The 72089-nt window shown below is 43.0% G+C and overlaps 1 non-coding gene across 1 annotated transcript; it reads left to right on the top strand.

Moving 5' to 3' along the window:
* Positions 1-28498: 28498 nt before the first annotated feature.
* Positions 28499-28573, top strand: Trnas-cga. Its single transcript has one exon. It is a non-coding gene; the product is annotated as a tRNA-Ser (tRNA).
* Positions 28574-72089: the final 43516 nt, after the last annotated feature.

Raw genomic sequence — 72089 nt, 5'->3', positions numbered from 1 at the left:
GGAACGCAGCGACGCACGGATGCACGCCAAGACCGTAGGATCCTACGCAGTGCCGTAGGGGACCGCACCGCCACTTCCCAGCAAATTAGGGACACTGTTGCTCCTGGGGTATCGGCGAGGACCATTCGCAACCGTCTCCATGAAGCTGGGCTACGGTCCCGCACACCGTTAGGCCGTCTTCCGCTCACGCCCCAACATCGTGCAGCCCGCCTCCAGTGGTGTCGCGACAGGCGTGAATGGAGGGACGAATGGAGACGTGTCGTCTTCAGCGATGAGAGTCGCTTCTGCCTTGGTGCCAATGATGGTCGTATGCGTGTTTGGCGCCGTGCAGGTGAGCGCCACAATCAGGACTGCATACGACCGAGGCACACAGGGCCAACACCCGGCATCATGGTGTGGGGAGCGATCTCCTACACTGGCCGTACACCACTGGTGATCGTCGAGGGGACACTGAATAGTGCACGGTACATCCAAACCGTCATCGAACCCATCGTTCTACCATTCCTAGACCGGCAAGGGAACTTGCTGTTCCAACAGGACAATGCACGTCCGCATGTATCCCGTGCCACCCAACGTGCTCTAGAAGGTGTAAGTCAACAATCCTGGCCAGCAAGATCTCCGGATCTGTCCCCCATTGAGCATGTTTGGGACTGGATGAAGCGTCGTCTCACGCGGTCTGCACGTCCAGCACGAACGCTGGTCCAACTGAGGCGCCAGGTGGAAATGGCATGGCAAGCCGTTCCACAGGACTACATCCAGCATCTCTACGATCGTCTCCATGGGACAATAGCAGCCTGCATTGCTGCGAAAGGTGGATATACACTTCACTAGTGCCGACATTGTGCATGCTCTGTTGCCTGTGTCTATGTGCCTGTGGTTCTGTCAGTGTGATCATGTGATGTATCTGACCCCAGGAATGTGTCAATAAAGTTTCCCCTTCCTGGGACAATGAATTCACGGTGTTCTTATTTCAATTTCCAGGAGTGTATTTCTCGACATCACTCTGTCTGCTTCTATACCAAAATCACGTTGCTGTTTTAGCGTTTGTCGCTTTTCAGCCACTATGACATGCATCTAAGCTGTCATGACGCTGAGATACTATACATATGATTTTAATTCTTTAGGAATTACTGTCTCTGGAGCGGTGACGACATCCAACATCATATCTCCTATTTGTGGTTTCACCATCCTTTAACTCCTTCCATAGATGCTCCCGACAGAAAATGCTAACAGACGATCAGCTACTCTGTTTCTGCGACGCTCGCCTCAGCCGTGGAGCCTTCACAATTTACTCTTTCTCAAAGTCGCTAATGTCAGTTGATTTCTCCATTTGCTGCCCCTATTATCGCCAGAATAATGCCCCATTGGGCTCTGCTCTGCTCTGCTTGTACGTGCTACTTACTACGGCACGTGCCAGCAACGCAATCAAGTGGTGGGAAGCACTCATAATGTTTCAGCTGATCATTGTATGTAAATGGGGGGTTGACAGTACAAGGGGTACAACTGGTTGCTAAAGCAAAATGAGTAAACGACTGACAGGGTTAAATCGCTATTTATAAATTATGTGAGTTAACTTTCTTATAGTGATCATTTAGTCTATGTGTAGTTGTACCTATGATTAGACATTGTAGTTCCCCTGCATTATCTTTTCTACTGTATTACAAATACTTATACTCCTTGTGTCTTAAGACTCTTAAAACTTTTTAGAGTAAAACTGGTACCAGTGTAAGAACATTTTATTTACTGTGCTATATTTCGAAGATTTTTTGGTGCAACACATGTTATATAAATAGTACAATACATGCTGATTGTAAAACAATGTGTGAATAATTAAAGCGAAATTAATATCACAAGCTGAAAAACAATAGCTAAATAGCAAATAATATTAAAATACCAAACCGAGAATGTATTGCTGTTTTTCCAGCACATTATAGACATTACTGATAGCCAGTTTCTATAGCGCCACACAGCCAGTGTCTATAGAATCATAATCATTTCCCTCTGTGGTATCTCTCGAAGACTGTCCTTCCTGGGCAACACTCATGATGCTTCACCACTGTTTCGTGCATTTTTCAGTCTTCCTCGTCCCCTTCTTTGACTATATCCTCTTCTTTCTCCTCTTCCTCTTATTACACCCACGGTAGGTGTTGTCTGGGAATGGGAAGCATTGATGTAGAATCCATGATAAAGCGAAAGGATGTAGTTCTTCAGATCCTGAAGATTTTTCCATTTCTCAAATTTTTATGTCACTCAAAGGCTGCAGAAGAGGTATTGATGGGGCCCAATATTGTGTTTCCTACAGTCTGCTTCTATGAACTCGAGATCACGATTTAGTGAATGCTTGAACTGTATTGTTATAGGGTTTTTTGTGCTGATTCAAATCGACCTGATACTTCTTCGTCATATTTTGTTTCCTTCTGTGCCTTCAACAACTTCATCCTTTGCTATGACATCCTTGGCTTTAATTTCAAAATTCTAAGAAAGTTTTCTCTTTCCATTTCCATTTCGGAAAACTTTCTACTGACCTGATTCACTGTTTCCTTTCTGTCCTGGGGAACGAATGCATGTTCCAAGTGTTCCTTTGTGTTCTCAGAGAGACCAAAATCTTTATCATATTCCATATACGTATAGACAGGGTGAAGGACCTTATGATCTTTTGTGTCTATGTGGTGGTTTTTCCTCAAGACGCACAAGCGGTATTCCAAAATACGGCCAGTTTAGATATGCGTTAAATATTACTACAAGCACTCTTAAAAGCGTACACATTAGGCTGCAGCTGAACTTTCTAAAAAGGCCTACCTAAACCTACATTAAAGATAGCGGGAATTCACCTTCTGTCTGCCATTTCACTTTACTAAATGTATTCTAAATGCAGCCCAGCCATTGGCTTAGAGCTTAAAATTTATCATCACAGAGTTCGGCACTATGTAGGGTACTGCTTGTACTTCTTTTACTCATAAGAGATCCTTTCTTTAGCTTTCCGAATGGGCATTTAAATCATTCTCTTGTGAAATGTCATTTGTACCACGTGTACTCTCAGCCTCTCAAATGCATTTGTCAAGAAGGTGATGACAGCGGTTATTCCCTCTGAAGAGAGTAGTCATGATTTCTTTTTCTTACTTCGTTCTTCCCAAATTCTCTTCATCGCTGGCTATGCTCTCTCTTGCGTTCTTCCAATCATTTATTTCCTGTTTCTGGGTGTGTTTTGTTTAAGTGTATGTTTCTTTATGGTGTACCTGAACTGTCCTCGATTGTTTCTATTGTCTTGTGTGATTTCCAGTTCAGTAACGTCTTATTCTGTTTCAGTGATCCACTTTGTGTTGTCCTTGCTAGTGTTTGCTATGTCAAAGATTTGCCTTATGAGCCTGCTCTTGCTCATCCGCCGGTATGTCCATCAAATTTCATCCTTCTCTTCCTAAAGGTGTTTCTACCTCTTTGTAGATCTCTCTTATTGACCTCTTTATCCAAATTCCTTAACGAAACACTGGTCCATATACTTTCCTCGGAATGTTTCTTTCTTGCTTTTCAGTCTCTCTAATTTTTGTACGACCATGAATGACTATAGTTTCTTCATCATAGAGTGCTTCTGGTGGAACCACTGTGTTGTAATGTCTTAGTTTTGCATTGACAGAAATAGATGCTGTCTGTAATTTGGAAAATCTTTCTTGATGGGTTATGGACTTCAGTCCTGATGGTTGGATTACCTCTACTAGATATCTGCAGTGCACAACTCATGCCACTTTCCCCTAATGAGCTGTAAAGGGGAGATTATCTGCAGGCTTGCTTTCCCTGTATTGAGTCTTCTCGCAGGAGATTTGTAGACCAGTTTTCTGTGAGATTTCCTGAAGCTTTTCCAGTGCAGTTTGGCTTCTTCTCTGTTGTTGGTTAGTATGACAAGAACGTCCGCGAAAGCCATACACGTCACATGGAGCCTCTGCTCTTTTTTAATCCCGAGGTGAATTCCCTATATTTATTTTTCCCATTCCATCACAGTTTTTTCCAGAACATGTCAAATAGAAGGGCGGTTCAAATGGTTCAAAAAAATGGTTCAAATGGCTCTGAGCACTATGGGACTTAACATCGATGGTCATCAGTCCCCTAGAACTTAGAACTACTTAAACCTAACTAACCTAAGGACAGCACACAACACCCAGCCATCACGAGGCAGAGAAAATCCCTGACCCCGCCGGGAATCGAACCCGGGAACCCGGGCGTGGGAAGCGAGAACGCTACCGCACGACCACGAGATGCGGGCATAGAAGGGCGGAAAGGCCATCTCCTTGGCGAACACTAGTACGAATATGAAATGCTTCTGAATTTACCTTGGAGGTTGTATCTGTTGTCTGTTGGATAACTGATTTTGTTTTCCTGTCAATCTTGAATTCCTCTAAAGTGTGGAGTAATGTTTTTGCCTATCTATTGAATCATAAGCTTTTTTAAAGTCGACAAAATTTGTTACAGTATTTCTACAGCATCTAATTTGCAAGATTTGTCTTTAGGTTCCATGTCTGTTCAATGCAAGATCTTCCTTTGCGAAACCTTGCCTCATATTGTCATATTAATTGGACCGCCTGTTCTCCTAGTCGACGTAACAGGACTTCAGAAAGATTTTTATGTACTACAGGGAGCCGTGAAACTCCCCTGTAATTACTTGGATCGGTTTTCGTTCCTTTTTTGTGGAGGGGATGAATTAATGCACATTTACACTCTGCAGGTATTTGTTCAGTTTCCCAAATGTTTGATATAGTTCTGTGAGTTGCTTTTGTGACATTATTGTCATTTAATTTCCATATTTCTGCTATGATTCTGTCTTCTACAGGAGACCGGTGGTTCTTTAAAGAGTTGATTATTTCCTATACTTACTTAAGAGATGGTGGTTTTGAATCAGGATTGGATTTTTTAAAAACTAGTTGTTTTGTTGGAGGCTCGCAGTTGAGAAGTGAGTGAAAATACTTAGTTAAAATTAGACAGTTATTTTTTGTGTTGGTTTCCAGTGATCTGTCAGTCCCAAAAGCACAGATTAGGTGGCTGAAATCCTGTCACGTTTCCTCTGAAAATTTTGTAAAAATGTCTGGTGTTATTCTTGATAAACTCTTCTTCAATTTCTTTAAGCAGGTTAATACCATATCTACGTTTTTCTCTTCGTATTGCCTTAGATGAACTTTTCTGTATTCTCAAAAATTCCTGGCATTTTTCTTGAGTTCTCCATGATTTTGATCACTCTTATATTGCTTGATCAAATGCACTGTTGCGCCACCAGTGTTTTCGCTTTGTTGGGGGTTTGCCGAGCCTCATTGTTTTTTAGTACTTCTGCAAGTGCCTTCCAACTCGTTGTGTTTGCCTAGAAATCTCTCTTGTTGAATTTTAGATATTCTGGATCAATTCTGAATGTTTGGTTCACTTGTAGTTTATTCTATTGGATAGAAATCTAATCTTTATTTGTAGCAAATGGTAGCATGACTCAGAAAATCCCTTCCTTGTTCGTATTGAGTATTTATTTGGTATTCTTATTGGATATAGCAACATAGTCTATCTGAAACTCACCCAAAGTCGGTTTGGTGAATTACATTTTGTAAATTTGTTCTCAGGTTTAAGGAATTGTGCGGAGATGATTTTAAGATCAAAATTTTCGCAGAAGTGGAAAGGCCTCTCACCACTTTTATTGGCGGCCGTGGTGGCCGAGCGGTTCTAGGCGCTTCAGTCTGGAACCGCGCGACCACTACGATCGCAGGTTCGAATCCTTCCTCGGGCATGGATGTGTGTGATGTCCTTAGGTTAGATAGGTTTAAGTAGTTCAAAGTTCTAGGGGACTGATGACCTCAAATGTTGAGTCCCATAGTGCTCAGAGCCATTTGAACCATTTGAACCACTTTTATTTGTTCTCTTGTGGGCCGTGTGACTTCTTGTTGTTTTCCTAATTTTTTTCTCTTTGCCAAGTTGTCCATTGAAATCTAACAGAATTTTCACACTTTGTGTAGGGATTTAATTTGAGGCTTCCTCCAGTAGTTCCTAGAAATCATCTATTACCTGTGGGTCTCTCCTATTGTAGTCATTTGTAGGAGCATGTGCATTTATCAGTGTGTATGCCTTGTTTCCAGATTTTACTGAGATTATGGAGAGTCTTTCTGATGTTGAATCTATAACTGATTTGTGCACAAAAAAAGTTGTGCCAAATTGTTTGGGTCCCTTGTTGGGCTGGACTGTACGTTTTCCTTTGTGGATTCTGTAGTTTACTGAAACAAAATGATTTTCATCGGTAAATCGTGTTTCTTGAATCGCAAGGACTATTATGTGGAATTTTTGCATTGTCTTTGTGAACTGTTTGAGTTTACCTATCTTAGAGAGAGTGTTCGTGTTGAGAGTTCCTATGAAGTTTTTCTGTTTTGGTCTTACCGATTTTAAGAAGCTCCGACTCTTCTGCACATGATGTTCCTTATCCCCCAGAATCCGATGACCAGGAATATTCAGTCTAGATACTGATGCCTACGCTAGTGGAATTATTTCCTTTTCTTCCATCATGCCTATTCAAGAAGAAACTTGTTTTGTAGTGGTCTTCTGTGAAGGTCACATGCTTACGACTTGATTCTTTAGATCAAGAAGAACTCATAGTTAGAAGTCAGCGTCTATTCACCTAGTTGGTGCGGCTGATACGTGCTCTTCTTGATGACAACTTTATTGTATTTCAAATCAGTAAGTAAAATCACTGTGTGCACGACTGAAGCATGAATAATCTTCTTGCAGCCAATAATGGAAGAAACGATGTAGACTCGTACGTCGAGTGTATTAAGGAGCTAGATACGATCGCAAACTTCCATTTGACTAACATTATATATCTGATAACGTTGTGGACGCTGTAATAATTTGTGGAAGCCATAGTTTTGCATATTTGAAGCTTATCACAACACAGGAATATCTTATTTATTTATTTACGAAAACGTATACCGAAAGCCATGACTGAAATTTTTTTCGCAGGATGTGTGTGAACACAGCTAAATTTTACAGAAATGGCAGGTAGTCTGATCTGCTGACGAATGTTTGAACGCTTTGAGCTGTCCGGATATGGCCCACAGTGTTGTGCTCTTCTGACGGGATGACTGAGTGAATTAAAAAAAAAAAAAAAAAAAAAAAAAAAAAAACCTTTATGCAGGAGAGATCTGCCTCCTTCGAAATAACTTTCTTTGTATAGCCTTCAGAGTTGTTTCTGAAAGATTATTTTAAAGTCTCAGAACTATGGGCAAAGAGCATCAAACATAGTGGAAGTTCTATCGAAAACTGATAATGGTACATACTTTCAGAAGTTTATTATGCTCTGATCTTAGTGTTTTTAGAATGACACATTTATTGCGACGTTGTTTATGTCATTAACGGCTTCACACATCGCCAGTTTTCTCGTCTCATTTCTTCATATCGTAAACATTGCAATATTTACAAAAAAGAAGTGTTTAGGTTGCCGAATAAATGCTTAACGAAGTTCTAGCTGCTTCAGATTTATGTTCAATCCCGATATTTCGAAAGCTCTAGATTGAATCCAAATATGAAACCGAAAGAACTTCAGGAAGCATTTATGCCGCTGCGAGAAACTACTTTGTCATGTACAACGGTTGGCGTCATACGAAAAGAACTTGAACAGCTCGTTAAATTGACATGTTTCAGAGAATTGGCAATTTCCAATGACAACTAAAATACTAGCATATGAAAGTCACACGAAATTTTACTGTAAGTACCATCAACAGTAAATTAAGAAAAAATAAAAATAGAAAGATGACACCATGAGTGGAAATCACTCCTCCTTTAGCATCCGCGCCCATGCGCTGGTGGCGGCGCGCTGGATGACAGGCGTACTGTTCCCAGATGCGCAGCTAATTTCGCTGAGCAGGACAGACGCGTGGGCGTGTCCTCTTTCGGACGGGAAGTTGGGCGTCGGCCACAATATCGTGCGATGCCATCTCACAAAACGGAAGACTGTTTAAGGCCAAGGTCTGGAGCATGCGATGATTCATCCACTCTCCTACGTGGGCCATGTACTTGAAAGCAGTAGCAGACTTACTATCGAGCTAGTTAATCTCGTCGGTGACGTAAGAGCATTAAACCTTACATAGGGCCTGGGAGGATGGCTCTGCTCGTAATTCATTTCACTCCAGCAGCTAACTAATGAGACATTCTCACATCGGTGTAGTAGTGGCAATTGTTGTTCAGAATTAGGTGCATGACTAAACTGTAATATCAAAACATTCGCCCCACCATCACTAGAGTGAACATTTTTTTGTGTCGATCAAGGAAGTCTCATTTTGAGACGAACATAAATAATGTTACGCCTTCATTCTTAGATTCTGTAGTTTTGGGAGCACTCGAAATACGAAGTATAGATGTTAGATCGTCTTAGAATTTGAAGGCAGGGTGAGAATATCCATACATATTTTTTCACAATCTCAGTGATACAAATGTTCGGGAAAACAACATTCTGTAGAATGATTTCATCTTGCAAGGTGGCAACTCTCGAGCACATAGCACACGTCTCGTAGATGAATATTCCGACAGTATGGAATACTTTTCCATTACCCGAATTTTATCTCGTATTGTTGGTCCGAAATGTCGTCGCCAGGAGTGTTGCTCCTTAGTATACACAAACAGTAATAAGACACATTCTTAAGTAAGAGGTTTTGTCACACACAGTTTCCAAGTTACAGCAGATGACTTTCAAGCTGTTGTCAATAATCATAGGAGGCGGAAAAAGAATGGTGGAATGCATGTGTGTGAAATGAGAAACAGACTATTCTCTATTAAAACGGACATTTATTAAAAATTAGCTAACCTGTCCTAGAATTTTTGTAAGTATTTAACAAATGAAAATCATCTTAATATTGTGGTTCCTAATGGGGGTTGATTTTTTAAAAAACTCTATGGACGCTATTCCGCCAGAAAGAAAATAACGTGCCATCGGAAATGATGGACAGGGTAAACACGTTGCAGCACTCGCTACTGCTGGGGAAAGGAAATTAGTAGAAGATAAGTTCACCAATCGAACCAAATCCTAATAATTCCTATGAATCTTTAGTGGTTGCAATAAAACTTGGCTTGTGGCTATTCATTATCTTCAAGAAAATCTGTGGAGCACAATGAATACTTTCAAACGTGGGTGGGTAGGTGAAACCAAATCGCTCTTTAAAAAAACAAGTTGACAACCTCGTTGCCTTAATGCTTCATCGTGCAGAAGCACTTATTTCAGCTTCCATGGAGTGATTTTGTGCCACCTCTAGTTACTTCTTGGCGCCACTGATTCACTACTCCGCAGTTAATTAAATTCACTCAGCTTTCTCCTAATTTCTTCTTCAGTGTCCTTGGCTTCGGCAATATACGCATTTGTTGGTACTGTGTGCCTCAGTGCTTTCTCCCAGCGTTTTTGCTAAATCAGGACTGTGTGGTTTTATTCACTTTCCTACGTTCTCTAGCCCAGTACTCTGCTCCTGGAACTGCTGCATAACTAGATTCGAAGTGCTGGCCGTCTCTCACTGCAGGGGCCCCAAGGGAAGGTCCGTCTGCTAAGCTTCTTCTCCCGTGCCACTAGACTGCAGCGTATCAGCTGATAGAGCTATGTCTCTCTGACCATAAGACCCCACGTCGTTCTCGCTATCATCCCTACCCACGTTTTCTCGTCGCTCAGGGATCATATCGGAAAAGTCCTCTGGCTGCGATCGAGTGCATCCATGCATATCCGAACACAAGACTAACACAAAATTCAGATGAATGCTTAAACAAAATTGTTTCTCCTTAATTAATCACACTGATACTCATGAAAACTATGCTTAGTTCTTTTCCTCACATTCACTCACTGAGATTCAAACTAGATAAAAATTCACACACTTGTGAAACAAACCCCCTCTGTAGTACAACGCCACATCTCAAAGCTATTTTACCCAAGACAGTTTGAACGACGTCCTGCAAGAGAATTTTTACAGATTATACACGTCACTAAATTTAACGACTTATCAAAGGCTCCACAATATCGAGAAAATCCATGCGAGCGTCGTCAGATAAAGGATGCACCTTACTTCTGCTATTTTAATATTTACTGTATCCATTAGTGTTAGCTATTGTCTGACTACTGACTAATTCTGTAATTGGACTTGGTGAAGCCACTGTGCTTCTTATATTGAGCTGGCAGTGTCTCTCTATTTGAAAGTTCTACTGAGTGCAGTGTGATCTGAAGCTGGTGAGAGAATTTAAATGAATTTGGCCCAAGGATTAATACGTAATGTGCAACGTAATTGACTCTAGCGACTTCAGCAATACTGATCAAGGAATTAATTCCATTAACCATTTAAAAGACTTTTCTCGAACAGTAAACCGTTGTCAATAATGACAGGAGATGGAAAAGAGGGGCGGAATGCAGTGGGCAACAAGACTAACGAACTTTCTTCCATTAAGAAGAACATTTATTAAAAACGATATAGCCATTCCTCGAATTCTGGTAATCATTTAACAACTGAAAATCGTCTTAATGTTATGGGTCCTAATGGGGGTTGATATTTTTAGCAAATGATTTGGGCATTATTCTGTCAGAAAGAAAAGGACTTGTCGATGGAACAAGTCTGCTCTAGTAAACACATTAGAACTCAAATACTGCCTACTGCTGGTAAAAGGAAATCACCAGAACACAGTATCACCAGTCAAACCAAATCCTAATAATTCCCACGAATCATGAGTGCTTGACCTCAGATCTGGCTTGTGACTATTCATTATGCTCAAGAAATATATGGAGGATAATAAAGCCATCCTAAAATGGGTGGGTAGGTGAAAAGAAATCCTTCTTTCAAAATCTAAGTTGGAGACCGATAAAGTTTACACATAGAAAATTAAGCCACATAATTCTCTAGACAGCTGAATTTAATCACTGCAGGAATTGCATATATTATTTAATGAAACATCGAAACAGTGTCCCAAATAACAGGTTTTATCCTAAGTGCGTTCGAAAGCAACATGTGTTAGTCACCCCAGCGTCAGCCCACGATTGACCAACTCCGAAACATTCTAAAACTTCTCAGGCGCTGTAATATGGCGCCTCATCCCAGAGTGGAAGGTGGGGACGCCAGTCAGTCATCAAAAAATGATATAGCGGTGGCAGGCACCCTGTCCTATTGGGAGAGTGCTAAAAATGCGAAAGTCTCCCAGCACATCATCGTACAAAATTTAAAGAAAAGTTCCGTGAATTTTTCCATTGCTCACACATTAGTCTGCTAGACAAATCGCAAAACATATTTTTTGAAAGAAAACTGTTGTCTGTTGTTCTCTCACGCTACAAGCCATCTTCTGTAACGAAAACGAAGGAAGCTATACTGATCCCACGTACGCACATGCACTCCCAATTAACTACGCATTCATACATCACAGGGCTAACCTTAATTATGGGTAACATAGGACGCTGATACAGAATGGGTGAAGTCAAGAGATATATCTACTGTCAGTTCTGCGATTTGGTCTTTGATGAAGAGGAACAAAGAGTCGACATTTTCAGTTATTCAGTTTATTTCAATAGATTAAATGAAACAAAGTACAAAGCGTTGAATAGAGTAAGCAAATATTGCATTTAAAATTTAATCCATGACAGAAGAATTTTACGCTGGTAAAGGCAGTTTTGTCGAGCGAAGGATCATCTAAAAGAGAAGACTGGCGACTCTAGCTGGGTTCTAGTCCCGGTCCAGTAGACGAGCAAGTTTCGAGACCAGCGTACACGTTGCTGGAAGGTGAAAGATTCTTTCTGAAAAAATTGATATTTTCTGTAGTTAGCTATGACGATTAGTTCGTGAAGAATAGTTCCTGCTCTTTCAGAGCGCTGATTTCCAAGCATTAAATGATGGAAGACGAAAATAACACACTGTTGAGCGATGTACGAAGATATTTCCAGAATGAGATTTTCACTCTGCAGCGGAGTGTGCGCTGATATGAAACTTCGTGGCAGATTAAAACTGTGTGCCGGATCGAGACTCGAACTCGGGACCTTTGCCTTTCGCGGGCAACTGCTCTACCATCTGAGCTACCCAAGCACGACTCACGCCCCGTCCTCACAGCTTTACTTCTGCCAGTACCTCGTCTCCTACCTTCCAAACTTTACAGAAGCTCTCCTGCGAACCTTGCAGAACTAGCACTCCTGAAAGAAAGGATATTGCGGAGACATGGCTTAGTCATATATTATTTTTATTAATGAAGTGAAAAGTGTTGTACCCTTAAAAACTCGGTTCCTTGCGGATTCCAAACGCAGTTCGAAAATTTTCATTGTGGAATCTCACTGCTCGAGAGGCCATGCAAACGATCTGTAGAATATGAACGCTGCATAAGACACTCGGAACATCTACACGGAAAACAGAATGATGTATAGGAATTTCCAGACGATCTGTATAGCACATTTTCAGACGTTGACTACCACGAGGCCGCCGGCGCGCAGCACAGCCGCCTGCTCCGGCCACACGGCAGTCAAAGTCTTAAAGCACATTTGGATTTGTATCTTTATGAATCATACTAGTGACAGTCTACAACAAAATGCTAAGAAGAGTGTTCTCATTGTGGTCAGTGAGATTTGGTTTGCAGATGAGACAGATGTTAGCCTGGACAGAGTAGTTAACAAAAATACTTCCTGTTTAGGTCTTCTAAAAAACCACGCACGCATCAAGAAATGAAACATACTGTATTGTATTGGCCGCTATCGTAGGTCAGGAAACAGTAAAGTAATTTTTCTATTAATATGCACTGTACGATGAAATTATCAAAAATGTTGAATAATAATTTTGTTTCTCCACTTCTTGTTATAAGTGTTTCAACTAAGAAAGTAGTGGTTCGTGCAGGATGTTGCCAGACCACATAATTTGCTAAGTTGTTTTGGAATTTATATTTGAAACCATAAACGTAATTTCCTTTTTAAACCGTTTTGACAGGCTGGCTTTCGAAAAGGTATTGTTTAAGTCTGCCGACATTCTTATTCGGGACTTCTAAGGGATAACATGTCGCATTCATTCGAGGAAAAGTTTTCCTTTGGAAAATCACCTTCAGTGATGAAGCAGCGAATAGATATCACGCTAACAACATCATTGGTAAGCGTTGTGATGAAAATTTCATAATTTACAAGGCACAATTATTACTTTTACTTTGCTGTACAAAGTTCAATAACATGTGGACTATGTTCCGTGAAAAAGTATTTATTATCTACTTTTTCAACAGTGGAAGCGCACAGTTTAAATGAGATATACGAGCATGAAATTGAGTGTAGTTTACCTTTTGTAGCGATATCTCGGCTGTGATCTTTCCAGTCATCTTCTGAGTTGGTTCGGGGATAGTGGAGTTCAAATCCTAGTCCAGTTATTCAGAATTAGGCTTTCCTCTGGATTCGGCCTGTGTCATGACGCGACTTTTTGATGTCCATATCAAACTAGCCTCTCGTTGAGATGGAGAGCCGTGCCGGAGTGGCCGAGTGGTTCTAGGCGCTACAGTCTGGAGCCGCGCGACCGCTACGGTCGAAGGTTCGAATCCTGCCTCGGGCATGGATGTGTGTGATGTCCTTAGGTTAGTTAGGTTTAAGTAGTTCTAAGTTCTAGGGGATTGATGACCTCAGAAGTTAAGTCTCATAGTGCTCAGAGCCATTTGAACCATTTTTTTGAGATGGAGATGTGCGACACAGAGTAGCGTAAAGTGCGCGTACTACCAGGGGTACACATACAGTTTTAATTATCATCTCGAAGAAGTAAATTTACATAATTGATGCTTTGTTTATTTGCAGACTCATACATGGGGGCCGGAAATTCCCGTTACAAATTTCTAGGACTTTTAGAGGGGAGTGAGTACATTTTGAATAGGAATCCATGTCCGGAAAGGTATCATTTCCGTGCTACAACCGTTTGAAAACATGTTTGATAGATAGGTTTGCAGCAGGTTGGGGGATGGTTACGTCGGATGGGCTGATGTCATTTGACGTCTGTCCTACCTCTCTGACCTGGTTCGAGCCTCATTCACTTGTTTGTGAGTGTGAGAGCAACACGGGTTAGTACACGTTTGCAGAATCCACTGATATGATCCTTTTGAATGGCGAAGCTCACGGCAATGGAAGAGCTACTTGTCCTCTTTATCAAGATCGTTCTCCACAACGTCCGCCGCGCGGTCACGGGCGTCTTGCCACGGTTCGCGCGGTTCGCCCCGTCGAAGGTTCGAGTCCTCCATCGGGAATGGGTGTGTGTGTTGTCCTTAGCGTAAATTAGTTTAAATTAGATTAAGTAGTGTATAAGCCTAGGGACCAATGACATCAGCAGTTCGGTCCCATAGGAACCTACCACAAATTTACAATTTCCACAACGTCCTATTCCATCGCATAGCCTTTTCACCACAATTATAAAACGGCTTCGAGGAAGGGTATCTTCATCCTCAACCGGCGTGACTGTGGTGTTCCAAGGAGACGCCGCACACCCGAATTGGAAGATGCCGTACGGCATCACGTTGAAGAGAACCCTTGAACGAGTACACGAGCAATTTCTTTGGCTATAATGAGTGGAAGTGTAAAACAATTGATGTACTGCGTCACGACTAATCACTTACTTGTAGAAGTGGAGCCGGCCGAAGTGGCCGTGCGGTTAAAGGCGCTGCAGTCTGGAACCGCAAGACCGCTACGGTCGCAGGTTCGAATCCTGCCTCGGGCATGGATGTTTGTGATGTCCTTAGGTTAGTTAGGTTTAACTAGTTCTAAGTTCTAGGGGACTAATGACCTCAGCAGTTGAGTCCCATAGTGCTCAGAGCCATTTGAACCATTTTTGTAGAAGTGGTCGCTTTACCAAAATGTTTTCAAGTGGCTGTAGCACGGAAACGGTACGTTTCTGGACATGGGTTCCAGCTCAAAATGTTATCTATTCACTCCTCTCTACAAGTCGTAGAAGTCTGTAACGGGAGTTTCCGAACACCCTGTACGTGCGGTCTTGATGCATACTGAAATTGTTGGTAAGGCGGGTACCAGGTTGAGATTCATTGAGAGAGTGCTTAGAAAATGTAGTCCATCAACAAAGGAGGTGGCTTACAAAACACTCGTTCGACCTATACTTGAGTATTGCTCATCGGTGTGGGATCCGTACCAGATCGGTCTGACGGAGGAGATAGAGAAGATCCAAAGAAGAGCGGCGCGTTTCGTCACAGGGTTATTTGGTAACCGTGATAGCGTTACGGAGATGTTTAATAAACTCAAGTGGCAGACTCTGCAAGAGAGGCGCTCTGCATCGCGGTTTAGCTTGCTCGCCAGGTTTCGAGAGGGTGCGTTTCTGGATGAGGTATCGAATATATTGCTTCCCCCTACTTATACCTCCCGAGGAGATCACGAATGTAAAATTAGAGAGATTAGAGCGCGCACGGAGGCTTTCAGACAGTCGTTCTTCCCGCGAACCACACGCGACTGGAACAGGAAAGGGAGGTAATGACAGTGGCACGTAAAGTGCCCTCCGCCACACACCGTTGGGTGGTTTGCGAAGTATAAATGTAGATGTAGATGTAGATGAAATCCATGCGGCACAGTACCAAACCAACGGCGCAACGCATCAAACCAGGAGTATCGTGTGGTAATTCGTTTTCTATACGTGAAGCGGAACAAGGCTGCACAACTTATAGTGAGTTGGTGAGAGTGTGTGGAAACAATGCACCATCGTACTACAAATTCGTAACGTGGCAGAGACGCTTCCACTGCTGTTATACACGCCCGAATGTCCGAGTAAGTAGCGGTAGACAATCACTATGATCAGAATCGAGAATAGCGAGGGAAGCGGAGGTCCTGGAGGTCGAAGGTGGGCGTGTCACAGTCGAGCCGATGCTCAGAAAAGTGAAAATCAATCATTGATCAGTTTTCAGTGTCTTGAATGAGCGACTGCTCACACCCATTCGAAAAGCTCATCGAGTCGAAGCAGCAACAGAAATGTTGTGCAGCTGTCCTACCCAGGTCCCGGCGGAGGTTCGAGTCCTCCCTCGGGCATGGGTGTGTGTGTTTCTCCTTAGGATAATTTAGGTTAAGTAGTGTGTACGCTTAGGGACTGATGACCCACACATTTGAACATTTTTTTTGTCCCACCCAATTCGGACTACGTCTTTAGCCGGCTATCACCACGGTCGAGTGCGTGCTATATAATTCGGATCCCGAGACAAAGGAGCAAAGCGAGCAGAAGAAACATCGGCGAAAGAGACGAAGACACCGTCATCATCAGTAATTTTTGAGACTGCCACGGTACGGTGATATCACATCATGTTCGAAAGGGGCAAACCGTTATAGGAATATACTAGCGGAATCTCCTGACTAGGTTACAAAAGACTGTGAAGACGATGCCCCGTCCTCGGGGGTGGTTTTGCTCCATGACAACGACGCAGCTCTCTCTCACACACATACTGCTACTTTGAGCTATGAAATTTGGCCTCACCCGCGGTATTCTCCTGATATGGTACTCACTGATTTCTTCCTCTGTCCTCTGATGAAGAAATTATTGAGCGGCACCCACTCTGAGACGGACAACGAAGGAATTTTAGAGATCGAAATTGTCGTGGAAAGCCAACATCGAGGCTTTCTACAACCAGTGTCTCCGCTAAGTCATTCCTCGTTGGTGAGATTTGTCGCACTGAAGGGTGAATATCTACTGAACGACTAACATCACATCGAATTTCATGGTCGCTGCTTGAGTTTTCGTGGTGATGATAAAAATTTTGTGACCAACTCTCGTAGTAACGATACTTGATGCTCGTCTGTTAAATACATTTGTAGTGGACGTGTTTGGTTTTTAGGTGCAGTGTAATTTCCCCTAATGGTGTGCAGCGCAGCCCCTTAGTCGCTGCTTGCGCTGTCAATATGGGATCATTGCTGCCCCCGCGCCCGTGTTTGTGCTGCCATGTCGTTTGTATGCACCCCGGCCTGCCCGCCGGCTGTCTATTAGACCGTTTCGCTGCTCATCACAGATTCAATGCAATATCCGCTTTATGGAATTTGCCCAACATTTGGGAATAAATCGTTTGCCCGCTCCTATTTCCACTCCATATTTCAGCTATTACGTAGTTTGAAGATCCAGTGAATAAACATGAACTGTCACTGTTTCATTCAATGCTAAACCGTTTAATGTCCCTACGTTATATCTGTCACATGTGCTGAGGTCGATCGTTGTGCCTCGCTGTCATTTTACATTGGTTGAATAGAATGGAATAATGAAATTTTGCAAGCGATATTCGTCCTATTCGTCCTATATGAGGTAAAGTTTAAGTTCTAACATGTGTCGTAGGTCAGAATTTCAAGACATTGTACTCATGGATGCTATATTTTTAGATGAAGTAAATGTAAATTAACGGAGATATGAATATCGGTACGTTGTTAGCTACTATCACAATCGGACAAGTGACAAATGTTTATTACCATAATATGATCATACACACCTTGAAATACCACGAATCCTACACATAGGTTCCAAAAAACTTATGATTCAAATTTGCTTCTCTCAGAGGGGGACATCCAATGATACCACACTCCAACCGCTACCCGGTGTGTGAGTGGTGGGGCGGGGGGGGGGGGGGGGGGGGCAACTTTAAAATCTTCAGCGTTTTTTACTGCAGATTATGATTATACGACAAAATGTACATACAGTAATGGAAATAAGTATTCATACACTAGAGCGAGGAAAAATAAACTGTCTTTATTAACAATACGAAACCAAAAACACTAATTGGATATGCACTATACACAGTGTCCAATGCAGCTATGCTGGTATATAGAACGAGAATGGACAAGTCTTTACAAAACAAATTACAAAAACGTCTGACAAGTACTCTGCTGCGCTGGGAATTAAGTATTCATGCACCAACAGAAAATGACACTTCTAACAAAGTCAGAACATTTTTAATACTAAGTATGCATACCCTTCCGATGTATTACTTCTCGCAACCTCCGTGGCATGGAATGGATCACTTTTCTTGTATTTTCCGACGTGATACCTACCCATTCTCGAAGTAGAACTTCTCTCAAAGAGGCCTTACTACGGATGTACTCTGAGCTGGTGTTTTAAGAGTGTGTGGAGTGCTGTAGAGCAACCACAGCCAGACAATTTGCGCCGTATGATTGGGATCATTGTCCTGTTGGAAGTAATAATTCCTAGGAAGACCCAAGGCGTCAACACTCTGTTGTAAGTTCTGTTTGAGAATGTTCATGTTCACAAATCTGTCCATGGTACCTTCCACAAACACTAATTTTCCGACACCGGAGGCTGACATACAGCCCCATACCATCACTCCACCACCTCCGTGCTTCAACGTGGGTTGAATGTTGTTTCGGTCGAGGTCTGTATTCGATCTTCTCCAGACCAAGATTCTACCATCATTGTGCACGATATTAAATTTGCTTTTGTTGTGGCGTAACAAGCTAGTTACGCCACACTGAGAAGGGAGCCGAAAGGCACGCGTACACACACGCCGACTGGCGTCAAGTCTGGAACAAGATACGTTATGACTGCTATAAAGAAAATACGTAGCTTTGGAATATACTTAACTTTATTCTTTGTTGGTTTACAACGTTCTTCTTGAGACATTTATACGATAACTCTCAAACTAGGTAAGGCTAATGGCGCCTTGCTAGGTCGTAGCCATGGACTTAGCAGAAGGCTATTCTAACTGCCTCTCGGCAAATGAGAGGAAGGCTTCGTCCGTATTGTCGCTAGCAATGTCGTCCGTACAACTGGGGCGAGTGCTCTTCCGTATCTCGAGACCTGCCTTGTGGTGGCGCTAGGTCTGCGATCACACAGTGGCGACACGCGGGTCCGACATGTACTAAATGGACCGCGGCCGATTTAAGCTACCACCTAGCAAGTGTGGTGTCTGGCGGTGACACCACAGCTTTCATCACTAAACAATACAGTATCCTAGAAGTCTGCTGTCTTGGATAAATGCTGTTTCGCGAATTCCATCCGCCACTTCCTGTTCTTTCTGCTGATGTACGGCTTTCGTCTCGGGATCCTGGCTCTGTAGCCCGAACGATTGAGAATGGTACGAACTACCCTTGGAGTGATGTCCTTTCAGAAGTGGTCATGTACATATGCGGATAGTGCCGACGCTGTCGTTTGGCGTTTTTCTTGATGATTCTTAGTAGCATTCTGATCTCTCTTGTTGTAAGCTTCTGTGGACGACCGTGTCGTTCACTGTGTATTACTACATGTCTGTCCTTATATCGCTTAATGATAGATTGCACAGTCGCTCAGCTTCGTGCTATGATGTTCGCAATTCCGGCATACGACTTGTGTTGAAGATATTGGGCGTCAACGATGTTTCGTTCCTCAATGGTCGTTTCCTTCCCCTTGCGGCCCATTCTGCAGTTCCACGGTACCTACGTCCGACGTGCTGTCGCTTCACGGCCGCCACACGACTGCACAAATGTGGCACGCACTCCGGGGCTGTGTTAGCCGTTTGTTTGGTTGAAAGTAGTCCGCTGTATGAATACATTTTGCCCTGTCGTAGACCCGTGCGGAATGTAACATCTTTATTTTCGCAAAATAGATTCATGGGTTACGGGAAGCTTCATTACCAAGAACATGGTTATCTGACGCTACATCATCGTACTTATTCGTATCGGCGCTGTGGGTGATCTACTATCCCAACAAACCATCGTAGTTTGTCACCACCTACTGTATGAATACTTATTTCCATGACTGTACGTTATGCATGTTCTTAGTTTCGCCACAGATGGATGGCGCTGTAAACGGAGGAATAGAAATAGTTACACAATCGTGATTTACGACATGCTACTCAATGGCCCTTGAACATCCAGTGGAACATGGGACACCACCTCCATGCTGCGATGGTAGGAAAGCCAGTATTTCATAAGTTATAATTGGAAACCCCATTCACAACATCGTATCCCTCCGACGTATCGAACAGGGGACTAATCGTCGCGCCAGTGTGGCCATGTCGCGAACTACGACGTATCATAACAGGCATTACACTGCAACTGGAGCTCATGTATCGTGCAGACGTAGAACAGTAGAGCCTCTAAACATTACAATACTTAAGCAGTGTTTATTGCCTGCACACTTACCTATAACACACGTGCAAACTGACGATGAATTTTGCAGCCACAGAAGAAAAAACTGAAATGAACCCGATTTACGGGGAAGGAAGGAGAAATGTTCAGTTGCCTTGTATGCCGAGAGTTTTCCAGAGAAAGCTCGCTCTCGTTCCTTCTTTTTACAAGGTTGTGAACGCCTTTATGCGTGATGGCAGCGTACAGACCAGCAAAAGGAAACGAAGCAAACATGTTGCAGGAGAAGCTAATGAAACAGCTGCGCTAGCGGCAATGCACCTCAAACCACGGACAAGCTCCCGGCAATTACATCGCGATTCCGATATGTCCGTAGTTAATACTGTGAGAACACTGCATCGTCATAAGTATCATCCATACCAAGCGTAACTGCATCAAGAATTTCGTCCTGCCGGTTACCACATCCGGGTTGTGTTTAGTGAATAGGCACCTCGACAAATGCAAACGACTCCCACGTTCTTTACCGAGGTACTATTTCCTACGAGTCTACATTTACAAAGCATCTAGCCCAAGTTGACCATCAACGTCCTTGGTTGATTAACGTACGGTGTGACATCATGGGGAACCAACTCACTAGGCCGTATTTTATCGACGGCGCGTTGAATAGACGTTTTTGGAACAGGAACTACGGTACTACTGCAGGATGTTGCCTTGGACGTTCGGCAACGTACGTGGTTCATCATGACGGTTACCCAGCGCAATTAAGGCATGGGAGGTGCTAGACCGTATTTACACTGGTCTGTGGATCGGAAGAGGTGGCCCTGTTAATTTTCCGGCTATGTCAGCGGATTTGACGTCTCCAGATTTCTTTCTGTGGGGATTTTTAAAAGATAAGGTGTACCAGCAAGTGCCAACAGGCCGTGAAGACTATGGCCGACTGCATGAGAAACACCTGTGCTCACATTCCTGCATATAAGCTTCTGTCCTGTGTATGGTCATTTGAAAAGCGGATCACTAAGTCCACTGAAGTTGGTGGTACAACATTCGAATGCTTACTCTAATTGGAAATGTAGAGTAGACATCGCTTTGAGCCACGGTCACAGTGGGGCGTCGAGTAGTTCCTGTTCGATATGTCCGAGGAATGCAATGTTGCGAAAAGGGTTTCCAATTAGAAGTTATGAAATACTGGTCTGTCCTACGCTCGAAGCATGGAGGTGGGGTCCCATGTGCCACTGGATATTCAATGGCTAGCATATCATAAAGTACGATTGTGTACCCATTTCTATTCCTGCGATTACAGCGCCATCTGCGGCGAAACGAAGAAATACTTCAGACAAAGCGTATGTATATTTTGCCGTAGAATCTTAGACTGCAACAAGAAATGAGGGTTCCAATTGAAAATTTCAAACTTGCTCCCCTCCACTCGCATACGGGGTGGGGTGGGTGATCGAGTGTGGTATTACTGGATGCCTCCTTCCGAGACAAACAAATTGAAATAATAACTTTTTTGGATCCGATGTGCAGTTTTCAAGATATTTCAGTGTCTTCAGTTATAATGAAAATCATGTACACCAGTTCTTCAGCTGTGGTAATCATATCACTTTCCAAGTGTTGTGACTTACGTTTATTATACTCCTACATGTTTTCTCAGCTGCTCACACTTCTGAGGATTCCTAGAATCACTTTCAGACTATCTGTCGATAGTTCGGCTCTCGAGCTCCAGGAGTAGAAAATGAATATCTAAATCTTTCAATGATAAATCTGATTTCTCCTATTTTATTGCCGTGATCGTTTCTCCCTTTGTAGGTGGGAGTTAACAGAATATTTTGTCATTCTGAGGAGAAAGTTGGTGATTGAAATTTCGAGAACAGATTTGGACATAACAAGAGAAACGTCCGTTTTTTACTGAGTGCCACTGCAACTCGCTTATCAAATGGTTCAAATGGCTCTGAGCACTATGGGACTCAACTGCTGAGGTCATCAGTCCCCTAGAACTTAGAACTACTTAAACCTAACTAACCTAAAGACATCACACACATCCATGCCCGAGGCAGGATTCGAACCTGCGACCGTAGCGGTCTTGCGGTTCCAGACTGCAGCGCCTTTAACCGCACGGCCACTTCGGCCGGCCTCGCTTATCATATCCGTGATACTCTCTCCTCTCTTTCGCGACAGTACAAAACGAGGTGGCCTTCTTAGAAACCTTTCGACATCCTCAGTCAATCCTGTCTGGTAAAGTTCCCGTACAGCGTAGTAACACCCCAGAAGAGGTCAGTCAAGCTAATGTAGGCAGTCCCTTTACTAGATCTGTTGCATCTTTCAAGTCTCGTACCATAAAACGCAGACTCTGATTCGCCTTCCCCACAAAATTTTCTATGAGATGGTTCCAGCGTAAGTTATTCGTAATTGTGATTAATAGCTGTCCAGTTGAGTCGACAGCCTTTAGAACTGAGTAGCTTATCGTGCAACCAAAAGTGAACAAAATTTTCTTAGTACCAGTTCTGACCTGAAGGACCTCACGAATTTGTATTGTTTACCGTCGATTGTTACTTTTCGCACAATGCAGATGGCGTGTCTAAATCATTTTGTTGTTCGTTTTAATCTTACTATGGCTTGACTGGAGGAAACGACAGCATCATAAGGAAAAATATTCAAGACGGTTGCTCAGATTGTTTCCTATACCGCTTATATAGATCAACAACAACTGAGGGCATATAACACTTGCGTGAGGAACTACAGCTATCACTTCGGTTTCACCAGGTGACACCTCATCAGTTTCTACGAACTGACCTTTCTGTCAGGAAATCATGAATCCGTTCGCACAATTGAGACGATACACCATACAGATGCAACTTTACTAGAAATCACTTGTGGGGAACGGAGACAAAAGCCTTCTGGAAATCTAGAAATATGAAATCTCTATTATTCCACTTTCGAACAGCGTGCCGAAAAAACGAACACCTATATCTTTCTGCGTGAGCGTTCCCTTATTTTATTATGATAATCGTTTCAACGTATCTAGGTCAGTGTCAAAACATATTTTCGCATTCGAAGGAGCAAGCTGGTGACTGAAATTTCGTGAGAAGATACCGCTGTAACGAGAAAGACGTTTGTTTTATTGATGTCAACCCGAAATCATGTATCATATCCATGATTCCCTCTCCCCTATTTCTCTATAATACAAAACGTGCTGCTCTTCTTTGAACTCTCTCGATGTACTCCGTTAATTCTATCGGGTAAGAATCGCACACTGTGCAGCAGTAGTCCAAAAGAGAACGGAGGACCGTAATTAGGCAGTGTCATTAATGGATCTGTTGCATCTTCTGAGCGTTTTCCAATAAAATGCGGTCTTTGTTTCGCCTACTCCACAACGTTTTCTATGTGTTATTTCAAATTTAATATATTCGTAACTGTGATGCTAGCTATTTAGTCCAATTCACTGCCTTTAGATTTGATTGATTTATCGTGTCACCGAAGTTTAACGGATTCCTTTTAGCACTCATGTGGATGATATCACGCTTTTAATTATTAGGGTCAATTACCAATTTTTGCGCCATGCAGATATATTATCTGAATCGTTTTGCCATTGGTTTTGATCTTCTGATGACTTTACTGGATGATAAATGTCAGCATCATCTGAAAACAACCTAAGACAGCTGCTCAGGTTGTCATTTAAATAGTTTATATAGATAAGGAATAGTAGAGGGCCTGCAATATGGTACTGGGGAACGCCAGAAATCACTTCTGTTCTACTCGATCACTGTCCGTCAGTTACTACGAATTGTGACCATTCCATAAGCACGCAGTTTGATTGCAAGCCGCTTGTGAGGTACGGTGTCAAAAGCCTTCTGGAAATCTAGAAAAATGCAATCAATTTGGAATCCATTTTCGATAGCATGCAACACGTCCTGTGAGGAAAGATCTAGTTATGTTTCACAAGAACGATAATTTCTAAATGCATGTTGACTGTGTGTCAACAGATCATTGTCTTCGATGTAATTCATAATGTTCGTACATAACATATGTTCCAAAATCCTGCTGCATATCGACGGTAAAAGAAATGGGCTTGCAACTTAATGGATTACACCTATTGCCTTTCCTGAATAGTGGTGTGACCTGTGCAACTTAACAGTCTTATGATACGGATCCTTCGTCGAGTGTGCGGTTGTGTATAATTGTTAAGTATGGAGTTATTGCGTCAGCATCTGAAAGGAACTTGATTGGTATACAGTCTGGACCAGAAGACTTGCTATTATTATGTGTTTTAAGTTGCTTCATTACTCCGAGGTTATCTAATTCTACGTTACTCATGTTGGGCGTTGTTCTTGATTCGAATTCTGGAATATTTACTTCGTCTTCTTTGGTAAAGGAATTTCGGACGGCTGTGTTTAGTAATTCTGCTTTATCAGTTTTGTCATCGATAGCATTTCCATTCCTATCACGTAGAGAAGGCGTTGACTGTGTCTTGCCGCTAGGGTCCTTTGCATACGACCAGAATCTCTTAGGACTTTCTGGCATGTTTCGAGAGAAAGTTTTGTTGTGGAAAGTATTGTAAGCATCTAGAATTGATGTCCGTGCTGAATTACGAGTTTCTGTAAAAGATCGCCAATCTTGGGGATTTGGGTTCGTTAAAAGTTTGGCTGCTTTTTTCGTTGTTTCTGCAACAGTGTTCTGACCTGTTTTATGTACCATGGGGGATCAGTCACGTTGTTTATTAATTTATTTGGTATAAATTTCTCAATTTCTGCCAATACTATTTCTTTCAATTCAAGCCACATCTTGTCTATACTTCCAATGTTAATTTGGAAGGAGTGGAGATGGTCTCTCAGGAAGGCGTCAAGCGAATTTTTACCTGCTTTTTTGGGTAGTTATATATTTCGTTTATTCTTTGGATTTGTAAATTGCGGTGTTCAGTCTCGTTACGAGAACCCTATGTTCACTTATCCCTGTATCCTTTTTGATGCTTTTTATTAGCTCAGGTTTATATGTTGCTAAAAGATCAATTGTGTTTTTACAACCATTTACTATTCAACTGAGCCCATGAACTAATTGCTCGAAATAGTTTTCAGGTAATGCGTTTAGCAAAATTTCCGACGAGATTTTATGCATACATCCGGATACAAACATGTATTTTCGCCAAAATGTAGAAGGCAAATTGAAGTCTCCACCAACTATAATTGTATGAGTCGTGTTCCTGTTTGAAATTTGACTCAACTTTTCTTTGAACCTTCCAGAAATTGTATCATCTGAGTATGGAGGTCGGTAAAAGGGTCCAGTTGCTATTTTATTTCTGTTGCCAAGAATGACTTCTACCCATAATCTCAGGAACTATTCACTTCTATTACGCTACAAGATAAACTACTTCTAACAGCAACAAGCACGCCACCGCCAAATGCATTTAGCCTATCCTTTATGAACACCGTTAGGTCCTTCGCAAAAATTTCGGCTGAACTTTTTTACGGTTTTAGACAGCTTTCACTACCTACAACGATTCGAGCATCAATGCTTTCTATTTGTACATGGAGCTCTGGTACTTTCCCAACATCGATACGACAATATGCAACGGTTATACCGATGATTCCTAGATCTATGTTCTCCCTTGGTTCGACCTGCGCCCTTTGACACGAAGCCCTTTTTGTGCTTCCCCGAGATCCTTTAACCTAAAACACCGCCCAGTCCACGGCTCGCAGCCCCCGCAACCCGTGTTGCATCCGCCTGCGTGTATTGAACTCCTGTCCTATTTAGCGGAACCCGAAACTCCAGCACGCCACGGGGCAAGTAGCGGAATTTTGGGACTATTTGCTATGAATTTCGATTCCCAAGTAAACAAGCGGCTAGACCAGGCCGTTGTCAATCGGAGTTTTGTATCAGGCTAATTATAACAGAACAGAGACTGTTTTAAATACCATAAACTAATAAATTCAAAATCGATACAAAGGGATAGAATAACGGATTATAACTTTCTATATAGAAGTGTTTAGAAGGTAATGTGATCTATAGTACTGTGCTTGATATATGGAATTAACTAACTTTTTTGGAAACAATCAGACCGAAAACCAAAAGACGATCTTTAAATATCGGTATGGTAAAGAAGTATTTCTCTATGTATAAATGAGGTAACAAGAATACTTGCCCTACGTCAAACAAATGAAAATCAGAAAAGTTTCTACTAAAAAACAACAGAACAAGATTCTTCTTTCAACTTCACTAACAACACTGATGGTGTGTCTTAGAACTAGTCTGACGACTTCTCGGCAAGCAGCAATACCGTTCATGGCAAAAAATGTGCAATGGCCACTTTACCAAACCTTCCCCTACGACATCAGTGTCTATGTGCAGACATGGGTGATTCACGATCGGGTCTTTCCATGAAGCCGCGCAGGCGAGGTATATCTGCATTTCTAGCAGGGAAAACTACCTCCCTTCTGAAAGTAGTGCCTTTGACGGTGCGAAATGTTATATGGCTGCTACATTAATATGCACCAGCCAGTTTCGTCGTTACATTGCGGAGGAACCTCATCAACTTCTTCCCCTGTCAAAATAGGGCCGACGTGGTGCGGCTGAATGCGAAAAGTTATTTCTTGTATGATAAATCCGTACGAAACGTGCACGGGGAACAACACTTTCACACTGACTGTGACGACGTGTTAAGGCAGGATACAGGGTTGTGTATTTGGATGTGTGGGGGATCCGGTAGTGAGGAACCCATGGGGACCACCTCGAACAACTCAGACGATACGGCAGCGAGCTGTACTCTGCTTTCGTGCTAATTGTATTGTACGAATAAAATGGCATCTGTGAAAGCAGTCATACATTTCTGAAGATATGTTCAGTAGGCTTTATGTGTTTCTCAACATCTTAAGCATTGTTTCCTGCAGTTTATTCCCACTGTTGAAAATGACCGTGTTTGACGATACGCGGTGTGTGGAATTCACTTCGTCAACTCATAGGAGGCGATTTTAGAAATAAACCAAAGAAAGTGACGGACAAGTCATTTAAACTTTATTACTACTTTCCTATATTTCCGAGCTATAATTTCCATCGCACCTGTTAGGTGTACAAGAATGTGAAAAGAGCGTCCACAGATCGTACATTAAGTAAATATTTTTCTCTGTGTATAATCATCCCAGCAATGTCAGAAGATAATTTATTCAAACCAGGGCACATACGAATATAATGTATGGATGAAACAAGACATCTTAAATAGATCGTATATGCATTATGTATCACCGAGATACGTGAAAAGTCCAGCGCACTTTCGTACGAGTGCGAGTAGCATGTTAGTTTTGAAAGTCATAGTTAGTCAGTCCTGAGCATTAATATCAGATCGAGGATTAAAGAACAGATCTAAGAATATGGTTACTCTAGAAACCCAAGAACACAAGCAGCAGAGAGTGCCTAACGATCGACCGTGTGGACAAATGGATTCAAATGACTCTGAGCACTATGGAACTTAACTTCTGAGGTCATCAGTCCCCTAGAACTTAGAACTTAGAACGTCACACACATCCATGCCCGAGGCAGGATTCGAACCTGCGACCGTAGCGGTCGCGCGGATCCAGACTGAAGCGCCTAGAACCGCTCGGCCACACTTGTGGACAATTTTACTGTATGAGCAGTATTACCTACACAGTTTTCAGCGAGTGTAAACACAATTTTCTTATAAGATTCTTTTGTTGAACATGGTCTTTGCGTATGTTTGCCGCGGAAATAAATTTTATAAGCATAGTGTTATCTGTGATTATGAAGGAATAAAGTCTTCATTCTACATAATACTCATCGCCAGAATGAAGAAAATCTGCGTATTACACTACTCAAGAACTACTTTGCATATGGTATGTGATATATCACTTGTTCTTTAATATGTAGAAACCGAATCTGTTTTTCAAAATGTTCTATCACGTAACCTTTTCGAGCTTTTCAGCTTTTTTTTACTATAGGGCCGTCAATCATTTGAAAGAAAAAAATTCCTAAATTGAGTAAAGCAAAGCTGAAATGAGGTAGGGCAGAGTGAGGTAGCACCGATCAGCGGGCAGCGCTGATCAGGTTGTTACCGTCAGTACAGTCTGCTCTAAGGAAGTCTGGCAAGTGCTGTGCTCTAGGCGGTTGAACTAACTACAATCGGTCACTAACCAAGTTTCGTATTGTTGTGCAGTGAAGTACTCAAATGCTTTCCAAACAAATTCTTTCTTCCAGAATGAGATTTTCACTCTGCAGCGGAGTGTGCGCTGATATGAAACTTCCTGGCAGATTAAAACTGTATGCCCGACCGAGACTCGAGCTCGGGACCTATGCCTTTCGCGGGCAAGTGCTCTACCAACTGAGCTACCGATGCACGACTCACGCCCGGTACCCACAGCTTTACTTCTGCCAGTATCTCGTCTCCTACCTTCCAAACTTTACAGTTCGCAGGAGAACTTCTGTAAAGTTTGGAAGGTAGGAGACGAGATACTGGCAGAAGTAAAGCTGTGGGTACCGGGCATGAGTCGTGGTTCGGTAGCTCAGTTGGTAGAGCACTTGCCCGCGAAAGGCAAAGGTCCCGAGTTCGAGTCTCGGTCGGGCACAGTTTTAATCTGCCAGGAAGTTTCAAATTCTTTCTTCTTTCTTCACGTCTTTGAAGCAACATAAGTAACACTTGCACATGTATTTTTGATGAGTTAATTGTGCTAATGTATTGGTAACGTTTTCAACATCATTTGAGTTCAAGGCTTATGTTTTTAATTATCTTATTGTAGTGTTAAAACATGAAATTCTTCTATAGCACACCTGTTGAGTTGCACCGTCAAGTTAGTGGGGGAATGGTGATCGAGTAATGGGCACAGTACTAACGCGTTGACCTTTTATATCTGTATTACTTTTAGCTATAGTAGATTGCAAGAAAGTGCATCCTCTTTCAGATGCCTAGGACATGGAAAAGAACTACTACCAGGGAGAATGGACTGATGAAATGCTGCAACAGGCGATGTTATTTACTAATGAAGGGCATTCCATAAGAGCAGCAAGTAAACGGTTCAACATTCCACTCGCAGCGCTGCGTGACAGAAAATTTAAGGGAATTTCGAGAAGTCCATTTCTTGGCCGAAAAGCGGTTTTTACTCAAGAGTAGGAGACAGTTTTGGCTGATGAACAAAGCTGACGGACAATATTTTTTTTGGACTAACACCACTGCAACTCCGCAGAGTGGCTTTTGCATATGCCGAGGCTAACAATGTGCATAACAATTTTTCCAAAGTTTCCTGCTTAGCTGGTAAAGACTGGCTTTATGCTTTTTCATATGGGTTCCCTTAAGTATCCGAAAACCAGAACTAATTAGTATCAACCATCTTCCAACCTTTAACAGACAGAAAGTAAAAATATTTTTTGATCGTTTGGGAGCTGTGATGATAAATTTGGCTTTCACATCGGATCGTGTTTTTACATGAACGACAAGGACGTGGTAACTGTCCAAGACCCTGGAAAAATGGTTAGCACTACAATGACAAAAAAAAAGTTGTTGGTACTGTGGTCTCCTGGGAGTGAGGGAAAATAATAACTATGATTTGTTGGATGAATTCTGCTACAAGGGGCAATATTCCGCCTCTCTTTATATTCCCCCGAAAAAGAGTGTCCACACATTTGCAAAAGGATTACTCTCGGTATGTGCTGTTCCTATAACGGTTGGTCAAACGAAGCTTTATTCGTTACTTGATTTAAGCGCTTCATTCGCCACTCAAATACTAGTGTAGGCAGTAAAGTGCTTTTGGTATTTGACAACCATGGTAGTGATGCCAAACTTATAGTCCTATGACATGTGTCATGATAATGACGTAATTATGCTCTTCATCCCACCACATATGTCTCATCGACTTCAGCCCCTGGACGTCTCACTGTATTCGCCTTTGAAATCTCCCTTTCTACGTGAATGTGATCTCAAAATCAGACCCACCTGCCTACAGAAAATAAACCCATATGAGACTGCTGGATTGCTTAACACTGCGTATTCCAAAGTAGCCCCTATTGAAAATGTTGTTTCTGGATTCAGACGAACAGGTATTTTTGCTACGAATGCAGGTACATTCGCAGATGAAGATTATTTGCATGCTGAAATCATCTTGCAACATGATGAAATTCCAGGAATAGCCGTAGACAGTGATGAGCCAATGAGCACAACATCTACAAGCAAAATGAAGTCGAATCACCCAAGGCATTCAGCACTCTGTTTGGCAAGCAAGCCATCCACATCAGCGTCAAATGGTCATTTGGCTCCAGCGTCTCAGCCAAAAGAAATTCTTGACATAATTTCTCTATCAAAATGTAGGTCTAATTCAAACTTTGAAGAGTTAATCCCAGTACCATCTACAGAAGGCCAAAACAAAGCAAAGAAAGAAAAAGGAAAACCCAAACAACATTCAAAAATTTTCATTGGAAGTCCTCAAAAGAAAGAACTGAGGACAAACTACTAAACAAGAAATCCCCTAAGGAACGGCCGGCCTGGGTGGCCGTGCGGTTCTAGGCGCTACAGTCTGGAACCGTGTGACCGCTACGGTCGCAGGTTCGAATCCTGCCTCGGGCATGGATGTGTGTGCTGTCCTTAGGTTAGTTAGGTTTAATTAGTTCTAAGTTCTAGGGGACTGATGACCTCAGCAGTTAAGTCCCATAGTGCTCAGAGCCATTTGAACCATTTGAACCCTAAGGAACGTAGGCCGGAAGGGATAAAGCGAAATAAACCAATAAAGAGGATGAAAGCTAAGAAACACAACTGCAATTCAAAGTTTGCTTCATGTACTGAAGACAGTGATATTAACATAAGAAGATTAGTTGTGTGACAATGATGAACTTGATGATTTGCTAGGCAATGAAGATGAAGATATATGCTTCGTTTGCCGTGAATTTGGGCAAGCCGGCCGTGGTGGCCGTGCGGTTCTAGGCACTTCAGTCCGGAACCGCGTGAATGTTACGCTCGCAGGTTCGAATCCTGCCTCGGGCATGGATGTGTGTGATGTCATTCGGTTAGTTAGGTTTAAGTAGTTCTAAGTTCTAGGGGACTGGTGACCTCAGATGTTGAGTCCTATAGTGCTCAGCAGTGGGGCTGATTCAGCTTTGAACTATTTGTTTGACATTTACTTGAAGAAACAGTAGGTCTAAGCTTAAGTTTAAATAACAAATTGACTCAAACTATTATTTATTTCCCTCAGAGAGGCTATGCACTTAATTTTCTTACAAGGCCTACTTGATTATTAATATTTGCATTTAAACCATTGTGTCATTACGTTGTTAGTTCGTAACATGTTTGTATCGGACAATAATATTGTTTTCTAAGCCATAAATTTAATAATTTTACCCTAAGAGTCACAGGCTAGTCAGTTATTTCAATCTTTTGGTTAAAATTAATGCAGCTTCTATTATTAGTAAAAAATTTTAAAACAGTGGATCAAATATATGTGTATAATAATTATATTTCAGTGTTTAGTATATAAAGTACATGAGCCAAATATATGATCGCTATTACCCCACAGGTAAGGAAATGTCAATCGAAGCTGTTTATTCGTTTTGGGATTTCTGGCTAAAGAACTTGTGTGACATTTAGTTCTTGACCATAGGCGGTAGGATGTATTTATCTATCGTTTTATACAAAATTTTAAATTTTGAGATGGATCCAATCTATCTGAGTGATCAATTTCCTTAAATGATCGGTGCTTCCTCATTCTTCCCTGTATTTGTTGGACCGCAAATATGAAAACTGATGGAATTCCAACCTTTGATACCAAACTCACAAATATGGAATTAGCTGCTGTTCATTTTTCAAAACGATTGACATTGGCTTTATGGGATACAGAAGAGATGACAGCTACATTTCCAACATGAATTATCTGTCCGACAGCTGCAAGAACATGGGTTGTAGAATGCCGCTTAAAATGAGCTTATTATATCCCCGCCCTGATTTCTTTGCGAAAAATTTGGGAGCCGTAAGTAATGAACAGGGTGAATGCTTTCACTAAGACATCCGTACAAAGGAACGCCGTTATCAGGGTCACTGGAGCCCTTAGATGATGGTCTGTCGTTAGAGAGAGTGATGAAAAAAAAACAAAAAAAAACAGAACACCTCTCGCATTTTTAGAATGCTACATAAGATTAAAGTTGAAAATAATTCATGAAGTAATTGGTGTCATTTATCTACATAGTGTTGAGTTCTAAGTTTCCTCAATGTTCTCCAGGACTGTGTTTGATTGCGTTGTATATCTAGGAAATATGATGTGATACAGAACAACTGATTTCGGCATCCTAAAATTAGGTAAATCCACCCACTTAAAAACCAGATGAAGAAAAAGACTTCAAATTTTTTATTAGTGTCATCAGAAAAGCACGATGGTAACAGTTATTTAGTCAGAGTACGGGCAAGAATCTCAGGTAATATTTGAATCAGACCTGTTTTCATTGATAGGAGAATAACTGGATAACTTTTGTAGTATTAATAGACAGTCCATTGGACGTCAGAAAAATTATGCTCATAACGGTGAACCTGATTATTTTAAATAAATAGTTAAAAAAATTCTGTCACACGCATAGATTATGCAGGATGTTCTGCACTGCCTTAGCTTTCCCAAACGGAAATCAGTTTCATTTATTTGTGGTACCATTTGAAATATATTGTTCTTCTCGAAACTCAGTTCGTAGGCGTACATTCTGTGGTCGCCATTGACTCTGTCAAGGAGCTGATACTTTAAACAGAGTACAACATTCAACAAGATTACTTCTGCATAAACTGAGGCAACAAAAGCCATGAGTTCCTCCTGATATCGTGTCATACCTCCTTCTGCACGGCGTAGTGTAGCAACTCGACGCGGCTTTGACTCAACAAATCGTTGGAAGTCCCCTGCAAAAGTACCGAGCCGTGCTGCCTCAGTAGCCTCCATAATTGCGAAAGTGTTGCCAGTGCGGGATTTTGTGCACGAACTGATCTCAGATTATGTCCCATAAATGTTTGATGGGATACATGTCTGGCGATCTGTGTGGCCAAATCGTTCGCTCGAATTCTCTAGAGTGTACTTCAAACCAATCGCGAGCAATTGTGGCCCAGTAACATGGCGCATCGTCATCCATAACAATTCCATCGTTGTTTGGGAACATGACGTCCATGAACGGCTCGAAATGGTCTCCAGGTTGCCGAACATAACCATTTCCTGTCAATGATCGGTCCAGTTGGATCAGAGAACCCCGTCCATTCCACGTAACGACAGCCCACGCCATTATAGAGCCAACACCAGCTTGCACAGTGCCTTGTTAACAACTTGGGTCTATGGCTTCATGGGGTTCGAACCCTACCGTCAGCTCTTACCTACAGAAATCGGGACTCAGCTAACCACGCCACGGTTTTCCAGTCATCTGGGGTCCAACCGATATGGTCACAGGCCCAGGAGGGGCGCTGCAGGCGATGTCGTGCTGTTAGCAAAGGCACTCGAGTCGGTCCTCTGCCGCCATAGTCCACTGAGGCCAAATTTCGCCGCAATGTCCTAATGGAAACGTTCGTCGTACGCCCCACATTGATTTCTGCGGTTATTTCACGCAGTGTTGCTTGTCTCTGAGCATTGACAGCCCTACTCAAACGCGGCAGCTCTCTGTCGTTAAGTGAAGGCAGCTGGTCACTGCGTTCTCCTTGGTGATAGGTAATGCCTCAGTTTGATATTCTCGGCACACTTTTGACACTGCGTATCTCGGAATATAGAATTCCCTAATGATTTCCGAAATGAAATGTCCCATGCGTCTAGCTCCAACTACCATTCCACGTTTAAAGCCCGTTAACTGTCGTCGACAGGCCATAATCACGCCGGAACCTTTTCACACGAATCCATGGATTTTGTCACGTCAGTGTATTTGAGCTAACGCCGCTAGCCGTCATTTAAAGCATATTCTGACACGAAACTTGCACCTAGCGTTATTTCAACAAAACTAAAATGATTAAATTCTGAAAGAAGCGAAAGTGAGAGCCTCATGACAGTCACGAACGAAACACGAGGAAAGAGCTGAGCGCGTTTGGTGTCGGTAAGATGGCCGAGGCAACTTGCATGGGGCGCCCCATCTGAGGAGGTCGAGCGGGCCCTGGGCCTCTTGCGGGTCACCGTGTCAAAGGTCCTCAGTGAGTACCTCGATTCGGATAAATCCGCCGCCGCCAGGGTTAAATGCCGTGGTCACAAACGTGTGCATGACAAGGGTCGCCATCGGCCAGCTCGGATCGTAACACTGGATTAAAGGGTCACTCTGGGCCAACAGTGTCGTCGCTACGGTGGAGGGCGATCACAGTACTAACATGAAGCCTCAGTTGGTATTTTTTCTTTGTTCTAATTATTTTATGACCATCACAGAAGGGACATAAGTTTCCTGTCTCAGACTTATTAAATTTAATGAAATTGCAAAGAACTGCAAAATTGTAAGATATGTCAAAATGATGTAAATAATCGAAATTCCTGTAATAAATTACAGACACCCATCCCGTACACTCGTTGTATATCCACTGAAAGACATACCAAAAAAGACGAAAAGACGAGAGTATTTCGTGTGTGTGTGTGTGTTTTACTGTTCTGTGAACGGTATGGTCGAATCTAGTTGTAATAGACATGTAAATTTCGAAGTATTTAAATGGGATTAGAAATGATTTACGAATTACGATAGAAACATCAAACGTCGTGGAGCCTGTACAGGCCGAAGTAAACGTAAGATTGTTTAGCAGTGACTTGTTTGAAAAGTTATATTCGTATTGAAGTCAAGGAAAAGGTCAATATAAGAGGAACTTGCTACCACTTTAGGTGTGCCAGAAATATTAACCAACAGCATCAGATGGTGCAACAGTCTTTCTAAAAATCTATGTTGCTAAATATTTGCTCTATAATAATTTGTAAATTTCGAAGGAGTTCCGGTACTGTTAAAATCTGCGCGTTAGTTTACGGTGTGTAAGGTTAACGCAAAGATTTTTAAATTTGTATAAAATAAATAATAAAGTACAATTATACAAACCAATATCATAATAAGCTGACATTTCTGTTTCACAGATAACTGACAGTTTTTGTGACGACAAGGTTAATTTAGAAAGCACAAGGAGCGTCCAATAGCCAGTAGGACAGAGTAAACGAAATTTATAACTTACTCTTGAATATTTGATAACTGTATTACCTTAAATCTATCATAAAACTATAATTTTGGGGAAGCCATCAAGTAACTTGTCCGCGTCCGCAGCTGCGTGGTCAGCGTGTCTTGCTACTATGCGGAGGCCCTGGGTACTACTCCCAATACTGTCAGGGAATTTTCCTTGGTCGAAGGACTGGAGCTACTTGAGTGAAAAGTAGCGGCTCCAGTGGCAAGAAAACCCACAACGAACGGGAAAGGCGTGTGCCGACTCCATGCCCCTCCGTGCCGCATCTGAATGACGCCATAGGTAGAGATGAAACGGCAGCTAGTCGGTCGCGATTGGGCCGTAACAGTAGGCCATTCTCCCCTTATATCTGTCTCTCTCTTCATTTCCACGTATGTACTGCATCCCACACCATTCATTATCTGCTACATGTACGACATCACTGGTCGTACCCGGCGATTTCTTCCCTCAGTAGCTTCTTCTGCCATTGGTCCAGTAATGTCATTGCGTCATAAAGCGTGTACTACGAGGTTCTCTCTTCGTCTTTGGATGTGCCTTCACGGAGCTCTGGTTTCCTCTACCTTCTTAGTACCTCTTCATTGGTGACTCTGTCTCTTCAGCTGATCTTCATCTTTCTTCTGTGGCACTAAATCTCCCAGGCTTCTAACGGTCGACGTTCTTTCTTTTCTATTGTCCAAGTTTCACAACCGTATATGGTAACACTTCAAACAAATGCCTTCATAATTCGTGTTCTTACTTCAATCTGATGTTCTTGCTGGTGAGTAAGTTCTTTCTTAAATTAAATGCAATTTGGCCTGTTGCATTTTGCTCACAATTTCTTCTCGGCTTCTCCATCCCTTGTAATCCCGCTTCCCAAATATGTAACTTCATCTATCGTTCCTAGCTCTTCCAGTTCTTTTTCTCAAAGATTCACATTTTTCTTCAGCACTACGTACCATTACTTTAATCTTTCGCTTGTTTATTCTCATACAATACTGATTACAGAAAATCCTTTCCATTGTGCTGAGGACCTTCTCAAGATCTTTCTTGGCGACAGCAGTATCATATACGTAACGCAGCATGTCTGTCTTTTGCCCAATAATTTCTCGATGTTGGTAGCGTCCTGGATGTAAGCACTGAATGTAAGAGTAGAAAGATCCCATCGTTGTCTCACGCTTTTTCTAATTTTAACTTCTTGCTCCTGATGAAAATTCCTAATCATAGCCGCTTCGTTCTTATAGAAGCTGTGCGTCACCCTCATGTCTTCGTATTTTACACCTACTTTCTTCAGCACTCTGAACATCTCCTTGCCAGGTAACGCTATAAAATGCCGTTTCCAGGCCTACAAAGGAAATATAAGCCTAAGTGCCAGAATCGCTTCCCTTGTTCCTAATCCCAGCCTGAATCCAAACTGATCTTCACTCAGCAAATCCTCCACATTTTCTTCAATTCTCTTCAGAAGAATGTTTTAACTGACGGCTAAGAAACGCCACTGCCCATCGGTACTTCCGTTAATCTCACATCAATATGGACATATATTACCTGCAGCGTACGAACACCGTCATCGGTCGGCCGATGTACATCGACAGAATCTCGGTAACTGCACTTGCAGAGGTCTCATTATAGTTAGCAATCCGACAAAAAGTGCATTTGTTGGCGATATGAAGAATTTTGTTGAGTGTCATTAAACTAGACCAGTAGTCCAACAATCGACGATAGCCATAGTTGTAACAAGCGAGGCAGTAGTGGAGCGCTTGGCACCCGTACAATCAGCTTTAAATGACGAGACAGTGCTGTCAACTTTGCGTTGTTAGAATAAAAGAAAGATTGCTATTCTCAAGCGCCACCGACAAAAACTCTTTCACTTGAATGCGAAGAGTTATAATATTAATGGCAATTGCGAATTCGACCGAAACAGAGTATATTTCTTCCAGAAGACAATGTATAAAAGTATCATCGCATGTTTGAGTTGTAGTAATTAACACAGAGAGTAAATTACGTTGTGACGTCACAACGAGACGTCTTGCCTACGTGGAGTAGAATGCTTGCAGCCAAATACTCCATAAAGATTTGAGTGCATGGCGAGTGAAAGACTGTCCAACAATACAGACCACACTCGGTCTGTATGTTGTTGTTGTCGTTGTCTTCAGTCCTGACACTGGTTTGATGCAGCTCTCCATGCTACTCTATCCTGTGCAAGCTTCTTCATCTCCCAGTACCTACTGCAACCTACATCCTTCTGAATCTGCTTAGTGTATTCATCTCTTGGTCTCCCTCTACGATTTTTACCCTCCACGCTGCCCTCCAATGCTAAATTTGTGATCCCTTGATGCCTCAAAACATGTCCTACCAACCGATCCCTTCTTCTAGTCAAGTTGTGCCACAAACTTCTCTTCTCCCCAATCCTATTCAATACCTCCTCATTAGTTACGTGAACTACCCACCTTATCTTCAGCGTTCTTCTGTAGCACCATATTTCGAAAGCTTCTATTCTCTCGGTCTGTATAACCGACAGGAAAACTAGCGTATAGTTGGGCATTACCTTCTGAGACTCTGCTATCCTATTCCCCAATTTCCATGTCAGATATGAAACCCTGAAGTGGTGTATACAATAATTCAGTCTTTTGTTCATTCTTTAACGCGACCTTATGATCTTTCTCTGTTGTTGTGAATTCGGTATGTGGTGAGAAGATCCCGCCTGACAATGCTTTCATAAGTTTCATGTAACGCTCTCTTAAACACTACACTGACTGAACGGGACGGAAGTCAGTGATGCAGATTATGAGAATTTACTTAAGGATAGGAAGGTATACTCCAGTTTAAATAAGGACAAAGTCAGCATCATAAAGACATAGGCGGAAGCAGCTATTGTGGAATGAAAGTACTCATGGAAACCAAAATCAAAGGGAAACCTAAAGAAGAAGAAAGCAACAATTGAAGAGAAGCTGTAAATATCCAGCAAAGGATCGAAGGAATATTAGAGGATGTACCAAACTATGGAAAAATTCCCGGAAATTTTTTGGAGGGGATGTGAGAACGTACAACGGAAATTTGGTAAAAGAAGCACTTGAAAACAACTAGAGCATAAAGAGAATTACATTTCACGTAACAACAGAGAAAAACATATATGAGAAATCGATTTCCATATTTGCTTCTATTGTTGAGGGGATGAATCAGAAGTACAGATAATCAGTAATCAAAGTAATGGCATTCCCAGAGTAACGCCTGGTAAGGTGCATAAAGACAATAGAGTTGAGAAGATAGGGAAAGCTCCTAGAGAAGATCGTGTTGTAATAGAAGCGATTACAGTCGGGAGAATAATAATATACGCACCTTCAAAACTATTCACGTGAAAGAAGATGAGTACCCTACATTTCAGGAACACTATACCGGTACTTGTATACTTCACAAGAAATGAAACAGATAAGACATGATAATCTTTAGACCATCCAGACTTCTTTCCGTATTGTACGGGATATTCACTGCAATTGTTGATAATCGCATAGGAAAACAATCGATTTCACTCAAGAGAAAGAACAAGTTGACTTTAGAAGAGGATTTAGCACAATGAACCATTTTCAGGTAGTTATTTAATTATAGACTGGAGAAATAATTATGAATTACTATCTTGCGCGGATTCAAAGACTTTGAGTAAGCGTTTTACTTTGTTTCAATGAAATCTTCAGTAATAGACCTCAAGAAAAAAGGTATTGGTTAAACATACGCAAATATATTGATGAAAATACATCCATGGTACAGTTTCCACTAGATCTAATTTGTTAAAATCAGAACTGAAAGAAGTGTCAGACAAGGAATTCCACTATCAGCTAAGCTATTCTAAACAGTCCATCGAATATTTTTCGCAAGCTTAAACTGGGGGAAAGTTAAAAGGTTACGTGCTAAAACGAGACAGATGAACGTCGTCGATTTTGCTAGCCATATTTCATTTTGTTAGTTGCCTTTAGTGTAGGTTGTCTGTGATAACTAATATACGAACTAAAAGGAGAAATCCTGAAAGGATCAACGCACTGAAGCCAAAGTAGTACAAATTAACAGTAAAGTCATAAAATCATTTCACCTGTAATATTATACTAACATTTATTTCACGTATACAGTTATACTCCAAAGCCACTTTACGGTGGAGTGCTGAGGGGCAAATCCTGTACCATCATAATTCACATTCCTCCTGTTTCATACACGAATGATGAGTGCCAAAGGAACTTCAGACGTTAAGAATCTACACTCCTGGAAATGGAAAAAAGAACACATTGACACCGGTGTGTCAGACCCACCATACTTGCTCCGGACACTGCGAGAGGGCTGTACAAGCAATGATCACACGCACGGCACAGCGGACACACCAGCAACCGCGGTGTTGGCCGTCGAATGGCGCTAGCTGCGCAGCATTTGTGCACCGCCGCCGTCAGTGTCAGCCAGTTTGCCGTGGCATACGGAGCTCCATCGCAGTCTTTAACACTGGTAGCATGCCGCGACAGCGTGGACGTGAACCGTATGTGCAGTTGACGGACTTTGAGCGAGGGCGTATAGTGGGCATGCGGGAGGCCGGGTGGACGTACCACCGAATTGCTCAACACGTGGGGCGTGAGGTCTCCACAGTACATCGATGTTGTCGCCAGTGGTCGGCGGAAGGTGCACGTGCCCGTCGACCTGGGACCGGACCGCAGCGACGCACGGATGCACGCCAAGACCGTAGGATCCTACGCAGTGCCGTAGGGGACCGCACCGCCACTTCCCAGCAAATTAGGGACACTGTTGCTCCTGGGGTATCGGCGAGGACCATTCGCAACCGTCTCCATGAAGCTGGGCTACGGTCCCGCACACCGTTAGGCCGTCTTCCGCTCACGCCCCAACATCGTGCAGCCCGCCTCCAGTGGTGTCGCGACAGGCGTGAATGGAGGGACGAATGGAGACGTGTCGTCTTCAGCGATGAGAGTCGCTTCTGCCTTGGTGCCAATGATGGTCGTATGCGTGTTTGGCGCCGTGCAGGTGAGCGCCACAATCAGGACTGCATACGACCGAGGCACACAGGGCCAACACCCGGTATCATGGTGTGGGGAGCGATCTCCTACACTGGCCGTACGCCACTGGTGATCGTCGAGGGGACACTGAATAGTGCACGGTACATCCAAACCGTCATCGAACCCATCGTTCTACCATTCCTAGACCGGCAAGGGAACTTGCTGTTCCAACAGGACAATGCACGTCCGCATGTATCCCGTGCCACCCAACGTGCTCTAGAAGGTGTAAGTCAACTACCCTGGCCAGCAAGATCTCCGGATCTGTCCCCCACTGAGCATGTTTGGGACTGGATGAAGCGTCGTCTCACGCGGTCTGCACGTCCAGCACGAACGCTGGTCCAACTGAGGCGCCAGGTGGAAATGGCATGGCAAGCCGTTCCACAGGACTACATCCAGCATCTCTACGATCGTCTCCATGGGAGAATAGCAGCCTGCATTGCTGCGAAAGGTGGATATACACTGTACTAGTGCCGACATTGTGCATGCTCTGTTGCCTGTGTCTATGTGCCTGTGGTTCTGTCAGTGTGATCATGTGATGTATCTGACCCCAGGAATGTGTCAATAAAGTTTCCCCTTCCTGGGACAATGAATTCACGGTGTTCTTATTTCAATTTCCAGGAGTGTATATAAGGTCAGGTTTCTCTGATTTTGCCCTCACGGCCGTTTCAGAAGACGTGTGTGGTAAGCAGTAGTATGTTGCTGATACCTTCCGAGGAGTTTCAAAGCAAGCCCCTCCTGCTGCCTCGTAACATTTCTCTTGTAGTGTCTTTCACTGGAGCTGGGTGAGCATCGCACTGCCGCTTTCGGGTTGACTATATGCAGGGTGGTCCATTATTCGCTTGGTGATAGATGACGCTGTAATAGTCACAAACGTATAAGTACGTGGTATCACGTAACATTCCGCCAGTGCGGACGGTATTGGCTTCATGACACATTACCAGTGTTAAAATGGACCGTTTACCAATTGCAGAAAGGGTTGATATCGTGTTGATGCATGACTATTGTGATCAAAATGCCCAACGGGCATGTGCTATGTATGCTGCTCGGTATCCTGGACGACATCATCCAAGAGTCCGGACCGTTAGCCGGATAGTTACGATATTTAAGGAAACAGGAAGCGTTCACCCACATGTGAAACGTCTACCATGACCTGCAACAAATGATGATGTCCAAGTAGGTGTTTTAGCTGCTGTCGCGGCTAATCCGCACATCACTAGCAGATAAATTGCGCGAGACTCGGGAATCACAAAAACGTCGGTGTTGAGAATGCTACATCAACATCGATTGCACCCGTACCATATTTCTATGCACCAGGAATTGCATGGCAATGACTTTGAACATCGTGTACATTTCTGGCACTGGGCACAAGAGAAATTACAGGACGATGACAGATTTTTTGCACGCATTCTATGTAGCGACAAAGCGTCATTCACCAACAGCGGTAACATAATCCGACATAATATGCACTATTGGGCAACAGAAACTCTACGATGGCTGTGACAAATGGAACATCAGTGACCTTGACGGGTTAATGTATGGTGTGGAATTATGGGAAGAAAGATAATTGTCCCCCATTTTATCGATGGCAATCTAAATGGTGCAATGTATGCCGATTTCCTATGTGATGTTCTACCGATGTTACTACAAGATTACACATAGCTCGCGTGCGGTTGAAGAGGTACTGAATAGCATATTTCATGACAGGTGGATTGGTCGTCGAAGCACCCACGTTCACAGGATCTGACGTCCCCGGATTCCTTTCTGTGGGGAAAGTTGAAGGATATTTGCTATCGTGATCCACCGACAACGCCTGACAACATGCGTCAGCGCATTGTCCATGCATGTGCGAACATTACGGAAGGCGAACTACTCGCTGTTGAGAGGAATGTCGTTACACGTATTGCCAAATGCATTGAGGTTGAGCATTTACCATTTTGAGCATTTATTGCATTAATGTGGTATTTACAGGTTATCACGCTGTAACATCACGCGTTCTTAGAAATGATAAGTTCACAAAGGTACATGTATCACATTGGAACAACCGAAATAAAATGTTCGAACATACCTACTTTCTGTATTTTAATTTAAAAAACCTACCTGTTACCAACTGTTCGTCTAAAATTGTGAGTCATATGTTCCTGAGTAATACAGCGCCATGCATCACAAAGCGAAAAAGGTGGTCCAACTAAAATATTCGTATTTCCTTACGGACTACACGAATATGTAATAAAAAATGGGGGTTCTTGTTTAAAAAAAAGCGCAGTTGATATCCGTTTGACCTATGGCAGCGCCATCTAGCGGGCCAACCATAGCGCCATCCGCTTTCCCCCTTCAAGCTAGGCGAGTTTCGTTCTTTGTAGTTTTTCGTTCGATGCTTATTTCGTGCGATAGTTGGCCCGGTCACGATCAATGGACCACCTTGTATAAGGGCGTGCTTAAAAGTAATCTCTTAGAATTTTTTATTTGAAAACCCTTCAAGCTTTTTCAATGAAATAAACGCTATTAATATTCTACATCATTACTTTTCATGACTACTTATTTATTTCTCAGTTTAGACACCCTGACGACGAACATACACTACTGGCCATTAAAATTTCCACACCACGAAGATGACGTGCTACAGACGCGAAATTTAACCGACAGGGAGAAGATGCTGTGATATGCAAATGATTGGCTTTTCAGAGCATTCACACAAGGTTGGCGCCGGTGGCGACATCTACAACGTGCTGACATGAGGAAAGTTTCCAACCGATTTCTCATACACAAACAGCAGCTGACCGGCGTTGCCTGATGAAACCTTGTTGTGATGCCTCGTGTAAGGAGGAGAAATGCGTACCATCACGTTTCCGACTTTGATAAAGGTCGGATTGTAGCCTATCGCGATTGCGGTGTATCGTATCACGACATTGCTCCTCGCGTTGGTCGAGGTTGTTAGCAGAATATGGAATCGGTGGGTTCAGGAGGGTAATACGGAACGCCGTGCTGGATGCCAACGGCCTCGTATCACTAGCAACCGAGATGACAGGCATCTTATCCGCATGGCTGTAACGGATCGTGCAGCCACGTGTAAACCCCTGAGTCAACAGATGGGGACGTTTGCAAGACAACAACCAACTGCACGAACAGTTCGACGACGTTTGCAGCAACGTGGACTGTCAGCTCGGAGACCATGGCTGCGGTTACCCTTGACGCTGCATCACAGACAGGAGCGCCTGCGATGGTGTACTCAACGACGAACCTGGGTGCACGAATGGCAAAACGTCATTTTTTCGGGTGAATCCAGGTTCTGTTTACAGCACCATGATGGTCGCGTCCGTGTTTGGCGACATCGTGGTGAACCCCCATTGGAAGCGTGTATTCGTTATCGCCATACTGGCGTATCACCCGGTGTGATGGTATGAGGTGCCATTGGTTACACGCCTCGGTCACCTCTTGTTCGCACTGACGTTATATTTCAGATGTGTTACGACCCGTGGCTCTACCCTTCATTCGATCCCAGCGAAACCCTATATTTCAGCAGGATAATGCACGACTGCATGTTGCAGGTCCTGTACGGGCCTTTCTGGATACAGATAATGTTCGACTGCTGCCCTGGCCAGCACATTCTCCAGATCTCTCACCAACTGAAAACGTCTGGTCAAAGGTGGCCGAGCAACTGGCTCGTCACAATATGCCAGTCACTACTCTTGATGAACTGTGGTATCGTGTTGAAGGTGCATGGGCAGCTGTACCCGTACACGCCATCCAAGCTCTGTTTGAGTCAATGTCCAGGCATTTCTGCATTTCTTCTTGGTGTAGCAATTTTAATGGCCAGTAGTGTATCTCTCCCAACGAGAGACCAGTTCGTTGACACCGTCACTGTAGAATATTTGACGTCGTTGACGGAACCACAACCTCATCTCTGCCTGCACCTCTTCACCACTATGTAAGTGATGTCCCGCAGGAGTTCTTCAAGTTTTGGAATCAGATGAAAATCGGATGGGGCCAAGTCAGGACCGTACGGAGGATGATCTATGACAGGAAAACCAAGGCGTCAGATTGTTGCAGATGTTGCAGCGTTCGTATGTGGTCTGACACTGTCATTCTGAAGAAGAGGGTGCTCCAAGTGTGGATGATTTCTTCGAACTCTGTATTCGATTACAGCAACTGTTTCTACGCGCCGACATAGTTACGTTACACACCGCCATGTTACATAGTATAATTCGAAGGCCTAGAGCCACAGAGGGCTGCAAATATGTAGGCATGAAGAATGTTAACAACATTTGCTTTGTTAAAAAAGCTTTAAGAGTTTTCGCATCGAAAATTCGGAAGTATTACTTTCAGTACACGCCCTCGTACAAGCGAACGCGTGACGAAAGGTGCAGTTTACTGTGAATCATCTTTATGCTCGGGAAGAACGACGGATGGAAAAAGCTACGTACGTCATCTAATTTCTGTGATTTTCTTGACGTGGTCGTTTCGCGAGACTGCGTGGGAGAAAGTAATATGTTTCCTGAGTGTTTTGTTGGACCGTATGCTCTCCAAATTTCAACAGCAAACACCTCTCTTGTAGCGTCTGCTACGGGTGTTCTTTAAGCATCTTCGCAACGCTCTCGTGCTGAGTATACGCCCCCCTTGACCAGACGCACCGCTCTTCTTTGGATCCTTGTAACTCCTGTATTAATCCTACTTGATAAGAGTGCCAGAATGATGAGCAGTACTCAAGAATTGATTGAACGTGTGTTTCATAAGCCACTTCCTACGGGATAAACTACATTTCATTACGATTCCCCTAATGAGTCTTAGTCTGGCAGCTGCTTTTCCTGCTGTTTATTTTACCATATGTGGTCATGTCACTTCAGATCGCTTCGGATGGCTACTCCAGGTATTTTAGGATAGTTACTGTTTCCAGTGATTTGTCGCCAACAGTGTAATCGAACAGTAGTGGATCTGTATTCTGATATGATTGTCATAAGGAGTGTGACTAAAATGTAATTTAAAGGTTTATTTGACACTACAATAGTGAAGCCATAGTCACAGTTTATAAAATTTTTTCTTTAAAAAGAAAGGGTCACATTACCGGTCTCAACGAACTACGCCGTCATTTTCAACATCACTTGGAGAATGTATAATGGGAATTATGCCCATACATTTGACAAAAATTACGAGAAATAATGACACCAGGCAACTGACGCAATGGTGGCACAACCAAGTCACTACAAGTTAGCATCAGATTGTTTTTATATCACTAAGGCACAGTTTAGACACTAAATGTACTTTGCAATTGTGTAATAGCATGTAATTTTAGTTGCATTCAATACTTCTGTTTTCTGTGGTATTTATCCCATTACGTAAGACAACGAATCTTGCAGATTGTATAACCTACCTTGTTAGATGCTGTGATTTGACTACTGCACATAAATAGCAATGTGATAAATTGCTTTTTTATGTATCTGTTGTATTAGTTAATATCTTGTACACACTGTGTACCTATTATCATAGGTTGTCTGTATCATTACTTAAGATTGCTGGAATGTAGTATCTAGAACGTAGTTTCAGTTTTGCTGTAACTTTGATGTTGCTGTTGTCCACTGCCCCATCATGCATCGGTTGGTCATGTACATATATTATAAAAAAATAAAAAATTAAATTACATTCTTCCTTTCCCCCTCCCCCATTCAAATACACAGCACATCCAGCCCTTTATACTTGTGATAAATAGGATTTTAATTTGTTTTTGTAATTGTCTGTGTGAAAGACTGTAACAAATGACATCTTAATAGGAAACATGAGACTGGCATTTTGTAACATGTATTCAACAATATTTTGGTTGCTATAAGCTGTATTGAGATGAAATTTCGTTTCTTTGTTTTCATGTTTTATCGACTATGCTGTGCTAGCTAATTTTAAAGCTGTAAATAATTTATAGCAATGTTTTGGGTTGTGCGCCAGTGTTCAGATTGTGTTTATATTTCAACTAGAAACTAGTTTCGTTAAGACTTGTCACTGGCGCCATCTAGCTCCTGTTATTGTACATTATATAAGACCTGTTTTGTTTCTTGTGTTTCTATAATACATTCATGTCCTCTAGTGACAGAATGGTCTACAAGGCAAATGGAGCAATGTGATGTTAGCAATTAGTAGTGTGTCAGTCCTATATGAAAGTACATTGTGCTTTCAAATTTTTTTTCGGACCATAGTAAAAGTATGTGCTGCATTCCATATAGAACCTTGCTGTGTCTGGTACACTTACGGTGATGTTATTACATGTGTTTATCTCGTGGGAGTTTGCGCCATGACAATGGTTAAATATACATATATGTGTTTAATACTCAGAATTGTGAACTTATATCAGCCATACAATCGTTGTGTCACAGCAGGACACATTGCAAGAATTCTTGGAAAATTTCACCATGGTGTAGTTTTTACCTATTCTACATTAGGGCATGGAATGGACGTTTGGGGAAGCATGGGTACAACGTGTAATGACTTGGTTGTGGCACCATTGCCTCAGTTGTCTGGTATCATAATTTCTCGCAATTTTTTTCAGATGTATGGGCATGATTCCCATTATATATTCGCCAACTGATGTTTTTACATTTGAAAATGACGACGTAGTTCGTTGAAACCGGTAATGTAACCCTTCCTTTTCAAAGAAAAAAAATTATGTACTGTGCCTATGGCTTCACTATTGTAGTGTCAAATAAACTTTTAAAACAGTGGATCTCTTCGCCTGTATATACGCAATATGTTACACTTATTTACGTTTGGGGCCAACTGCCAGTTTCTTTACCAGTAGCTGATCCTCTGTAGTCTTCCTGCATTCCACTGCATTGTTTTGGCGTTGCAACTTTCGTATAGACAGCAGCATCATTCGTGATTAGCCTCATGGTGCCACCACTGTTATCGACTGCATCATTTATGTACACTGCGTTACAAAAAATGTGAAGCACCCAGAAGTGGAAGATAAACGAAATGGAAAGGTTGAGAGGGACTGTGATGTTTTTTCATTGATTACAAAAAATGGTTCAAATGGCTCTGAGCACTATGGGACTTAACTTCTGAGGTCATCAGTCCCCTAGAACTTAGAACTACTTAAACCTAACTAACCTAAGGACATCACACACATCCATGCCCGAGGTAGGATTCGAACCTGCGACCGTAGCGCATTGATTACAAAATCGAGTCAAATTTCAAAGAATTTGGCAGTATAAGCCCACTTATCTGTGAGACGTTGGAGGCCCTATGGCCTGGATGAATGAACTGCTTCGATTGGGAAGTGTGTCATAAATCTATTTTATCCTCGGACCTGAGGCAAGCAGGACCAACAATTGTTGTAACTCGTCCTTGATATGCTGGACACTGGCACTGGGATAGAGTTGACATCCGAGGCGGTCCCACTCATGTTCTGTCAGGGAAACAAACTAAAGCGCCAAAGAAACTGGTATAGACATGCACATTCAAATACAGAGATATGCACACAGGCAGAATACGTCCTACGCTCGGGAACGCCTATTAAGACAAGTGACTGGCGCAGTTGTTAAATCGGTTACTGCTGCTACAACGGCAATTTATAAAGATTTAAGTGAGTTTGAACGTGGTGTTACAGTCGCCGCACGAGCGATGGGCCACAGCATCTAAGAGGTAGCGATGAAGTGGGCCTTTTGCCGCACGACTATATCACGAGTGTACCGTGAATATCACGAATCAAGTAAAACATCAAATCTCCGACATCTCTGGCCGGAAAAAGTTCCTGCAAGAACGGGACCAACGACGACTGACGAGAATCGTTAAACGTCACGGAAGTGCAACCATTCCGCTAACTGCTGCAGATTTCAATGCTGGGCCATCAAGTGTCAGTGTGCGAACCATTCAACGAAAATCATCTACATAGGCTTTCGGAGCCGAAGGGCCACTCTTGAACCCTTGATGACTGCACGACACAAAGCTTTACGCCTCGCCTTGGCCCGTCAACACAGACATTGGACTGTTGATGCCTGGAAACATGTTGCCTGGTCGTACGAGTCTCGTTTCAAATTGTATCGAGTGGATGGACGTGTACGGGTATGGAGACAACCTCATGAATTCATGGGCCCTGCATGTCATCAGGGGACTGTTCAAGCTGGTGGAGGCTCTGTAATGGTGCGGGGCGTGTGCCGTTGGAGCGATATGGGACCCCTGATACGTTTAGATACGACTCTGACAGGTGACACGTACGTAGTCATCCTGTCTGGGCACCTGCATCCATTCATGTCCATTGTGCATTCCGACGGTCTTGGGCAATTCCAACAGAACAGTTCGACACCCCACACGTCCAGAATTGCTACAGAGTGGCCCCAGGAACACTCTTCTGAGTTTAAACACTTCCGCTGGCCACCAAACTCCCCATACATGAACACTATTTAACATATCTGGGATGCCTTGCAACACGCTGTTCAGGGGAGATCTCAACCTCCTCGTACTCTAAGGGACTTAGGGACAGTGCTGCAGGATTCATGGTTTCAAGTCCCTCCAGCACTACTTGAGACATTAGTCGAGTCCATACCACGTCGTGTTGCATCAGTTCTGTGAGCTCGGCGGGGGGCGGGGGTGGGGGGAAGATTGAGGGGGGTACCCGATATTAGGCAGTTGTACCAGTTTGTTTGGCTATTCAGTGAATCTGGGGACCTATGTGGCCTCAGGAGCACCTCAGCATCATACAGACAGTTCATAGATATACGTGCCATTTGTGGATGGGCATTGTACTGTTGAAAGATGTAACCAGTTATTATCGCATGAGAGGTAACGCATGAGAACATAGGATATATATGATGTACCGTTGTGCAGTCACAGTTCCCTTAATGACTACCAACCGTAACCTAAAGTCAAATCCGATGGCTTTTCACACCGTGCCGCCAGGATCAACACCGTTGTGCCACTCCAAAACATTGAAAGAAAGGAACTCTATCCAGGTCGCCGCCATACTCATTGCCAATGGTCATCCGGAATTGTGCAGAACAGTGAATCATCCCTGAATACAATGCGACGCCATTCATTAGCAGTCCACGCTTCCCAGTCACGGCACCACTCCAGTAGCAACTGTTTATGTTACGGTATGAACGGCAATCTACTCATGGGGTGCTAATTCCCTAGTCGGGCTGCTTCTAGTCTCCGACCAATAGTGGAGGATGACGTAGCATGTCGTACGGAGCTATTGGATATAGTGCGCTTAAGTGAATGGGTTACAATATGCTTGGTGTCACATTGATCCTCTGTGCTGATCAGACGTCGTCGACCGGCATCTTGTCGACGCGCATCGCTGACCACACATTACCATGCAATCCATCAAGTCACTGTCACATCCGACAACCTTACAGATATGGATATTGTACGATTCGACCAGCCGGCCTAAAGGAGACCGACAATGCATACCGGTGGCATATACTATTACACTGACACCCTACCATGTTTTGTGGCTGCCCAATATTCGAATGAGTGTCTTGTAAGTTACTTATTTCGTGGATAAATTTCCTTAGGAACCTGCCAATGAATTTCAGCCTTGCACCTGCTTCTCTTCCAATTAATTCCATATATTCTTTTCACCTGTGGTCGCTCCGACCGGACATCCCTCGATATTTTATGGTGCTAATGTTTCCATTAATTTATTGTGAATATTGCAGTAGAAAACTAATGAGACTTATCCCCTTATTACGGATAATAGGTAACGTTAGTTTACGTTCAGGGTCAACAGCCAGTCCATACTTTGCAGGTCTTGCATTTCGTATGTATCTGAGCTCGCGTTCTATACTTTGCCGTAGATTATGGAAAATTCCAGGTGTATTCCGTACTTGGTGCAATCTAGTTTGGATACGCTCCCTCAGAACATCGACAATGCGTGCGGGAGTTGAATACACCAAGAATTTTACATGTCCTCAAAGAGAGATACCATTGGATACAAATCTGGCGATGGGTCAGGCCATGCAATGGGTCCCCTTCGAGCAATCCGTCTGTTCGGAAATTAATTATGCAGATACTAGCAAACTACCCGTGTAAATTGAGGTGGAGCACAGTCGTGCATAAACCACATTCGTTGGATGACGTCTAGAGATAGATCGCCAAGAAAATGAAGCAATTCATGTCTGGAAACAATAGATATGTTTGTCCAGTAAGAAGCTGAGGAAACATGTTGAGGCCAGTTACATGATCGTGAATGATTTCACCTCACATGTTGACGCTGAAACTCTGTTGATGTTTATCTTGTCGATCTTCATGAGGGTTTTCATAATACCAGACATGATGGTTAGGATAACTGAAGATCTCATCACGTGAAAAGCGACCCTCATCACTGAATAAGGAACGTGCTAATAACTGCAGAAACGCAGCACACAACTCTAACTTACGTTCACAGAAAGTTATTCTAGGCTCGAAGTCCGTCTCATTTAACACCAGCAGCCGTTAAAAGTGAGACGGGTACAAAAGATGTGCATGCAGAATGGTCCATATCGTCAGGTGATACCAAAGGAGGTGGCGCAGTGGTTAACACACTGGACTCACATTTGGGAGCACGGCGGTTGAATCCCCCCTCTTGCCATCCGGAGATAGGATTTCCTTTATTTCCTTAATCGCTCCAGGCAAGTGGTGGGATCGTTTTCTTCAAAAAAGGACACAGCCGAAATCCTTCTCCATCCTTTCGTAATATAAGCTTGTGCTCAACCTCTAATGACTGCTCTGTCGATGGGACGTTAAACGCTAATCTTAATTCCTTTGTTTCGTCGTCTGATTGACGTCTTTCCTTCTCGCAGTTCTCTTAATAGTTGATGGAGTTTAATCTACAGTACTAAGAACCCGTTCTTTAAGCTCTGGCGTATGTAGAACATACATCAAGTGGTCTCGCACCATCTGCATCTTTCTGTCAGTTGAGCCTGTCTCTATCAAACGATGGCGAGGTTGTAGAAACGTTTTTGCGTAAGATAACGGCCTGCAAGGGTAACGTTCGGCATATAGGTGACATGCTGTGCCCCGTGTCCATCTGCAAGTCCAAACATGTAGTGCATAACAGTAATTTTAGACACTGGATACATCGTTATGTTGTGTTATGATGGAAGTTATTCGCGAAAATAGCAAACAACAACAAGACGAAACATAAAAATTCAATGACCAATTGTAAACAAGAAAGTGAGCGAAAATGCACATTTGAGGAAATTACGCAACCAGGGGTCACTACAGGGAATTCCTTTGATCCGTCACTTAAAGTGCCTTTTTTGACCCATGTTCATACGAAATTTTTGTAATTTTCTGATGCCAAGAATAAATCATTAAAGTTACTGACACGTAGTTTCATACACCCTGTATGTATACAAGGCGTAATGGGTGTTCAAATGGTTCAAATGGCTCTGAGCACTATGGGACTTAACTTCTGAGGACATCAGTCCCACAGAACTTAGAACTACTTGAACCTAACTGACCTATGGACATCACACACATCTATGCCCGAGACAGGATTCGAACCTGCCACAGTAGCGGTCGCGCGGTTCCAGACTGTAGCGCCTAGAACCGCTCGGCCACCCCGGCCGGCAATAGGTGTAAGTGCAGATATCTTTGTGTGTGGTACCTTCTTATGCACACACATCAGAGTGTTGCTTATTTTTTCTCTGCGTCGAACAGTCTTCCCACAAACACTTCACAAATCTTACAACCTGATGTTTTCTGCACAAAACTAACTGCAACACTAACTGGACTACGCCACTCACTATAGGGCTAATCTTTTTGTGTGTGTCCACACTTCAACACCTAATCTATGACCAAGGGGAAGTAAGCATCAACGGCTAGTTCTTGCCACATGTACTTGGAAGTACTAACCAGCCTAAAAATATACTACTACCAATAGCAATAATTATTAGTCTGAAAATGAAGTTAATACTGATGTAATATTGTTCAGTACAGTATATCTGCATTTACACCCATTACACGCTGTATATATCTGCCAGACTCGAGAAATTAAAAAGGTAAATACTACATACCCATTACTGTAAAATATTCAACATACACAATACTGGCCAATAGAATTGCTACACCAAGAAGAAATGCAGATAATAAATGGGTATCGCATTGGACAAATACCGGGTGATCAAAAAGTCAGTATAAACTTGAAAACTTAATAAACCACGGAACAATGTAGACAGAGAGGTACAAATTGACACACATGCTTGGAATGACATGGGGTTTTATTAGAACCAAAGAAAAACAAAGTTCACAAAATGTCCGCCATAAGCGCGTCGTTTGGTGGTGATCGTGTGCTCAGCCTCAACTTTCGCAGGTCCCCAGACCTCAGTCCGTGCGATTATTGGCTTCGGGGTTACCTGAAGTCGCAAGTGTATCGTGATCGACCGACATGTCTAGGGATGCTAAAAGACAACATCCGAGGCCAATGCCTCACCATGCTTTACAGTGCTGTTCACAACATTATTCCTCGACTACAGCTATTGTTGAGGAATGATAGTGGACGTATTGAGCATTTCCTGTAAAGAACATCATCTTCGCTTTGTCTTACTTTCTTATGCGAGTTATTGCCATTATGATCAGATGAAGCGCCATCTCTCGGGCAGTTTTTGAACTTCAGTATTTTTTTGGTTCTAATAAAACCCCATGTCATTCCAAGCATGTGTGTCAATTTTTACCTCTCTATCTACATTATTCCGTGATTTATTCAGTTTTCAAATGTATACTGACATTTTGATCACCCGGTATATTATACTAGAACATGTGATTACATTTTCATGCAATTTGGGTGCATAGATCCTGAGAAATCAGTACCCTGAACAGCCACCTCTGGCCGTAATAACGGTCTTGATACGCCTGGGCATTGAGTCAAACAGAGCTTGGATGGCGTGTACCTTCAACACGATACCACAGTACATCAAGAGTAGTGACTGGCCTATTGTGACGAGCCAGTTGCTCGGCCACCATTGAGCACACGTTTTCAGTTGCTGAGATATCTGGAGAATGTGCTGGCCAGGGCAACAGTCGAACATTTTCTGTATCCAGAAAGGCCCGTACAGGACCTGCAACATGCGGTCGTGCATTATCCTGCTGAAATGTAGGGTTTCAAAATGGTTCAAATGGCTCTGAGCACTATGGGACTCAACTGCTGAGGTCATTTGTCCCCTAGAACTTAGAACTAATTAAACCTAACTAACCTAAGGACATCACAAACATCCATGCCCGAGGCAGGATTCGAACCTGCGACCGTAGCGGTCTTGCGGTTCCAGACTGCAGCGCCTTTAACCGCACGGCCACTTCGGCCGGCCGAAATGTAGGGTTTCGCGGGGATCGAATGAAGGGTAGAACCACGGGTCGTAACACACCTGAAATGTAAAGTCCACTGTTCAAAGTTCCGTCAGTGCTAACAAGAGGTGACCGTGACGTGTAATCAATGGCACCCCATACTATCACGCCGGATGATACGCCAGTATGGCGATGACGAATACACGCTTCCAACGTGCGTCCACCGTGATGTTGCCAAACACGGATACGACCATCATGATGCTGTATACAGAACCTGGATTCATCCGAAAAAATGACATTTTGCCATTCGTGATCCCATGTTCGTCGTTGAGTACACCATCGCAAGCGCTCCTGTCTGTGATCCAGCGTCAAGGGTAACCGCAGCCATGGTCTCCGAGCTGATAGTCCATGCTGCTGCAAACGTCGTCGAACTGTTCGTTCAAAAAAAATGGTTCAAATGGCTCTGAGTACTAGGGACTTAACAGCTGCGGTCAATTGTCCCCTAGAACTTAGAACTGCTTAAACCTAACTAACCTAAGGACATCACACACATCCATGCCCGAGGCAGAATTCGAACCTGCGACTGTAGCAGTCGCGCGGTTCCGGACTGAGCGCCTAGAACCGCGAGACCACCGCGGCCGGCCAACTGTTCGTTCAGATGGATGTCTTGCAAACGTCCCCATCTGTTGACTCAGGGGTCTAGACGTGGCTGCATGATCCGTTACAACCATGCGAATAAGATGCCTGTCATCTAGTGATAAGAGGCCGTTGGGATCCAGCACGGCGTTCCGTATTACCCTCCTGAACCCACCGATTCCATTTTCTGCTAACAGTCATTGGATCTCGACCAACACGAGCAGCGATGTCGCGATACGATAAACCGCAATCGCGATAGGCTACAATCCGACCTTTATCAAAGTCGGAAACGTGATGGTACGCATTTCTCCTCGTTACACGAGGCATCACAACAACGTTTCACCCGGTAACGCCGGTCAACTGCTGTTTGTGTATGAGAAATCGGTTGGAAATTTTCCTCATGTCAGCGCGTTGTAGGTGTTGCCACCGGTGCCAACCTTGTGTGAATGCTCTGAAAAGCTAATCATTTGCAAATCACAGCATCTTCTTCCTGTCGGTTAAATTTTGCGTCTGTAGCACGTCATCTTCGTGGTGTAGCAATTTTAATGGCCAGTAGTGTACATTATAGTTAATCTTCTGTGCAGTACGACATCGTCCAGTCCTCAAACAGAACTCTTGCGTCTGACGACTTCGTACTGCTTTTACATCGACATTACCAGTCGTAAATACACACAATGTTGCCGAAGTTAATTTATTTTCTGAATAGTTTGTTCAGATTTAAGTCGTATTCTATTCAACGGGATTTCTTAGATGCAAGAATTTACCAGAATTTCTGTTAACTGTGCTCGTAACTAGAGAGCAAGCCTGCTTTCACGAAACAGCTTCACGATTATCGTCGGCAAGGCAGCGGTTGTGGGCCGGTATTAAACAAGTGCGCACTGCGCTACGAGGCCGGGCAGTAGGTTTCGGCCGCTGCTAATGCGGCGCGGGAGATACGGGCAACTGTTGCCTGTCTCTCATTTCCTCTGCGGAAATTGTGCCGGACCCAGATAGTTGCAGGTACCGCTCACTCTACTAACCGCTCCTGCCGCCTTCTGCTGCGCGATAAGGCCGCACTCAGTCGCACGCAGGGCAAATGGTCTTCCCGCGGCAGCTGGACTCCACGACACGAAACAGCTTCCGTGATCCAAAGTAGCCGTCTGTTGCGTGTCTTTTTTTCTGCGGCGTAGTCGTTCACTGGGAATAACGAAGAAAAAGTGAACGGTCGTGTTTCGGCATGAAAGTCAAATGCCTGAAGCAAATTCTGAAGGAAAAATTGACACAACAGCGGGAAAAAAATAAATATAGATTATCAGAAATTCTCAGTCGTCAACCCGCAGGTTCATAACATTACGTCTGAACGGTTGTTTGTTAATAGGTACCTCAGTCAAATTTTTGACTTTTTGAGATAATTACATTTTCGCTTTCTGTAGGGGATTTATACACGTTTGAGTGACAAAACGTGGCTGAGTCAAGCAGTCTTTCTGCTTGTTACAGACAGTGTCTTTTCTGAAGTGAGTGACAAAAGGTATCGAATTCAGTGACTCCTGTCGCTTTTAATACTCAGTTGTTGGTAACAGTGCAAATTGTGTTCTGCAACTTGTTCTTTTGCTTCTTTTGTTGGTTGTGCTGTGTATATGGTAATGAGTGGCAAAAAGTGAAAGTTTTTATTATAGTGTAATGAACTTATGGTAAAAATGAGTGAAAGTAGCGAATTACGTCACAGTCTATCAAAAACACGAAAGAGGAAGGAACGCCCAAAACCTTACAAGAGGTATGTCATTATAAAGTTGAAATTATAAGTCAAAGAACGCAATGGACGCGGGGAAAAGAGCACCAGAGTAGATCAACCCTTTCAACTTGCAGGTAAGGAGCTAATTATTGTAAAACGTACTGTTGTATGTTTCGGAAACTGTCTGATATAGATATACACTCCTGGAAATGGAAAAAAGAACACATTGACACCGGTGTGTCAGACCCACCATACTTGCTCCGGACACTGCGAGAGGGCTGTACAAGCAATGATCACACGCACGGCACAGCGGACACACCAGGAACCGCGGTGTTGGCCGTCGAATGGCGCTAGCTGCGCAGCATTTGTGCACCGCCGCCGTCAGTGTCAGCCAGTTTGCCGTGGCATACGGAGCTCCATCGCAGTCTTTAACACTGGTAGCATGCCGCGACAGCGTGGACGTGAACCGTATGTGCAGTTGACGGACTTTGAGCGAGGGCGTATAGTGGGCATGCGGGAGGCCGGGTGGACGTACCGCCGAATTGCTCAACACGTGGGGCGTGAGGTCTCCACAGTACATCGATGTTGTCGCCAGTGGTCGGCGGAAGGTGCACGTGCCCGTCGACCTGGGACCGGACTGCAGCGACGCACGGATGCACGCCAAGACCGTAGGATCCTACGCAGTGCCGTAGGGGACCGCACCGCCACTTCCCAGCAAATTAGGGACACTGTTGCTCCTGGGGTATCGGCGTGGACCATTCGCAACCGTCTCCATGAAGCTGGGCTACGGTCCCGCACACCGTTAGGCCGTCTTCCGCTCACGCCCCAACATCGTGCAGCCCGCCTCCAGTGGTGTCGCGACAGGCGTGAATGGAGGGACGAATGGAGACGTGTCGTCTTCAGCGATGAGAGTCGCTTCTGCCTTGGTGCCAATGATGGTCGTATGCGTGTTTGGCGCCGTGCAGGTGAGCGCCACAATCAGGACTGCATACGACCGAGGCACACAGGGCCAACACCCGGCATCATGGTGTGGGGAGCGATCTCCTACACTGGCCGTACGCCACTGGTGATCGTCGAGGGGACACTGAATAGTGCACGGTACATCCAAACCGTCATCGAACCCATCGTTCTACCATTCCTAGACCGGCAAGGGAACTTGCTGTTCCAACAGGACAATGCACGTCCGCATGTATCCCGTGCCACCCAACGTGCTCTAGAAGGTGTAAGTCAACTAGCCTGGCCAGCAAGATCTCCGGATCTGTGCCCCATTGAGCATGTTTGGGACTGGATGAAGCGTCGTCTCACGCGGTCTGCACGTCCAGCACGAACGCTGGTCCAACTGAGGCGCCAGGTGGAAATGGCATGGCAAGCCGTTCCACAGGACTACATCCAGCATCTCTACGATCGTCTCCATGGGAGAATAGCAGCCTGCATTGCTGCGAAAGGTGGATATACACTGTACTAGTGCCGACATTGTGCATGCTCTGTTGCCTGTGTCTATGTGCCTGTGGTTCTGTCAGTGTGATCATGTGATGTATCTGACCCCAGGAATGTGTCAATAAAGTTTCCCCTTCCTGGGACAATGAATTCACGGTGTTCTTATTTCAATTTCCAGGAGTGTAGATATGTAGCTTACCACAATGAATAGTTCAGTACGTAGACAGTAGATTTGTCCCTAATGATAAATGCCTGGAATTACGAGACTGTTTGTTTACACATAACATAACCGCTGGGAACGAAAATAATCGTTATTCATTTCAATCTTATTAATCTTTACGAAATTTGCCGACATAGATAAAGCCTTGGTATAAAACTCTTTATATGCTGATGTGCAATCTAAAGATCAACAAGATTTGCATTTAAAACGGATGACAGAGATGCTAGGAATGATGATGCATCTTTCAGGAGAAACTCATTTAAATACCATGTAATTCGTCGTGCCGGGAGTTTTTGTTTAAAGCTGTGTGATATGACTGAGAAGCTAATTAAACGTATTAGACAGTTACTTCTGGAAGTAAAATTACACGTGACAAACGTGGCAGACGTTCTTGTGTATGGGAAAATTGGCCCAAGCGAACTTTTGAAGATACATGAACATATAAGCTCTTTTCCCGTCTGGAAAACGCACTATGTATCTGGTACAAACTTCAGTTATTTATCATCTGAACTGTCCGTTAAAGAAATATATGACTTGTATAACGTAAAATATCCTGGTACAAATATCAAGTATGAGTTTCTCAATACATATTCCAAAGAAAATTTTAAGCTAAAGCTCGAAAACCACAGATTGACAACTGTTGCTTTTGTGAAGAAAAAAAGTTGCCAAAATGTAGCCCTCATTTACAGGATACTGAGAAACAAGTTGTGACTGCAGAATTAATGGCGCACATGAGTCGAGCTAAACAGTTCACATCTGCTCTTAATGAAACAACAAAAACGTGTAAAGAAAATTAAAAAAAATTCAGGCCTTATATTTGACTATATGCAAAATGCAAGTTTACCGAAGATACCTGTTCAGGAAATTTACTACTTGAGGGAACTCACAATGAAAGTTTTTTCTATTTTCTACAACAAAACAGAATTAGCCCATTACTACATGCACCTTGATGGCCAGGTCCACAAAGGGCCCGATAAAGTTGCTTCCTTCCTGTTGGACTACATTGAAAACCATTTACCCGATACAGCTACCGAGTTACAGCTGTTTCTGGATAATTGTCCCTTGCTAAATAAAATTTATACCTTGTCAAGAGCCTGTCTTGCCCTAACCATTATGTGCAGGTTTAAAACGATTAAACAGCTTTTTTTTCCTTTACGTGGTCATTCATACAAACCATGTGACCGAACATTCAGGGTAATAAAACGCCGAATAAGATATGTGACTGTGTTTGCGAGCTTATAGCCAATACTGAGAAAAAAACATGCAGGGACAATTACGCCTGTCGAGACTGACATGGTCAGTAAGTGTTCTACTTGGTGGCCTACTTATTAGAAGAAGTTGACAATTTCTCTTGAAACCATATATCTTCCAAGAAAAGTAAGAGAGCAGTATGTTTTTCCAAATATCATTATTTTGAATACTCTCATGAGCAGTGTAGGAACAAGTGTGTACATAAGATCAGGTGATTTTCGAAGCCTGAACACCTTTATCCTCAAGAACCCTAATCAAGTATCTTGATCTAGTCAAGAAGCTTATCCACAAGGAAAAATACCTATCAAAAATAGCAAAATTGAAGACTGAAAGACAATTATGCCGTATATTGTAGAAACCACAAAGGATTTTACCATCAACTTTTACGGTGCCCAGTAGTATCTGTTTCTCTCAATGATAATTAACAAGGTTCAGAAAGAGAAGTCTTTGTAATTAATAGTATTCATTAACTACTAAAGATTTGTATTTTTAGTGTGAGGTAATGAGTTCGACTCATTCAAAGATGCAAATCTACGATTTCAAGGTCCTGTAATACAAAGAGTCAACAAGTTTAAATACCTCGAGAACTGGCTTTGTGAAGACTGGCGAACAGACTTGGAAATAAAATGTCGCATAGAGAACGCCCGAAACGCCTTTAAGAATATTCTTACAATCACAGACGTAGACCTAAACCTCAGAGTCCGATTTGTAAAATGCTATATCTGGTCCGTGCTTCTATATGGCTCTGTAGGAAGGACACAAAATATGACAACAACGAAGAGGCCTTTGAGATGTGGATGTATCGCAGAATGCTTAAAATACCGTGGACTGCAAGAATAGCCAACGCCGAAGTACTGGAACGAATGAACAAGCAGCGAGAAATGTTGACAGTGCTGAAAAGAAGAGAAACTACATACCTGTGACATATAGTACGGAACACCAAATATATGCTTCTGCAGTTAATAATAGAAGGGAAGATTGAAGGAAAAAGAAGACAAGGGTGAAGAAGAACATCCTGGTAGGACAATATAAAGCAGTGGACAGGACTACGAAGTATAGACCAGCTACTACATACTGTTGTTCACAGAAGAAAGATGCAACATGTGGTCGACAACATCCATTAATGGATAAGCAGAGCAGAAGAAGAAGAATGATATTACTCATCATTTAATAAAAATCGGCGTTTTTTGAAGAAAAACCATACTTTAAATTTTATTGAGTGTTAGAAGTAACTAAGTCGACAAGACAAAATAATTTTTTCTGGTTTCCTATTAGGTGTGTACCTAATTGTAGCTCTGTGTACATATTTTAATATGTAATTTTACCAAAGCACTATTTAATAACATACAAGAAAAAATATTTTAACAAAACTATTAAAAAGTTACCTTTTAACAATCACCCATTCGTTTGGGTTTTACTGGAACTCACAAGAGAAATCTTGTAAGCCTCTTTTTAACAAGATGGCAATATTACACTACTGGCCATTAAAATTGCTACACCACGAAGATGACGTGCTACAGACGCGAAATTTAACCAACAAGAAGAAGATGCTGTGGTATGCAAATGATTAGCCTTTCAGAGCATTCACACAAGGTTGGCGCCGGTGCAACACCTACAACGTGCTGACATGAGGAAAGTTTCCAACCGATTTCTCGTACACAAACAGCAGTTGACCGGCGTTGCCTGGTGAAACGTTATTGTGATGCCTCGTGTAAGGAGGAGAAATGCGTACCATCACGTTTCCGACTTTGATAAAGGTCGGATTGGAGCCTATCGCGATTGCGGTGTATCGTATCGCGACACTGCTGCTCGCGTTGGTCGAGATCCAGTGACTGTTAGCAGAATATGGAATCGGTGGGTTCAGGAGGGTAATACGGAACGCCGTGCTGGACCCCAACGGCCTTATATCACTAGCAGTCGAGATGACAGGCATCTTATCAGCACGGCTGTAACGGATCGTGCAGCCACGTTTCGATCCCTGAGTCAACAGATGGGGACGTTTGAAAGACAACAACCATCTGCACGAACAGTTCGACAACGTTTGCAGCAGCATGGACTATCAGCCCAGAGACCACGGCTGCGGTTACCCTTGACGCTGCATCACAGACAGGAGCGCCTGCGATGGTGTACTCAACGACGAACCTGGGTGCACGAATGGCAAAACGTCATTTTTTCGGAGGAATCCATGTTATGTTTACAGCATCATAATGGTCGCATCCGTGTTTGGCGACATCGCGGTGAACGCACATTAGAAGCGTGTATTCGTCATCGCCATACTGGCGTATCACCCGGTGTGATGGTATGGGGTGCCATTGGTTACACGTCCCGGTCACCTCTTGTTCGCATTGACGGCACTTTGTACAGTGGACGTTACATTTCAGATGTGTTACGACCCGTGGCTCTACCCTTCATTCTATCCCTGTGAAACCCTACATTTCAGCAGGATAATGCACGACCGCATGTTGCAGGTCCTGTCCGGCCCTTTCTGGATACAGAAAATGTTCGACTGCTGCCCTTGCCATCACATTCTCCAGATCTCTCTCCAACTGAAAACATCTGGTCAATGGTGGCCGAGCAACTGGCTCGTCACAATACGCTAGACACTACTTTGATGAACTGTGGTATCGCTTTGAAGCTGCATGGGCAGCTGTACGTGTACACGCCATCCAAGCTCTGTTTGACTCAATGCCCAGGCATATCAAGGCCGTTATTACGGCCAGATGTGGTTGTTCTGGCTACTGATTTCTGAGGATCTATGCACGAAAATTGCGTGAAAATGTAATCACATGTCAGTTCTAGTATAATATATTTGTCTGATGAATACCCGTTTATCATCTGCTTTTCTTCTTGGTGTAGCAATTTTAATGGCCAGTAGTGTAATTTCAGCCTCACAGTAGATTTATACATGGATGTGGTTTGTTGCCATTAATTCATTCAGTGTTCACAAATACAACATTAGAAAGAAAATGATCTGCACTGCTCTATAGTGAATCTAACTTTGCGGAAGCTACAACATCCTTGGACAAACTATCTAAGGAAAATCAAATTTCTGACAGACAGCGCTAGACAGGACGGAACGTCCGTCTTGTAGCAGTGTGTGCACCTTTACGTAACTTACTGGCAGATTAAAACTGCCTGCCAGTCTGCCACACGAACAACCAACATTGTCTTTCATTCTAAAAACAAGCCCTTAAGCTGTAGCTAAGCCATTTATTCGCTGTATCCTTCCTTCCGGGAGTACTAGCCCATTTTGGTATGCAGGAGAGAGCTTGTGTGTGGGCGAGCCGTTGGCTCGGAATAGAGCCTGGATGGCTCAGTCATTAAGAGCATTGTCCGCAAGAGGCAATGTTCCAGATTCGAGGCGCGGTGCGGCACTCTTTTAATCTTCTAGGTAGTTTCAGACAACATTACTGTTTTCAGATTTAGATTGAAGTTATTCCTTCTTGAGAATTCCTTCCATAGAACAGAGAGATACCCGAGTAGAAAAAAAATGGTGAATCATTAATATGTCAGTATGGAACCGTTTAAATGGATTTTTGTAAAAAATAAGTGCATCTGTGTTTCAACTGACAAGTTCCACAACATGAAATTAAATGTCAGTGCGATGTATGGAGCACGTAAGTAACTGACTACAACGTTTGTGTTCTCCCACCGACACGCAGCAAAAAATGTTGCCGCCTCACTCGGAAAAGAAAATAAGAAGAGCAATATAGCCATGTACATGTGTGCCTGCTTCCCGGAGGAGATCTGGCATTTGGTAGCACAAATCCATTGCTTCGAATTTTCAGAGCATTATTAGTCTGCCGGAGGACAGAGGCCAGATGACAAATGGAGCAGGAGCTGACCATTGTATCAGCCGCGCTCCACTCCCCCTGGGAGTAAAATTCGAGATTACGCTCGGCTCCGGTTGCTCCCTCTGCAGAGAACCACCCACTCCAATCTGGCCGCCACTTGTCAGCTGGTTGTGTATTATGTCATGTCTATCGCGTTCCTTTAGAGGCGGCTCTCGCTGTGGAACTGAGAGGCAATATTTTAGTCGTGAAGCATCCTAACAAAAACTTGTAGTGCTCTTGTTTCGTTTGAAGTGATCTGGATAACGATGAACCATTAAAAGTAAAGGCATAGCTAGATCGCAGATTTCACACAACCATTTAAATAAATAGTGCCATTATTTTGTCATCAGTCTTTCGTTTGTTTTTTCTGTGATTATCGTCTTCTATATTTCCCCTTATCGACCATAACCACCAACCACGATTATATAAGTTTTATCTCCATGGAATAATTTAATCCAGCTATTATGAAATTATCTCGCCCTCATTTTTGCTACTTTTCAAAACTTTTCGGTCCATTTATAACAGACTATTCACCAAACAGACATTCCCAAAGAGTTTTTGCAATTCATTCTTTAATATAGTCCAGGAACATAATATTATTGTCATTCTCCTTCACTGTATCCATATTCCTGTTCCCAACCACTCTTTTTACAAGCTCCAATAAAAATGTACAATTGCACCATAGTTTATTGACTCATGTGAAACGATCTGCGTTTCCCACGTCTTTATTTCCACCTGGTTTAATCATCCACGCCAATCCCACTTTTGATTTATCATTCCACGCTACACTATCAACATGTTTCTCGAGCTCTATAAATTGGTCCAGATTTCCTGTAATGCATCCAAGTCTCACTAGATGTCAAGTCGCAAGTGTTTCTTAGGCATTTTGAAAGTTATTGAAATCGACACTGGTTATTCTTTAGAGCGTCTTCACTTTTTGTATCTGCATTGTTATGTTATACCTACGTCAACCATTTAGTAACGCAGTGTGTGAGCGGGGTCGTGCTACAATATTCTCTCGTCTATATCTTTAATTGGTTTGGAAATCTCACAGCCCATCTATTGCTTCATAGATATCTGAAACCGGTTCCAGTGATTTCCAGATTAACATAGGTACTGTTCATTTTTTTTATAACTCTGAAGATATCTTTTTGACTCCAACCGACATGTTTTTGTTTGAACATAAATCCTTCAGTGCCCTAAGCAATTCATACTGCAGCCAAGCAGTAAGTATTTCTTCCATATTAATGCCTTTCTGTCTCCGCTACCGAACCATTGTTTTGTCTTCATGGTAAGTTTCCGTTTGTCTATTTTTGTTTCCAATATACATTTCATTTTAGGCCCAGTGTCTCCATTTCTTAGCACTGTCCGATACACCTATATGGTACGACCATTCTTTGCACATCATGGAAAGAATAATGGTAGCAGTCTTTAAAGATCCATTTTTATGATGAGGTTATTAGGGGCAGAAGAGAAACTTAGAGTATACAAGCGTGGAAAGGAGCTCGGTTATGGCCTTTACAAAGCAACCATCTCAACAATGAACTTACAAATTCCTGCATTATAGTTGCTGATGAGATAACACGTCAGCTCATTTCGATGGTGCTAAGTCACCTCATATTAATATTTGGCGACAGGGAGCGTGGGCATCTTTTACTCCCTTGAAATGAAAAGAAATGTCATGAATGCACCTCGTCCTTTGTCCTGTAGCTGAACAGTTTTTAACATCTGTATAACAATATCAAAAATGTGGCATCCTTCATTTAGCTTCATATGGTAATATATTGCTATGAAAAGGATCATTAAAGCAGTAAAACTGTGCATTAGTTCAGATACCTCACCCTGTCGTTGTAGACATCAGTCACCTACGTAGCAATGAGGACAGCAAATACCAAGGCTATAACACGCCCGGCGTGCCAATCTAAGGTACTGGAGAAAACAGTGCACCGAACGTAGCAGCTGAACATCTTTCAATGGCGACTCTTCAGATGGTACGGTTTATGTGTAGAGAGATCAACGACAGCTTTCAAAGGAAAAATTTTAAGGAAACAGCAAAAAAAGGCGGAAAAATGGTATAAGATTGCCGACTAGGGTGGATGATCATGTTGTTGTTGTTGTGGTCTTCAGTCCTGAGACTGGTTTGATGCAGCTCTCCATGCTACTCTATCCTGTGCAAGCTTCTTCATCTCCCAGTACCTACTGCAACCTACATCCTTCTGAATCTGCTTAGTGTATTCATCTCTTGGTCTCCCCCTATGATTTTTACCCTCCACGCTGCCCTCCAATACTAAATTGGTGATCCCTTGATGCCTCAGAACATGTCCTACCAACCGATCCCTTCTTCTGGTCAAGTTGTGCCACAAACTTCTCTTCTCCCCAATCCTATTCAATACTTCCTCATTAATTATGTGATCTACCCATCTAATCTTCAGCATTCTTCTGTAGCACCACATTTCAAAAGCTTCTATTCTCTTCTTGTCCAAACTATTTACCGTCCATGTTTCACTTCCATACATGGCTACACTCCATACAAATACTTTCAGAAATAACTTCCTGACACTTAAATCTATACTCGATGTTAACAAATATCTCTTCTTCAGAAGCGCTTGAAAACACTGTGGCTAAAGAGAGTCACTTTTACCGAGTTGAATGGTGCAGTACTAAAGCACTAGAGTCGCATTCAGAAGTACAGCGGTTCAGATCCTCGTTCACACGTTCAAATCTCTAATGATTTTCACGCCGACTAGACGTTAAACCCTAACCTTCCTTCTTCTATTAAAGAGTCGCAAATCTTGCATTAAAATCTATGAGTCTTTCGACAGAACAGGTCTGCAGACGTGTCATATGACTGTGTTAAGTAAGTATTTGTGGTTATTAATTTCATTTATTATAAAATACCGTTACAAGTATGTGACCGTAAACAAACGGTTCCAGTTTTTTCATTAAATACCTTTTCTGCAGCCTGTCATGTTATTATTAATTGAGTTATAAGAAGAGGACAAATGAAAACGAGATGGATGGGAAAATGAGTAAACTGTTTATTATTTCATTATTTCAAAAGTAGTCGCCATATCTATTAATACATTTATCCCATTACGAGACAAGACGGTCGATGCCTTCATGGAAAAATGTTTGTAGTTGCCTACGGACCCATGATTGTACGCTGGCATGCATCTCTTCGTCCGAAGCAAATCGACGACCACGAATGTCTTTCTTCAGGGAAACTAAAAATATGGAGATCGAATGGGGAGAGATCGTGGCTGTATAGAGGATGTGTGAGGGATTCCCAGTGAAACATTTGCAGCGTAGTCGAAACGACAGGCAAGCCAGCTCCGGGAGATTCATGAATGACGGCCTTTCTCTTTGACTGCAAGGGCCCGTTGCTAATTGACTTTCTCGATCACGGTGCCAAAATTAACGCACAGCGGTACGTGAACACTTGGCAAAAATTGAAACGCGCTATCATGTCCCAACACCGGGAATGTTGATGGCCAGCATCATTCTGCTGCCCGCATCTCGTGGTCGTGCGGTAGCGTTCTCGCTTCCCACGCCCGGGTTCCCGGGTTCGATTCCCGGCGGGGTCTGGGATTTTCTCTGCCTCGTGATGGCTGGGTGTTGTGTGATGTCCTTAGGTTAGTTATGTTTAAGTAGTTCTAAGTTCTAGGGGACTGATGACCATAGCTGTTAAGTCCAATAGTGCTCAGAGCCATCATTCTGCTGCAGGATAATGCCCACCCAAATTTTAGCCAGGTTGTTTCGAGCACGCTGCAGAAGTTTCGCAGGGAAGCCCTTACACGTCATACATGGACTCTGGATCCCTCTCCATGCGATTTTCATATTTTTGGAGCCCTGAAGAAAGAGGCCGTCGATTTGCTGTGGGCGAAGAGGTGCACGCCTGGGTATAATCGTGGCTCCGTAGGTAACCACTGACATTCTCCCGTGAAGGTACTGGCAATCTTGTCTCACAGAAAGATAAATGCGTTAACATTAATGGTGACTACATTCGAAATAATAAACAGTTTCTTTAATTTTTTCCATCTGTCTCGTTTTCATTTGATTTCCCCTAGTAAAACGGACTGTTTTATTTTTGTTTTTGTCGTAGTTGCGTGCAAGCAAAAACCGCCATCTTCCTTCTTTCCACATGTAACATGTAGCCACCCAAAAGTAGTGAATCTCTGTGTGTCAGATCATTTTCAAAAAACTGAAGCGATGCATATGTTGCCCATAGCGCTAACGTGTCGAACTTAAAGTTAGTTAAGCATCTCCACACTTTCCAGCTCTCGGCCCCACTGCGAATTGTTTGTAAATTCAGGACAGGAGAGTAAAGAAATTATCAATCTCATCAAGAAGCAAGTTAAAGAAAATTTGAGAGAAAAATTATGTTTATTTATTTATTCATTTAAGGATATCTGATTAAGGCTATAGGGCCTTCTATTTCATCGGAACAGGGTTTCGCATCCACAGTATCTTTTTTACATCAGAATGGCTCATTATTCAGTGTGAATACAACAGACTGAGTAAAGAAACACGTAAGACCATTTTCTTGTAAACAGATATACTAAGAAGACAAATTTAAACAGAATATCCACAGATCGGATGAAGGATTGTCCTACTAGAAGATGTGCTGCGTATGACGCTGCATCTTGCGACTACAGCGCCTTTTGTTACGGTCATATGTGTAATCAACATGGAAGACGTCGCATGCTAGTAAATTTTGAAAGTGAGATGATAATCGGTGCAAGACGCATGGTATATAGCATATCGGAGATTACACAAAAGATCGGGTTTCATAGGTCAGCAGAGTGCAAAGTGGATCGGCCGTCACGTCGCTTCCGCAAAGCCATAGAGGGCAATCGCCGGTCTACTATGAATCAGATGAATGTGGAGAGACAGGGACCCTTTTATACCACGACTTTACCGCACAGGCTACGATCGACCTATGGCCGCCCAGTTATCATAAAATTTTTAATAAGTTGCTGTACAGTGGAATTTTTATTTTTTGAAGACAAAGTGATAGAATATGAAAGTGGCGTCGATACTGAATCCATTTATTTAATAGTGTTTGTTTTTCATTATTTCTGTATTTTATAATCATTATTTGTGATTACCACTGGTGAAAGAAATGCAGAAGTACCGGTATCGCAAAATCGCTTAAATATTTCGTTTTAGTCATGTATATGTGATAAGCATTAGTAACACGTGAGCGGCGTGTTTGTAGGGGTTCAAATGGTTCAAATGGCTCTGAGCACTATGGGACTTAACATCTGTGGTCATCAGTCCCCTAGAACTTAGAACTACTTAAACCTAACTAACCTAAGGACATCACACACATCCATGCCCGAGGCAGGATTCGAACCTGCGACCGTAGCAGTCGCGCGGTTCCGGACTGAGCGCCTGAACCGCTAGACCACCGCGGCCGGCGTTTGTAGGGGTAGCCGAATATTAAAGCTATAGACAGTACATCTGTCCGTTTAATACCAAACCGGTCTCGTGAAATCTTTCGAGGTGAACCATTCATGAGACGCAGCAGCTTCATATAATCAATCACAGCATGTTTCATTACAACTACTATCGCTGCTTTTAATTAGTATACGTAGTTTACGAGCTAAGTAAATACGAAAACGAAGTACAATAGTAAGCTGTTCTGATGAAGTAGGATTTAAATGTCAGTTTTCATTCTGGTGAGATCAGACAAATGTGGCAGGTTTTCTTTCATTTTCCCTCCTCGTCCTTCGCGAAGTTCGTAGTTGTCCCGTGATTAGGGCTCGGAGCGGGGCAAGAGTGCGAATTGTGTCGTAATGAAGTGCGGGAAGCTGCGCTCGTTAGGCGTCAACTGTCAGCCGGGCGCGTGCCTGCCTCGCATTCCGGCCCGAATTAGAGGAAACGCCGAGCGCCGACCTGCCGTTCAATATTTTCGTGCCCTTTGTCCCCGGGCGAGCCACCCCGCCCCCGCTCCTTAATGCTTTTTGTTCGTTTCGTGAAAGAAGAATGTCAATTTTTCAAAGCTCGCAGCGGCGGTGCCGGCTCCGGGGGGCGGGCTGTTTGTTCTGTTATCACCGCTGCTCGCCTGCAGCGTGCCTCTGGATGCGGGGCGGTGTTTGTTTTTGTGATGTGAGCCCGGCTCCCGCTGACCCGCTCACTCTCTAATGTTTAATATCTTGTCGACAGCTAGATATCTTAGTCGCGCCGCTCCTGGCAGAGCCTCGAGGGCTGCAGAAGGACGAGTAAACCACTAGAAAACTAATGATATCACAGGTGCTCTTATTCACTGGCTGTTAACTTGCCAATCTAAACTGAAACGACGGTCTCGACAACATTTTTAGCTCGCACCTTCAGAAATAGTATTTTCTGGCAACTTACGAAGAAAGATACAAGTTCAATATCACGTCCACCATGACGTCATTAGGGGCATGTATACTCTACAAACCACTGTGAAGTGACACAGGGCACTTTCCATTGTACCGCTTACGAGGGCTTCTTCCCATTCCATTCGCATATGGATCAGGGGAAAGATGATTACAAAAATCCGTTTTGCACGCTGCAGTTACGCTAAACTTACCTTCGCTGTTCCTAGGGAGCGATACGTAAGGTGTTGTAGAATATTCCTACATTACTCCCTTGAAGCTGATTTGTAAGTAGGTTTACGCGAGACAGTTAAAGCGTCGGCCAGTTTTTCAGCATCACTATAACTCTCACTTATGGATCAAACAAACCTCTGATCATTTTTGATCCCTTTCACTGTGTACTTTAAAAATCTCCAGTTAGTCTTATACGGGTCCCACACACTAGAGTAATATCTACTTTGGACCACACGAGTGTTCCGTGCGCAGTCTCCTTCACAGACTGCTCATTTCCAGTATCCAACCAGTTAAACGAAGTCGGCCACCTGATTTATCTGCCGCTGATCCCGTGTTATCGCTCCATTTCACATCCTGCAAACAGTTACATCAAATAGTAGTATATGCTGACAGATTCCGGTTGTGCCTCATTCAAATTTTAGCTATTTTTGTAATGTTCACAGTTTTACGTTTATGAGCGATTAAGACAAGTTTGCGGTCTTTGCACCGTTTATCACGGTTTGAATAAATATGTTTGCAGCTCTTTTTCAGATATTACTCTATTATACATTCAAAGATAAAAAAAAGAGATGCACCGTGAAGAAATTTTCTGAATGGCACGGAAATCGGTAGATGTGATGCACATGTACAGACAAACAGATGATTACAGTTACAGAGAAAGTGGACGTTTTATTGAGGAGAAAGTGCTTCACAAATTGGGCAAGTCAGTAACGCTTTGGTCCATCTCTGGCCCTTATGAAAGTAGTTATTTAGCTTATCCCTGATTGATAGAGTTGTTAGATGCCGTCGTGAGAGATATCGTGCCCACATTTGTGCAGTTGGCACGTTAGACCGTCAAAATACCGAGCTGGTTGGAGGGCCCTGCCCATAATGCTCCAAACCTTCAATTTGGGTGGAGATCCTCCAGCCTTGCTGGTCAAGGTATGGTTCAGCAAGCACAAAACAGAAGAAACCCTCGCCGTGTGCAGGTGGGCCATATCTTGCTGAAATGTAAGCCCAGGATAGCTTGCCACTAAGGTAAACAAAGCGGGACGTATAATAACGTCGACGTGCCGCTGTTCTATGATGATGCCGCGCGTGACAAGCAAAAGGGTCCTGTTGCGAAAATAATTGGCACCTCAGACCAAATGGTTCAAATGGCTCTGAGCACTATGCGACTTAACAGCTGAGGTCATCAGTCCCACCTCAGACCATCACTCCTGGTTGTTGGGTTATATGGCAGACGATAGTCAGGGTGTTTCCCACTGATGTCTGGGGCGTCTGCAGAGACGGATTCGCTGGTCATTGGGCCTTAGTTCAAAGCGAGACTCATCCCTGAACACAATAATTCTACTCCAGTCAATGAGATTTCCGACGGAACACATGTCTGGAGACACCCCATACGGTGTTGGGATACCAACCTGAATGTCACAATCCGACAATCAGGAGTGATGTCTTGAGATGCCATTACTTTTCATAGTAGGACCGCTTGGCTGTCAGCCACAGCACACCTACAGCACAGCAGTACGACGAGGATATTCTATGCCCCGTTCTAATGTGCTTCATTTGAAGCCATCCTGGACTTACACTTCAGCAAGACAATGTCCGTCGGCACACGACGAGAATTTCTGCTGTTTATCTTCGTGTTTGCCATCCCGTATCTTGGTCAGCAAGGTCATCGGACCACCCTCCAATTGAGAATGGGGAGCAAATGGAAAACCACTATGGTCGACGCCTCAGGTAGTCAGGTCGCTCCCCAAATGGCGAGGGACGGTCAGCAGGGCCCAGAACGCCGAAAGACTGCATGCCAGTGTAGCTCTTCTCGTCGCTGTCCACATTGTCCTCAGGGACTGTGGTCGTACCTGCTCTCATAGCGTAGTACACATAGTTAGCTCAACATATAATGCTACAAACAAAATTATTTTTCACGCAAACTAATATAGAGGCTCCTAGGTTATGACTTTACAGCTGCGACCCTTCGTATAATATTCTGTAATGTAATAAAAAAAAATTACTAATTACAATTATGTAAAAAAATTGTCAGGTAGTGGAACTAGGTGGAGAATGTAATCACAGTGGAAGAAGTCCCAACTATCACCATTCCACTCCTTCCAACTATATAAAATCGTCACTCTCTAATCTGCTCACTCATTTCCTAACTATACTCTAAATACTACTTTACAACTGCTACTATCCCATACATCTAATTACTAATCCTTTTATCAACAACTATCTGAACATCTATTTATACACCCTGAGTACTTATTAAAACATATGGTTCAATAAAAATTAGTGCATATTGTCGTGACCCAGCGATCAAATCAGAAACTCGTAAGAAAAGATACTGTCAGCGCATTCTACATATCACGATAACTGACTTCAGAGATTCGTCTAACAAGTTCCTCGCTCAAAATGCCCTTCTTATTCACAGTAAATTAGAAGCAGTGCGAAATACAATATAGTCTCACGACTTCCATTTTTTAGCGTCTGCACTAATTAACTGATTTCTGAAACATAATCTGTCACAGAGAATATGTCGGCAATTACTTCTAAAGCAAATCTGCTGCGCTCCTGTTCTGCTGGAATCCTGTATCTGTCGAGATATATACACAATTAAATCATAAAATACACTGATGAGCAAATTTGATGACAAAAATAAGTTCCACTCGATGTGTAACTGCCAAGTAACATAGCTCGATGAAGCTTGTACATGCGCGGAAAGAACTACTACAGTAGAGTACAGAAAATAAATGAAAGAAATACTCAAAGAGACGAACAGAACTGATATTTTTAACCAAAGACAATAATTACAAAATGGTTCAAATGGTTCTGAGCACTATGGGACCTAACGTCTGAGGTCATCAGTCCCCTAGAACTTAGAACTACTTAAACCTAACTAACCTAAGGACATCACACACATCCATGCCCGAGGCAGGATTCGAACCTGCGACCGTAGCGGACACGCGGTTCCAAACTGAAGCGCTTAGAACCGCACGGCCACAATAATTACGCTGAAGTCACCGCGATTCATGATTGTCCTGGAACAATACAA

Source organism: Schistocerca americana, chromosome X (assembly GCF_021461395.2).
Source record: "Schistocerca americana isolate TAMUIC-IGC-003095 chromosome X, iqSchAmer2.1, whole genome shotgun sequence".
In the NCBI taxonomy this organism is placed as follows: domain Eukaryota; kingdom Metazoa; phylum Arthropoda; class Insecta; order Orthoptera; family Acrididae; genus Schistocerca; species Schistocerca americana.
The sequence above is the reverse complement of the archived record's forward strand: the minus strand, read 5'-3'. Positions and strand labels throughout refer to the sequence as shown.